At 45.3% G+C, this 60,948-nt stretch overlaps 2 protein-coding genes across 2 annotated transcripts in view; one reads left to right on the forward strand and one right to left on the reverse strand.

Annotated features, from left to right (window-relative positions):
* slc4a7 (solute carrier family 4 member 7) overlaps positions 1 to 20,340 on the forward strand; it is a 57,078-nt gene extending 36,738 nt beyond the window's left edge. Inside the window, exons 8-26 of the mRNA XM_036538920.1 lie at positions 2,364 to 2,479; positions 5,761 to 5,918; positions 6,498 to 6,585; positions 7,997 to 8,143; positions 8,513 to 8,616; positions 10,789 to 10,963; positions 11,524 to 11,657; positions 12,367 to 12,612; positions 13,245 to 13,350; positions 14,027 to 14,188; positions 14,659 to 14,772; positions 15,122 to 15,283; positions 15,579 to 15,830; positions 16,170 to 16,238; positions 16,675 to 16,848; positions 17,061 to 17,192; positions 17,303 to 17,403; positions 18,936 to 19,043; positions 20,259 to 20,340. Of these exons, the coding sequence (XP_036394813.1) occupies positions 2,364 to 2,479; positions 5,761 to 5,918; positions 6,498 to 6,585; positions 7,997 to 8,143; positions 8,513 to 8,616; positions 10,789 to 10,963; positions 11,524 to 11,657; positions 12,367 to 12,612; positions 13,245 to 13,350; positions 14,027 to 14,188; positions 14,659 to 14,772; positions 15,122 to 15,283; positions 15,579 to 15,830; positions 16,170 to 16,238; positions 16,675 to 16,848; positions 17,061 to 17,192; positions 17,303 to 17,403; positions 18,936 to 19,043; positions 20,259 to 20,340 (2,630 nt within the window). The remainder of the gene's footprint in view (positions 1 to 2,363; positions 2,480 to 5,760; positions 5,919 to 6,497; positions 6,586 to 7,996; positions 8,144 to 8,512; positions 8,617 to 10,788; positions 10,964 to 11,523; positions 11,658 to 12,366; positions 12,613 to 13,244; positions 13,351 to 14,026; positions 14,189 to 14,658; positions 14,773 to 15,121; positions 15,284 to 15,578; positions 15,831 to 16,169; positions 16,239 to 16,674; positions 16,849 to 17,060; positions 17,193 to 17,302; positions 17,404 to 18,935; positions 19,044 to 20,258) is intronic.
* A 6,218-nt stretch (positions 20,341 to 26,558) lies between these two features.
* dpy19l1l (dpy-19-like 1, like (H. sapiens)) lies at positions 26,559 to 43,913 on the reverse strand. The gene is made up of 22 exons (XM_036539744.1): positions 43,509 to 43,913; positions 42,149 to 42,173; positions 41,937 to 42,024; positions 41,434 to 41,571; positions 40,107 to 40,227; positions 39,216 to 39,309; positions 38,782 to 38,839; positions 37,670 to 37,761; positions 36,848 to 36,947; positions 36,353 to 36,430; positions 35,610 to 35,696; positions 35,445 to 35,504; positions 35,064 to 35,144; positions 34,546 to 34,647; positions 34,213 to 34,284; positions 33,809 to 33,885; positions 33,475 to 33,499; positions 31,246 to 31,365; positions 29,093 to 29,267; positions 28,812 to 28,911; positions 28,465 to 28,590; positions 26,559 to 27,700 (listed from the first exon to the last, which is right to left on the reverse strand). Exons 1-22 carry the CDS (start codon positions 43,759 to 43,761, stop codon positions 27,529 to 27,531), a joined length of 2,244 nt encoding a protein of 747 aa, XP_036395637.1. The 5' UTR covers positions 43,762 to 43,913; the 3' UTR covers positions 26,559 to 27,528.
* Positions 43,914 to 60,948: the final 17,035 nt, after the last annotated feature.

Consider the following 60,948-nt stretch of genomic DNA (forward strand, 5'->3'; position numbering starts at 1 on the left):
GAGGTGGTCTGTGGCCTCTGGTCTTGGGCCTGCCATTTGCCTGGTTCCACCTCTCACTGGGACTTCTGGGCAGGGCTCATTCACGGGCAGATCACTCAAAAGGAGCGGCAGAACTCTGGGAAGCACCACGCTGTCAAATAACGCTGTCATTGTGCTAATTAGTGGTGTGACATTTTGTTTAATTGGGGGGAAAATCATTTAGATTAGTTGAAGGTGTCCCTCTTGCAGGGTCCATTCCGGAACACTCTGTCTTCACCTAACAGTAAGCTGAGATGGAAAAAAGAACTGCGTGTACCTAGCATATCAGTTTAGAATTACCCTTTGAGTGCTTTGCTTTGGAGACTAGTATGTGAGAATTCCCAGAATGGATCACTGTTATTGCCCCTCAACACACACACACACACACACACACACACACACACCATTTCATAAACGGTTTGCTCCCAGTCTTCAGTACTACTGCTATTCACTACTGTCTTAACAGACTGCTCCCAGCATGCATCAGTGTTGTTGGCACGTTCATAGCTCTCTATGTTGACAGTTCCCAACATTCTCCTGTGCTGCTATCATGCACACACAGTGTTTATTTGGTGGAAAATTTCCAGCATGTAGATGCAGTTCTGTCGCTATGGACACTGCACTACAGGAAGTGAATTCCCAGCATCCCCCCATACTCCTGGGAAATGAAACCCTCACCTGGGAAAATGCACAGACCCACTTGTCCCACCTATCACTGACATTACCCGTTCAGTAGTTGCTTTTTCCCTTATTAAGCTTCCTGTTTGAATCCAGAACACTTGTGAATCTTTAATGCTGTGCATTTATTTATTTGCTGCCGATTTGGACATTTTTAAAGTGCTTACACAGTCCTGCCACTAGTTACCTAATAGCCCAGGGGGCAGCTCTGTCCAGGAGGAATGGGTACGATCCAGAGGAACGGGTACTTATGGATGAGGTGCGTCCGTTACAAGTTTGTTTTAGGATCATCGGTGTGGAGCTGGGTGATGAGGGCCCGTTGAAAGGCATGTACTGAGGCGCATTCTCGGCTTAATCTCCCGAATCGCGCCTAGTCCCTCTAGGTGGCGGGTCCCACGGTGTCCCCGGCCCCTCCGCTAAGCCTCGGTGGCCCGAGAGGCTTTGCCCGGAATGTGGGCGGTGACATCACCCGACCGCCCCGCACGCACGCGGAGGGAAACTTTTTTTTCCTTCAACGGGGGAGCTCAAGCTCAAGGAAACGTTCACCCCGCTCACGCCGCTCTTATTTTTAATTTTCATTGACGTCACGCCGGCGGGCTCGGTGTCCGGTTGCCGTGTTACACCATCCACGGCCTCTTTTTTATGGCCCCTCTTTTTCTGCTCGTGGACGAATATGGGAGCTTTACTATGTTTACAGGTGTTCACTGGATGATGTGGGCATCCGCCGGTTCCCACGTGAACACGCCGCCAGAGACGCTCGTAAAAGCGATACCACACATGCTGTTCCTTTGAGGTCACCGCGCTGGGGGGGGGGGGGCGGGGGTGATGAAAACCTCATTTTTCATTTTCCCAAAATGTAAAAACCCGATGACCCGCAGAAGTGTCAGCTCAGGAAATCCAAAGGGACTGTTTGTGGGTGACAGAATGAATTCTGCGGAGAGCACTGAAAGGCCTTCATTGTTTTCTGTGCAATTTTCAGCATGACAGCATGTTATCGCAGTCTGAAACATAGCCTAAATAGTAACAGGTATATAACACTATGCAAACTCACCCTAGAAAGTGGGAAGATGATGTGCTGTGTCCTCAGTACAGAATGTTATGTTGAGTATGACAGCTGTGCTAGAAGAGGCATGTGGCAGTTTGAGTCTTAATTCGGTGGCCCTGTGCACAGTGTACGTATTCGCTAAGCTGCAGGAGATGTTGTGTGCGATCATACTGTATAAAGGGGAAGAGATTTGCCTTTTGCAGGTCTAGATGTCAGATCTGTTATCCATCACTCAGTTCTGGCCGGCAGGAGTGAGTGGCAGCAGATCTTTTCTGCTGGATCTAGATGTTTAATCCAGCTGACAGCCTCCATGCTGTGTGGTGCTGCTGGGGGCTGCATTGCAGGCCCGCTGCAGCCTTTATCCTGATGCCTTTTACATCCTCCGTCCTCGGGGGAGGAGATATGCCCGGGATCAGAGTCTCTCTTTACAGAATGGCTGTTTCCCATCAGCCCACATGTCTGTCCGTCAGGCTGACTCCTCCCTCAGCATGTGACCACTGCATGCCCTGCTGCAGACACAGCAGATGCACTGCCCCCCCCCACCATGCGGGCTCCTGTTCTGACTCCTTGTCTCCTTCTCTCTCTCTCTCTCTCTCTCTCTCTCTGTTACCGCCCCCTGCAGGTCTCCTTGCGTCCCCGCAGTCTGCCCCGGGGAGTCTGGAGAACAGCAAACCCAGCGAGAGTCGCATTAACGGTAGCGGGGGCAGCCGAGAGAACAGCACCGTGGACTTCAGCAAGGTACTGCCAAAGATGCCTCCTTCCCTGTGACAGGAACTCCATAAAAGTGCTCCCTCCAGGGCCCTGATGCAGAGATCACTGTCTCACTCACGAATATTTACATCCTGAATATGCAATCACACAATCGAGATTCCAATCTGAAGAACACAATTAGTGGTGTTTCAGCAATACATTTCAGTTAATTTTTATAGGCACCTAACTCAACAGAACTGATTCAGTGATACACTCAGCTTTTATTGAGAAGTATTGCATTTGGAGTCTCATTTCTGTGGCTGTGTCCATGCTTGGAATTTTTCCCAACGGTTTCTCCAGTATTGCTGTACACAGCTGAGAAATCGTTCCTTCTGGAACTCACTTAAGGTTGGATAACTGGGATGTACAGACCTTTTTGTTTTTGGGGCTGGGTTGGTCTTGATGAAGCCAGCAGCTGTGTCTCACCCCAGCACCCCCCCCCCACCCCCCAACAATGATCTCTGTCCCCCCTGCTCACCTTACACCCCTCACCTTTTGGTGTCATTCCACACCACCTCAGAGAGAGCCCAACTGTGTCTGCAAATGCGCACCTCACATTTGAACTTTGAGCGGCACCATTCTCCGGAGAGCTTATTCATAGCCTCCCTCACACCAGCCTGCTGTAAGCAAAGGGCTGACCTTTGCTCAATTGACCTGCTCAATTTCCCTGCAGCCCCACCACAATAGTCCAGAGTAGGTTTACAGGAGCCATCTTTATCTGTTACCGAAGTTTGATTTCAGAAAATGTACAGTGTCCAGGGTGGTGTGGAGGATGCAGGGGACCACAGAAATGAGAAACTCCAAAATTAAGTGGCAAATAGGCTGTTTGGGAGAGGATGAGATGGTGACCAGAGTGGGACAGATGGCAGTAAAAGATTACCTGTCCTGTGAGGTGCTGTACTAGAAATGTGGAGCGAAAAAAAAACAAAAAAACATTGCACACTCCTTTGCTATTCCTCTCAAATTTCCTGGATGGCCGTGCCACCCTGGAAGACATGCCAGTGAGGGCAGCAGCTGGAGGGGTTTGTAAGTAGAAGGGTCCTGTTTCCATCCCTCAACAGCCCTGAGTGACGCTGCCCTGGAGACAGGGCTCGTGTTCACGGCTCTGCCCCCTGATGAATTTTGGGGAGGGTGTAATGAGTGAGGGATGGGGTGATCCGGCCCAGATGGCCCCAGGCCGTCCCCTTGTCTTCATCACGTCTTCCTCGCCTCGCCAGGCTTGGAACTCCCCAGATAAGACCTCCACTGGTTGACGTGCCCCCGTTATAAAAGACCCCAAAAAGATGAGATGGAAAGATCTGGTCTGTGGGGAGGGTGGGGAAACAGACACTTTCTATTGGTTGATATAACAGAAGAGTGCATTCCCATTGGCCCATCCACAGCCAGGGTGTCAGTCATTCATCTCCTTTGACTGCTCATTAAAGCGACGGACTGTACTACCAGGGCACGCCAGACTGAAGATACAGAAGGCACCAGGCTGAAACAGCAAAGACCAGCCCTCTGTCAACACTGTCAACGTTTCCCTTTTATTTAAATGAACTGGTCCTGTAAAAATGCTCTGAGCCGTGGTTGGATGCTGGCAGTCATCTGTTGTTTTTATGTAAAAATGTTCTCAGTTCAGTACCTCCTCCCTTTTCAGCACTCAAGCCACACAGTGTCACTCGATACGCTGTGCTGAAAGGGAAGAGGCAGGGGAAACCTGGAAAGGGAAACTGTTTTAATTGTGGAGATGGTAGGGGTAGAGAATTGACCGTGTGATTGTGCGATTCAGAGGTAGGCTGTGAGAAGTTAAAGCTGTGACCCTGTATGTAATTGTGCAGATTATCTGGGAGGTAGTTTGTAATTACAGGAGTGATATGGCTAAAGTCGTTACCCGATCTGTAATTACAGGGGTGGTATGGATAATGTTGTGAACCTGTCTGTGTTTGCAGGGGTGATATGAGTAATTTGGTGACCCTTCCTTTAATTACAAGGGGTAATATTGGTAAAGTGACCCTGTCCATAAATACAGGGGTGATCTTAGTAAAGTGAGTCTGTTGATATAGAGGTAATCTGGGTAAAGTTCTGACCCTGTCTATAATTATGGGGGGTGAAGTTAAAAGCTGGGTAAAGTTGTGACCCTCTCCCTGTTTGTTTTGCCTGGCTCGCACCCGGGGCCCGTAGGAGTGCCACCCGTCCTTTCACTGTAGTTGTGGCTCCCTCGGACTGGGGCCCAGGAAGCCGGCAGTAAGTCTCCTCCGGTCTGCGCCGGCGTTCGCCGACCGCTTGTCAGTCAAACCCGTGCTGTGCTCGTGACGCTGTGGCCGTGAAGAATCGATCTCTGTGTCTGACCGTAGTACTGTGGAGCCGTAGTGACCCGATTGCTGTTTTGTGACCGTAAATATGGTGGAAGTGTCGTTGTGTCGTTGTGCTTGCAGTTTGTAACCGTAACCCTGTAACCCGAAATGATTGTATTCACTGTGATGGAAATGATCCTACTGCTCCCTCGTCGCTGTCAGTCCCTGGTGTAATCGCTCCTGTTTGTGTGTTTATAATGATGAAATAGACCTTTTCTGCTTTGTGGGTTCTTATTGATGAATGTGGAAATTTTAAAAAATCACATCAGTTCCATTTGGTTCCATTTCCTCATATTGGTTCCAGTCGTTTCATTCCCTTTTTGTATGAGATGTCAGAGGTAATGAGTACTTACACATTGTGTGTGTGTGTGTGTGTGTGTGTGTGTGAGCGGGTGTGCATGTGTATACATTTTCAATGAAATAGTGCCCCCCCCTCCCTACCCCCTGCTTTTGGCTATGAAACGAACCTGGCTAATCCTTTCACTTGGCAGCAACAGGCTCAATCTCGTCCAAAGCTTGATTTGTACAGCCGAGCCATTTCCATATGCCAGAAAGACAAAAATATCCCTGTTATCATTTTTGCAGCGCCCTGCAATCCTTGCAGAGACTGAGAAATCTTGATCTGTTGTCCTTGTGGTCTGCTGTTAGGAAAAGTACATCATACCACTGGTCATAAGAGTGGTGATACAAGTCGAGATAGTGTTGATCAATCTATTGACTCCTGTCTAAGGTTACATAGTGTTGTAGAAATGCAGACCAGAAAGCTGCTCTGTCTCAGTTCAGAATGTGAGAGTACATCCAGTTGTTTTCCTGACTCCTGACACTGTAGCGCCCCCCTCAGTCTGGTCCTCAGTCTGCCGTTCCCTCTCCTGGATTCTGGCAGTGTAACACCCGTTATCTAACCCCTGACCGGGTCGTGCTCCTTGGCTCCAGGTGGACATGAACTTCATGAAGAAGATCCCGCCCGGGGCCGAGGCTTCCAACGTGCTGGTGGGCGAGGTGGACTTCCTCGAGCGGCCCATCATCGCCTTCATCAGGCTGGCTCCCGCCGTGCTCCTCACAGGCCTGACGGAGGTGCCCGTTCCCACCAGGTAACGTCCCCCACCTTCTCCCTCCCGTCTCCACCCTCAGAGCCTCCCAGCATGCCTCTGCTCCAGCTGTTTTACAGTGGTATGGTGGGGGTATGGAATATGGACATACTGAACTGATGTAATGAAAGCAGAGTGCTTTGTTATGGTGACATGAGTCCCTCCACGTGAGTGGCTGTCTGGCTCAGCAGCAGACCTGCTCTGTATCGCCACCTGGTGGCTGCCTGGAGTGCATTCGCTCACCCGATTTGCACAGAATACGTGGGAAAGAGTGACCGAGGAATGTGGATGAACAAGCTTGGTTGATGTCGCATTTCAGTGCATGGCTGGCTGGCTCTCTGTGCAACACTAAGCCATGGTGGTAATCTTGGCCAATGACCTCGTTTAGAGGGAATTTACGCAGCGAGGCAGAATAACCATATGGATTTAATATAACCTTTGCACATTTAAAACTTTCAGAACGGTGTGCGTTTTTTCCCAAGAATCATAGAGATTAATTTTTCCCCCCTTGCTAGCAAACAGTGCTAAAAACTGTTTTTAAGAGGGTAAAACTTGAAGTAATCTTTCATTTTTCTGTGGCAGATTTTTGTTTCTGTTGCTAGGTCCCTTTGGCAAAGGGCCACAGTACCACGAGATTGGAAGGTCCATAGCCACACTGATGACAGATGAGGTGAGCTGGCCGGATGGCCCTGTATTCCCTGTACTCACAGACTCGCAGCTGGTCATCACCATGCATTCACATCTGTGACACAGTAAAACACATACAGTCACCTTTTCATATGACAACTGACATAGGAATCTCTCATACAAGTGACATAGTAAGTAATCTTCTTATTTCACAGTACATACTGTAGGGTATCGTGTGTGTCACGTGTCATAGGATTTGTCTCATGATGTGACATGTGTTTTCACATGTTTGTCAAAGTGGTTTTCCTATGATCGCTGACATAATGCTCTATGACGTGGCGTAAGGATTTTCTTGTGATGTTTGATATATGTCATTATTTTACGACCGTCATAATGCTTATATTTGACTATGTCATAGTACTGTAATGTAAGTTGTTAAAATCTATTATGAATTCTCATGACAGGTTTATGAAGTACTTGGGAGGGAAATAACTATTCTGATTTGTTTGGCAATTTTGCATCACAAGGTATCACTTGCATAGCAATCCTTGGAAAATGCCTAGCAATTTAGCATAATTTCTGTTATTTTAAATGACACCAAGGTTGTTCCACAGAAATTACCAAAAGGTCATCTTAATTATATCATTAATTATAACCAACAACCCCCCTAATACTAGATTATCATGAAAGCAGTTTAGATAATTAAGTCATTAATTAAAAACTTCACTCTTTACATTTGTTAATTAACAAAAAAGAGCACATTTTCCAAATCAGAAGCGCATCTTTATTATTCATATATTCATTTGAGCACTGTCTTTAGTTTTTTCATTCAGAAATGAATTTCAACAGGCAAAAATTTCACAGCATTTGACATTAACATTTGTTTATTTGGATATTTGTACGTACAGTTTGTTTTTGTCAGTTATGATTTCATGCATGCTAAATTGGGTACAGTGCCTCTCTTTTTCCTCTCTTGGCAGTCTCTTAAAGGCAGTCCCATGACATCTCCATGTTTTAATTCCTTATTTTTTTAACGGAGTGCGTTGTATGAGCTCACAGGCATAACTGAAATTCCTCACACGTCACACGTTATCGTTGTATGTCGAAGGACACATGTCCAGGTCTTAGTTTACTTCTGTCTTGAACTTAGGTTTATGAGCCTTTTAATGGCAGCCAAATGGCATGGTGGGGTCATGCTATTTTACCCAACATTTGCTGCGCAAGGGAGAAGTAATTTTCCACCCACAGATGTCATTTTGAAATACAAAGATATTCTGATGGCAAACCTTTACCTTTTTACCTTGTACCCAGCTTTTTCACATATGTTTTATGTAATTCTTTGGTTACATTAAGTTGTTAAGTTGTTGAATAACACCATCTCACTGAGGCAGACAGCATGCCAAAAATGTTTGTATCTTTATCCCTGTTGTAATCATATTCCTCCCACCCTACAGATTTTCCATGATGTTGCGTACAAGGCCAAAGACAGGAACGACCTTTTGTCTGGCATAGACGAGTTTCTGGACCAGGTGACTGTGTTGCCCCCTGGAGAATGGGACCCCACGATACGAATAGAGCCCCCAAAGAGTGTCCCATCTCAGGTGAGCACCCTTGCTCCATCCCCCACCTCCACCTCATCCCTCCAACCCCCACACCAATCAAAGTTCTTATTTCATAAGATGCAGAGATCTCTAAAATTCAATCAAAGTACTTATTGAGCTTGTTACACGGAGAGTCGGGGCCCGTTACACTGAGAGTCAGAGTCTATTACACCATTACACTGAATAGGGGCTCATTACGTAGCGATTCACAGCCCGTTACATCATTACACTGAATCAGATTCCTTAACGCCATTAAACTGAGTAAGAGTTCATTGCGTGGAGAGTCACAGCCCATTACATCATTACACTGAATCAGAGACCATTACACAAGTCCCCGAACTGAGAATACTAGTATTTGTCATACCACAGGAGAAGCGTAAGATGCCTCACCAGCCCAACGGCTCGGCGATGGCCTCTGACATGGTGAAAGAGGTGGAGCATCCCGCAGGTCCTGAGCTCCAGAGGACCGGGAGGTGAGTCCCCACAATGCCCCACCCTTCCCATGGTGCTTTGCTGCCTCAACATTGGAGAACCTTTCTGTGCCCGTCTGATGGATGCTAAAAATGTCCACATTAGGAAAGGGAGAAAAGAGCATGGTGGCATTGCTGACCACAGCAAACAGCCTGAGGTAGCCAGCAGTAGTAAGGGGCTTAGAGGGAGACCCTCCAGCTGAAGGCAGGGCAGTCATCGCCATCTGGGCAGATGCCAGCATTCTGAATGATGTCATGCACTGTGTGTCCGGTTGTGGGCACTGCCAGTCTTGGCTCCAGATCATGTCCACCTCCAGCCCTGCAGCGGTCCCGACCCGGGTGATTCAGGGTGTGTCCTGTCATGTCAGTGGCAGGTAGTTTTCAGTAGGCGCTGAGTAGGATCAACCATGGATCTCACGGTCCTGGGGTGGGGGCGGGGGCGGGGCACTTTAAGTCCCTTTTGATGAGTGCTAATACAAGACCTGACTCCACAAAAGCACAAAATCACCTTATTAAACAGGCATTAGGGAGATGAAAAAGAGTGGCGTGGAGGAGAAAGGGCAGTGTTTTAATGTTACAAATCTTCAAAGCCTTTCGCGGGGTGATTTATTAAAAAGTGCTGTATCACACACTGAGCAGACACTGTTGGGGGCGTCTTTGATGGTAAGTTTTCGTAACCCTGGCCCTGCAAAGGACCCCTGTTGAGAGGACCTCAAGAGTTTCACAACGCAGGGCTTTAAAAAACAGATTGAGCATGTTAATTAGGTAAAATGGTCACACGTTACCCAACAGCTCTGATGCCACTTTGTTTAAGTGCGGTTGTAACTGGGGCTCTCAGTTTTGGGGAAGTTCAAGTAACTGCAACCACCAGACATGTGCCGGCGTGCATTTTTCAAAAAAATGAGTGCTTTCTTAGATGCATTATGTGACGTGAACAGACTGCTTTGCAGTCAGAATGAGGGCCTTGATTATCCACCTTGTTTTTAATGTCATGTTGTATAAATGCCATTTATGTCACTGGGTCCATTTTGAAATTTACAGCACTTCTAATAGCAAAACAAATTACAAAGGGCTAATGTGTTGGTGACTCATTGAAAATGTGATCTTGGAAAGGGCCTCAGAAACTCCGTGTTCCTAATGCTCTTTAATTTATGGCCTCTTTGCCCTCGCACAAGAGCTCTTTTGGGGTGGGGGGGGGTACATTATTTATGAGTGTGGCCAAACAACACTTGAATTTGCTTCTAAATAAAGCAGTGAGCTGTCAGACTGTGTACGCTTGATATAGGAGGAGGGAGCTGTGAACCGAGATTGAGAGAATCTCAGGACTGCTTCTGTCTGCCTGTCAAATTATAATCCATCAAGCATTCGGTTGCTATAGCAACGCCTCGCAGTGGAAGTGCCACAGAGCACTTCACGGAAAGTGATAATGAAGCAGGGCGCAAATGACACACTTATTCTGGGAATTTTAAATTAGATGAGCAGACTTGACACAGACTTGGATTGGCTTGAACTTGGAGGTAGCACCAGTGTGGAGCAGCGGTCAGGGCAGCAGTGTGGAGCAGCGGTCAGGGCAGCAGTGTAGAGCAGTGGTCAGAGCAGCAGTGTGGAGCAGCGGTCAGGGCAGCAGTGTAGAGCAGTGGTCAGAGCAGCAGTGTGGAGCAGCGATCAGGGCAGCAGTGTAGAGCAGTGGTCAGAGCAGCAGTGTGGAGCAGCGGTCAGAGCAGCGGTGTGGAGTAGCGGTCAGAGCAGCGGTGTGGAGTAGCGGTCAGAGCAGCAGCGGGGAGCAGCGGTCAGAGCAGCGGTGTGGAGCAGTGGTCAGAGCAGCAGCGGGAAGCAGCGGTCAGAGCAGTAGTGTGGAGCAGCGGTCAGAGCAGCAGCGGGGAGCAGCGGTCAGAGCAGTAGTGTGGAGCAGCGGTCAGAGCAGCAGCGGGGAGCAGCAGTCAGAGCAGCAGCGGGGAGCAGCGGTCAGAGCAGCAGCGGGGAGCAGCGGTCAGAGCAGTAGTGTGGAACAGCGGTCAGAGCAGTAGTGTGGGCAGCGGTCAGAGCAGCAGTGGGGAGCAGCGGTCAGAGCAGCAGTGGGGAGCAGCGGTCAGAGCAGCAGTGATCAGTGCAGCAATGTGGAGCAGCGGTGTATTGAAAGTGGATTTGCACGCTTATCGTTTGCTGTTCCCTCAGGATCTTCGGAGGCCTGGTGATGGACGTGCGGCGCAAGGCCCCGTTCTACTGGAGTGACATCCGAGACGCCCTGAGTCTGCAGTGCCTGGCCTCCATCCTCTTCCTCTACTGCGCCTGCATGTCCCCCGTCATCACTTTCGGGGGGCTGCTAGGGGAGGCCACGAAGGGCAACATCGTGAGTGCCTCATCAACACCACACAGCATTACAACAACAACATTACCTTTGCAGCTTCATAAAGTTCATGCTTTAGGTTAAATTTTCACCTTATAACCAAAAAAGCAATGTAATAATGTAAAAGTAATAATGTAAAGTGTTTAGTTGAGAAAGTGAATTTTTTTCAATTGTCAATTATTCCATGCACCCTGCTGCCAAGCTTTAGTACATTTTGGCTTCCTGGGCAGTCCTCTGACTGGTCAGGCAGGCTGAGGGCTGCCCAGGGGAAGCTCTGGGTTTGGGTCAGGAATCGTGGGCAGGGTGGAACAAAGGGGGACAGAGCACCGTGATGGAGGGATGAGAGTACCTCAGCTCCACTGTCCGAGGTTTAATACGTAATCTCTCCTCTTTGTGTTTCTCCTTCCTTTTGCCTGTCTCCCATTCTCACTCCCCTCTGTCTCTCTCTTTCTCTTCCTTTGCCTCTCTTACTCTCGTTCCTGTCATTCTCCGATTTCCCTCACCTTCTGTTCCCTCTCTTTCTCCTTTCTCCTCCTCCTCTCTCCCTCTGTGTGGGCTAACAGAGTGCCATAGAGTCCCTGTTCGGGGCATCCCTGACGGGCGTGGCCTTCTCTCTCTTCGCGGGACAGCCCCTCACCATCCTGGGCAGCACCGGGCCCGTCCTGGTCTTCGAGAAGATCCTCTTCAAGTTCTGCAAGTGAGAGCTGCTCGCCTGATGTGGGAAGGTTCTAACCAATCAGCCCTTCACACATTTTACTTTCTAATATTGTCACATAGGTTTAGCAGTCGCAGGAACAAAATGCACAGAAATGCCAGTTGAAAGTGTAATAAATATAAGAGTAGTTGTTATATCTGAATTATTTATGCTGCAAATTAAAAGATGGTGGTACAATGAAGATTATAAGGAGTCGGACAATAGAATCATTGTGGATCTTTCTGTGGGACACCCCAAGAAGGGTCTAGCTCCCTGCTATGTAGGTGTATGGTAGGCTCTGCCAAGATGTCATATGCAGAATGGTGTACTTGCTATCTGTGTATGGTATACAGTATTTGAAGTGTGGGTGCTCAGCTGATCAATGTTCTTATTAGACCTAGGCTTTGGAGCAGTGTCTGTACTATTCTCGATTATTTTCAGCTGTAGAGTGCAAAGGGGGAAAGGGACGAGGATATTGTCTTTCAAGTACTGACGAAATGTCAAGGTGTAATCGAGCCATGAAAATGTCAGAGTGCCCTCTAAAGAGGGCTCATTAATTCTTCCTCTCCGGGTTCAGAGGGGACACATCGGCAAGGCTTGCTTTTACCACAGCGCCCTCTGCTGGCTAATGCTTGCAAAGGCCGCACTGTGTGTTCAGTGTGATACTAGGAGTTCAGTACCTCAGTAACGGTGCTCTCCGATTGGTCGTTAGGGACTATGGCCTGTCCTACCTGTCCCTGCGCACGAGCATCGGGCTGTGGACGGCCTTCCTGTGCCTGGTGCTGGTCGCCACGGACGCCAGCTCGCTGGTGTGCTACATCACGCGCTTCACCGAGGAGGCGTTCGCCTCCCTCATCTGCATCATCTTCATCTACGAGGCCCTGGAGAAGCTCTTCCAGCTGGGCGAGCTGTTCCCCATCAACATGCAGAACGAGCTGGACAACCTCACCTTCTACACGTGGGTCCCCTCCGCTCCGCACACCTCACACTGCGGGGCTTAGCCGTTAGCCACACCCCCAACAAAATCATGTAGCCCGGTGGTGATTTGCTGTGTGACTGGGGTGGAGAATAGTTTTGGCTGCCCAGGATTTTCTTTGAGTAAAACTTCCACAAGTAAATTATGTATCAACAAGTCAGGTTTTACTCAAACAGGTTAAACAGTTTTCTTAACAAAGACAATGTAACAGACACTGTAATGGATATCCATTTTTAATATAATGTAATATTACATGACATTACATTACATTACATTACAAGAATTTAGCAGATGCTCTTATCCAGAGCGTTCTGACTTCCATCAGAATAGAACATAAGTGCATCCAGTCAAATTAAACAAGCAACAGTGTCAGACTGGGCTCACAACACTCCTAGACTAGTGATAAATGACCTTCGTCATTATTATTAGAGACAGGTTAAATAGATGGGTTGAATGGCCTGGTCTCTCCATTGTCACGTCCTTGTGACACTGAGTCCAGCCCTCCCGGAACGTTGTCATAGCGTCAGTCCTTAGCAGCCTGCAGTGAAAGTCCCCTCGACTGTGCCGTGAGGGAAGTGTTTGTGCGTGTGCTGACCCCTCTGCCGCCCCCTCAGGTGCCAGTGCTCCCCGCCCGCAAACGCCACCACCGAAACCCTGCGGCGCTGGAACCACACCGGCTTCACGCCGGACTCCATACCCTGGAGCGACCTCAACATGACTGTGAGTGTGTGTGTGAGTGTGTGTGCGTGTGTGTGTGCGTGTGTGTGTGTGCGTGTATGTCCGTGTGTGCATGTATGTCCGTGTGTGTGCGTGCGCGCGTGTGTGTGCGTGTGTGTATGTGTGCTTGTGAGTGTGTGTGTGTGTGTGTGCGTGTGTGGGTGTGTGCGTGTGTGTGCGCACGTGTGTGTATGTGTGTGCGTGTGTGTGCGTGTGTGTGTGTGCGCGTGTGTGTGTGTGTGTGTGTGTGTGTGTGTGTGTGCGTGCGTGCGTGTGTGTGTGTGTGTGCGCGTGTGTGTGTGTGTGTGTGTGTGTGTGTGTGCGCGTGTGTGTGTGTGTGTATGTGTGTGTATGTGTGTGTGTGTGTGTGTGTGTGTGTGCGTGTGTGTGTGTGTGTGTGTGTGCGTGTGTGTGTGTGCGCGTGTGTGTGCGTGTGTGTGTGTGTGTGTGTGTGTGCGCGTGTATGTGTGTGTGTGTGCGTGTGTGAGCATGAGTGAGGACTCTGCGTGTGTGTTGGTGCGTATAAGTGAGTGTGTGTCTGAATGTGCTGTTGGTTGTGCTGTTGTGTGTAGCCACGTGATGCACCCTTTGTGCACATTTTAGCTTATCCTCAAGGAAGTGACTAAAACGCTCTCTGTCTCCTCTCTCTTTCCCTTTCTCTCTCTCGCTCTCTGTGCAGATGTGCAGAAAGCTCCATGGGGAGTTCGTGGGGCCAGCCTGCGGAGACCACGGCCCCTACATCCCCGATGTCCTCTTCTGGTCCGTCATCCTCTTCTTCACCACCTTCTTCCTCTCCTCCTTCCTCAAGCAGTTCAAGACGAAACGCTACTTCCCCACCAAGGTAACCCGGGCCACACCCACGCCTTATCGTCAAACATGACAGTCCCCTATGTAGCCAGTGCATGTAGTCTCCTGCAGTGGGATTCTTCTTCAAAATGGGGTTTATGTGTGGTCGTGTGGTTCTTGTTTAATTTAAATATTTATATCTGATCTTATTTATCTTATTTTTTTATTAACATATTTCTAACATTACTGTTTTCCGAGCAGATGCTCTGATGTTTTGTGTGTTTTGGGGAAGCTCGATGTTTACTTTTCTCTGTTGCACAAGTGTTACACTGTGTTATACTGTATATGTTGTAAACAAGTACAGAACACAATTATAAAAGCAAAGCGTTTTTAGCCTGACTTGTCTTTAGCTCTATCGATTGGTAAGCTAACTGGTAGCTGTTTAAAGAAAGTAACTTCTTACCCAAACGCACTCAAGTTAGCAATGTCTTAAAAATGAACAACGTTAATGGTTCTGTCCTGTAGGTGCGGTCCACAATCAGTGATTTCGCTGTGTTCCTGACCATTATGATCATGGTCATGATCGACTACCTTGTGGGTATACCGTCTCCAAAGCTGAGAGTGCCCGACCGCTTTGAGGTAGGGGTCTGTGTGCTGTACCATTTGTGAACTATAATCCTGGGTCTATGACAACTATTTGTTTGTAAAGACAATTCACTGTAGTTTGTATGTATGTGTATTTTTGAAGGTCTGTGTGTGTGTGTATTGTTGTGGATATCTGTGTGTTTGTGTGGGTCTGTGTGCGTGTGTGTGTCTCCTGGCATGTCTGTCATTGTGTATGGGTGTATCTTGGCATAGTCTTAGCACGGGTGACTCTTAGCATAATGATGCACTCATTTGTAATTCGTTCTGGCTAAATGACGTGATGTAATATAATGTAATGTCTGAGCCTTTCCTGCCAGTAATGTGAGCTGTGTGTTGTGTGCAGCCCACCTCTAAGAACCGGGGCTGGCTGATCGACCCGCTGGGAGAGAATCCCTGGTGGACACTGCTGGCGGCGGCCATTCCGGCTCTGCTCTGCACCATCCTCATCTTCATGGACCAGCAGATCACCGCCGTCATCATCAACCGCAAGGAGCACAAGCTCAAGGTGGGGGAGTGGCAAATCTCCACAGAAAGAGAGAACGAGATGCATAACTCTGCCATTTTAGCAGTTGCCCTTCTTTAGAAAAAGACATTACAAAGTAAATTTCAATTTCCATTTCAAAAAGAATTTCCTGAAGCTTTCAAAGTTCAACTGTCTCACAGTGTAATGGCATGTGAGATTGTATTAAATATTGGATGTAATGCTGGCAGACCTACTGTTTAATCTCTGGAGTTTTATTTGTTAGTTTTGTTAGCGTAGCTGATGCAGCTTCCGATGCCCTCTCTCTCTCCCCATACAGAAAGGCTGCGGGTACCACCTGGACCTGCTGGTGGTGTCGGTGATGCTGGGCGTGTGCTCGGTGATGGGGCTGCCCTGGTTCGTGGCCGCCACCGTGCTCTCCATCACGCACGTGAACAGCCTGAAGCTGGAGTCGGCGTGCTCGGCCCCCGGGGAGCAGCCCAAGTTCCTGGGCATCCGCGAGCAGAGGGTGACCGGCCTCATGATCTTCGTGCTCATGGGCCTGTCCGTCTTCATGACCTCCGTGCTCAAAGTGAGTAGCTGTTCCTTGCTCTCTTGTTCCCTCACTCCCTTAGTCCCTCGATCCCTTGGTTTTTCATTCTTTCACTCCCTTGGTCCCTTGGTTTCTTACTCACTCACTCCCTTGGTCTCTTGGTCCCTTGGTTTCTCACTCCCTCACTCCCTCACTCCCTTGGTCCCTTGATGTCTTACCCACTGTCTTGGTCCCTCCATCCCTTTGATTCTCACCCCTTTGGCCTGTCTCTCGCATGGCCACTCCTGCCATAATTCCCAGGCTTTGCCACTCGATTTAATGTAAGAGTAATAAACTGATGAATCCATTACACCATTTTCTGTCCTTGTCTTTCCTCAGTTTATTCCCATGCCAGTACTTTACGGTGTCTTCCTCTACATGGGCGTCTCCTCCCTCAAAGGAATTCAGGTAAGGGCACAGCCTCCTTGGCCTTGTCCTTCCTCGTGTAGCTGAGAGAGAGTTCCGGCTTTATTTTGTTCATTTTTTTTCCCTATTATCTATGCTTATGAAAGAAGACTCTGTGCTTAAATTCTTACACGCTGCCTACTCAGGACACTAGGCTACTGATATAGGTGACCAGATGTAAAACTACAGCTGCAGCTTTTGCTGTTCTTAAAATAAGGTCTGCTGAATTTTAACGAGTTAAACAAATAAATAAATTAAAAATTACACTTTTGGACTGAAATTGCAACTTGCAAACATGCCAGCAGAGCTTTAGATTTACTGGCCACATAGTGCCATCTGGTGGTGCCAGGGCATCCTCACTAACCAGCCCTGGGTAAAGTTCCATGAAACCCGATAAGTTATCGTACATAACAGTTTGCTCTTTTTTTCCTCGCATTAGTTCTTCGACCGGATCAAGCTGTTCGGCATGCCGGCCAAACACCAGCCGGACCTGATCTACCTGCGCTACGTACCCCTGTGGAAGGTGCACATCTTCACCATCGTGCAGCTGTCCTGCCTGGTTCTGCTGTGGGTCATCAAAGCCTCGGCCGCCGCCGTCGTCTTCCCCATGATGGTGAGCACAGAATGAGCTTCTACCCCCCCCCCCCACCAGGGCCGGGCAAAGCTGGACCAGAATCAGAATCAGAATAGACTTTATTGTCATTGGCCAGAGGAATAAGTTACTGCAGGCCATTCTCTGACTGGCTCTGTCTGACTGTCTTTCCATTCCCCCCACCCCCCACTCTGTGTGTGTGTGTGTGTGTATGTGTGTGTGTGTGTGTGCAGGTCTTGGCCCTGGTCTTCGTCCGTAAGATGCTGGACTTCTGCTTCACTAAGAGAGAGCTGAGCTGGCTGGACGACCTCATGCCCGAGAGCAAGAAGAAGAAGGAGGACGACAAGAAGAAGAAGGCGAAGGAGGTACCTGTCTGCCGGCACTCCTTAAGGCACCTTTCATAACGCCTCACTGAAACGGCATCCATCCGCGTCGGTCTGGTTCACGTTCCGTTTGTCTGTGTCCTTGGCTGCAGGAGGCCGAGCGCATGCTGGAAACTGAGGAGAGCGAGTCGATGCAGATTCCATACGACAGTGGCAACCTGCTGAAGATTCCCGTCAAGACCCTCAAAGTCAGGTCAGTGTCCTGAGCCGGGGCCCTGGGCGTGAAATCAGTAAATGGATTAAAAACTCTGGAGTATAATTATGCATTTAAGAGTGTGTTCACAGACAATGCTGTACCATTTCTGTATTTGAAGAAAACAGTCTTTCATTTGATGTTGTGTCTCACCTCTTGCAGTGCCCCTGTGCTATGATGCAGCTGTTGGGTTCTGTAAGCAGGAGATTATAAGCATTATAGAGGCTCAGATTACCAGTGCTGGTCCTTAAGGTTCTGCACTTTTGTCCATTGTATTTCATAAAGCTACAAGGAGCGCAGTATATCCACCAACGTATAATTGCATATAATCACTGCAGTGGTTCCATAATATGGTTCCAAAGATGTAACTGGATGCTTTCTTTGCAGTAATACACACAGCGGTTTGTTACTGGTGACAGATTCATGCCTGCTAAATCATGTACTGTTATAAAAAGTGTCACAGAGGGTTGTATTGTAAGAAGTGAACATCGTCCTCTGTGCAAGTGAGAGCAGCAGCGCTACAGCGGTTTGTTTGGTCCCCGGATTTGAATCCTGGACGTGTTTATCTCGAAACAGATCGGACAGCGTAGCTTCAGACTCCTCTTTCGTGGATGAAGAGACTGCAAGAGGGGTTGGTCTTATATTTCAGGCCTGCTTTTTGAAAGGGTGTTTTTTTTTTGGCCTTTTTTTTTGTTTTTACAATTAACTTGATCTTAACTTCTACCCTCATGTGGAGTGGGTGCATGGCTCTGAAAACAAAACAAAAAAAAAACGCTCACAATAACATTGCCATTAAAAATGAGCTTTGATATCGGATGGCTTTCTCAAACCAGAGTCAACAATGCATCTAATGCACCTACGTGGCCTAGATGAAAAAGGAGGTGTTTTCACTAAGCCTTTAAGCACAGGGATGTCCATTTGAGCCTCCTTCTTTTAGGACCCCCATTTAGAAATCAGTCCATTTTTTTTCCCCATCCATGTAAATGAATGCTGTACATTCCAGTGCTGCAACTGTGGGAACAGCTCATTGATTATTTGACAGGCTGAATGATTAATCACCAGACTAATGCATTAACTGTGACCCGTTCACTGGGTGAGTAACAGCTTTCAGAGGGATGGAGGATGTAGCTGCAGCATTCTCCCACTGTGATGCAGACATTGCAGCAGCAGTAGGGCCCAGATGGCAAGGAGAGGTGGTGCACAGATAACCAGTTTCTATAGTGTATGGTGCATTTTTAATGGCAGCCCCACAGACAGCAGTATTGGGGATCATTCCCAAAACATAACCATCATCCCAAATTTACCACCAGATCGACGTTCATTTGGTTTTAACCGTGGAGTACGACTGCGTTGTGCGAACTGGATCGAAGGTGGTGAGTTTAGGGTGATGTAAGTGCTTTGTTGACGAGGTGCGCCCTGTTGTACAGTACAGGGGAGAAAGCACGTGCCCATTGAGGCGTGCCCCTGTGTCCTAACCTCGCTGCCTGTCACACTAAAGGTTTGTCCGGTCTGTTTTCCCCTCCCCCATCCAGCTCTGACCCCTCCGTTGTAAACATTTCTGACGAAATGGCCAAAACCGCTGTGTGGAAGGCCGTTGCCATGAACGCTGACAATGCCAAAGTATTGAAACCTAGCCCAAGGTAGCTACAGCCCTCGCTTTCTAATCTTCAGTCTTTTTTTCCCTCCCCCGCATCACTTTCTGTCTCTTCTTTCCTCCTCAGCTCTTCGTTTGCTTTCGGTTTCTGTCACCATCTCGGCGGCGTTTGTCTCTGGTCGCCTCAGGCCGTTTTGCTGTGTGCCATTTTAACCCGCGACAGCGTGGCTCTGGGGTCACTTACTGCACCCTGACTGATGCACCTGCCTCACACAACACAATCACTGGACTCACAGAATGCTCAGAAATGTAAAAGTGCTATCTACACATAATAACATATATATATATATATATATATATATATATATATATATATATATATATACATATGCAGAATCTCATACATCTGTCTATCTGTGCTGTCATGGGGGCGAGTGACCTCTGTGATGACCTCAAAGGGGAATCTCTCAGGATGCATTAAATGACCCCGGCTGCCAAAGTGATCACATGCATGAGCTGAAATCATGTGTATTTTGGAGGCGGCTTGGTGGACATACAGGGTGATTCATTCGTTCATTTCATTTAGTGTCACGGAAGTCTGAAAACCTACTTGGGAGAGTGGAATACTGAGTGAAAACAGATGGGTGTGATCACTGCATGGAGTGACATCCTGCAGGAGAAGCCTTTGCGTACCACGGCCTGAGGCGCAAGCTGAATTAGAGAAGTGTATTTTTAAAACCTTTCAAAAACCTATCACTACACCCAGTGCCTTCCTGTTCTCACTCTCAACTCCAGGTCCAGGTTCTCAGACTCTCTTCAGACAGTGGGCCATTGGACAGGAAGCTTCTGAGAATGACTTGTAAAAATTGCTACATTCAATTAGGGCAGTAATGAGAGGTGTGGCAGGGTCGATTATCAACACTGTAAGTGATTGTGTGGTTCTTTTTTTTTATTACTGAAGGAACGATACAATACAAGTCAGATAATACATCACACTTTCCTTCATTTAATTGAACATTTACGATTATTTCCAACCATAAACGTTAAATGAAAAAAGTTGTTTAAGACTTGTAGACTTTGTAATGCGGCAGTGCGCGAGGCGGATTTCAGATTCGTGAAAAATTTAAACTTAACCCAGATTTTGAAAGCATCCTGTCCGGTGGCCTCCTCTGCAGAACATCATAAACGCGCCGCGCGCTCGCACGGCCCGCTGCACCGCTGCATGTGACGGTGGCTCTTCCTCTTCCTCTTCCTCCCACAGCCAGGAGAAGATGGCCTGCATTAAGATCAGCATCGAGGACGAGCAGGGGCACAAGTACGTGGACGCGGAGACATCTTTGTGAGGGGGCGAGGACTTTCCCTCAGGGCTACACTGCGTTTAGGGCCTCAGTCTACGGGAGGGCCAAGAAGGGCGAGGCCACATCTCTCTGGCCTGAGTGTAGCTAACCCGACTAGCTAGTGCCAGTGATGCCAAAGGAGTAGGGCAGGGCCAGGGGGCAGCGACGACGTTGTCATGGTTCGAGTTCTTTTGTTCTTCTCTTCTTCAGACATGCTTGAACGATTGTTTTCACCTACTCAAAGGCAAGTGTTTCATTTTTAGCATCCTTTTAAGAGAAATTTACCTTTCAGTTTTCAGATAACGCATCATGTGAAGTCAGTAAGTTTTCTATTGCATTTCGATGTGGTCTAAATGGATTCCATCAGTCTTGCTAGTAAAAGACTGCCTTTTAAAATATGGAGTGCTAAAAAAAAACCTCAGAAAAAAACACAAAGGTGCTCTTGGTCACCAGTAGTGGAAGGGTACCAAAAAACACCACGACAACCAGTTCCAAAGGCACAATCCATATTTCCACTCATCAGATTAGTAGTAATACATCTAAAGTCTTTTACATTCTCTTAAAAATTTCCAATTGCTTTAACACAGCAGTCAATGCTGAACAGGAGGTCCAAACATTTTCAGCCACGTTTTTCGTACAAATGCGACAAAAGAAAAAAATACACCAGCTGGCCAACTCGTTGCCAATTTTGTATATTGTGACTGTACAGCTGCTGTTGCGCTATGTATTAATGACTAGAATTATTGAATACTAGGGAGGTCTTTGTCACAGGTAGTACTCGTATATCTGATGATGTAGATGGCAGAGGGGGGCAGGTCTGTCATTCAAAACTTAGATCTTTCTTTGGCCATTCTAGTAAAACTGATACAATCATATTGCACCTCTAAGCAACATAAAATGACACACCAGGAAACCAAACAGTAAAAAGGCGAAACTTCTTAAAACAAAGGAAGAGGAAACATATTGATCGTACTACTCTTGGAGACCAACAGATGGCGAAGTGGAGTTCTGTTTCACCGTCTCCTATGTTTTTTGTTTCGTTTTGTTTTATTTCGTTTTGTTTTTTTCCCCACTCCTTGACCCAGTTACAGCCCCCTGTGATTTTACACATGTATGTGTAGGTGGATTTTTAGAGCCTGTTCAGTGGGTGTTGGTGAATGCTGCCCTTCACCAAATAATAGTAAGGATAGTTGCTTACAGATTTTTTTCTGTGCTAAAAGTAGCCATAGTTGCTAGTCTGCAGTTCCTTCACGACAGGGCCAGAGCAGATCAAACAGTGTTAACTTTGCTGTTGTCTAGATAAAACCGAAAAACGTTTCTTTGTTAAAACGGTTTACATCTAATGTAATATTTACTGTAATGGGATATATATTTTAGATTGTTTGTATTGATTTTCTTATCATTATTGTTATTATTATTACTATATTATGTGAAGCATTTTAATTTATTTTTAATGGTCAAGTTTGCGGCGCTCAAACAGCCATGCGGTTGTCGAGGTTGAGGGAAGTGGCATCGTCTGTAATTGTTTTAATTTGAGTACATTTCTCATTGTCTGTATCCGTGCACTTTAGGTATGTTTGCCACGTCACGTCAATGGGATAGACAGTATGTACTTTATTTAATGTATCTATTTAGAACCATCTCAGGAATCGACGCGTTATACGACAGTTTGAATTTCTTCTCATGGTCTCACTTAACACACTAGCGTTTTCCAAGCATACCTTGTCTGTACGTCCTCGCTTCACTTTGACCTTTGACATTTACCCCTGTTTTACACTGGAGATTGTAAAGTTTTCCTTTTTTAAATCCTTTTTTTTAAAATTTTGTTGAAACAAATTGTAAAGACAGTAATTGTAAAGAATGCCTTTTGTTTCGAATAATCAAAATGCCTACAAAAAGCAATCCCTTTTGTTGGTGGGAGAGAAAAGTACTGTAGTATGTATTTATCACCGCAACTTCAAACTCGTTTATTTCCAAAATCAGGATGAATACTGTAAAATGGGGTCATTTCGGGTAGTGATTTGTGTTTGATGAAGTAGGTTTTCAAGTTCTGAAAATCTAACCCATGGAGTATCATTGTTTGTTGTTTTTCTTGAAATGATTCATATTTTCACATCATGTCCATCCCCTCTAATCTGAGCAATAATTCCCGCTAGAATCACAAAAATGCTGCTTAGGCTTAAGAGTGGAGAAAGGGTGTTTCCTGAAACCAAAATATTTGGATTGTCCAATAATAGTGTAGGAAAACTCAACTAGAAAGTAGGTGTGGAGATTATACTCCATGGAATGGGCTGGATTATGTGTTGCAGTAAATGAGAGGGAAGGTCCGTCTGTTTCCAGGCACTGATGGGAGAAACCTGCTGTGTGGTTTTAGGGGCTCCCTGCTGAATGGTCACCAAGCCCTTTGTGATTGTGCCAGGCTCTCGGTGTTGTTACCGCACACCGATCCGAGTGTGTGCGCGTGCGCGAGGTTGGCTCTTTTCAGCCACTCCGAAGTAAGAGCGGGGCGCAGAGGCTGAACGGGACAGAAATCGAATAATCAAGTATCATCTCCACCCCCGCAGCCTCCCCGTGGGTCCAGCGTGGTAGAATCAAGAGTCTTACAGACGTGAGCGGAGGAGGACCTAAACCTGATCAGTCCCCTCTCTTGTCAAAAGATGTGTCAATACACAGCACAGTACACACACACCGGGTGACGTGCCTTGTGAACACTCTTGTACGGCTATCAGGGTGCGTCTTTGTGTGATTAAAACCCAGAGGTACACATCAGTGGCGATGGCAGTGCTGTTTGCAACAGTGCAGTGAGCAGGACCTGCGACACACTAACCCCACGTGGAGGATGGCTCCGGTTCATATAAATAGAATTATGTGATTTTTTTTTTTTTGTGCTCTGTTCACTGTTGATTGGTAATGTATTGTGATGTCACAGTGTACTACTTCCATAAATGGAATAGGATACATTCTGCAAAGGTGATGATGAAATTCAATGAGATGGGAATCAAAAATCAAATTAGCCCTGCACTACAAAGTAATTGTAGTCACTCTTATAAATAATTGAGGAAAAAGGTAGCATTTTTGTGCATATAAATTTTTCTGTATTTTATTTCCAAACTGAAAATTGGTACAATTATACATTTTGTGATGACTAATAGTATGCGCCAAACAGAAATTTTGAGAATTAATTCTTTATAATTTCCCTTTTGTCCCCCCCCTGCTTTGAGTTACTTTATGCCCACATTGGCTCTTTGATCGGTCGATTAGAAGGGGCAACAAAAAAAGGTTGTCTTTGCTGTTCTTTGTGCAAGTGTCGGTAGTGTCTTCCTCAAGGTACCGCAACAGATCACAGAACAAATAGTGCTGTAGTATTAAATTATATCCATCAATGGAGATATCTGTTTAAGTGCCGTGGGTTTCACATATTTTTGTATCATTAAGGCTGGACATTCTTTTAGTACCAGGTTCAAGACGCACCTCACAGCCGTTTGGTCCGGTGTCAGTCAAGTTCTGATGAATGTGAAAAGAATTAAAATCCTGCCTTTGTTGATTTGATTGTTCAATAAATATTAGAACTAAGGGTGTGGAGAGGGTGGGGTGGGGGGAAGAAACAAAATATTTTTTGTAATGTAAATGAAATTGTTGAAGCAATAAAAGTTATTACATGATAAATGTCTGGAAGTTTATTCACATAAAAGAACCTCTTGATGAGACTGCTAAGTACAGTAGTAGTACAGTACTTACAGTACAAAGTACAGTTGGAGAGGAGACAGCAGTGTATAAGTTATGTTTCATTTATGTTTGTGGAAAGGGTAAGTGCAAATAGGATGCATGCCTGTGTCCCCTGCAATACCGCCACCAGGGTGTGCTTCAGAAACCATAATACAATACCAGCGCCAACGTATGCGTCCACTGGCAGTTAGTTTTCATAAGACAGTCATGCACCAAGGTGGAGCAATGCAGGCAGGCAATACAGATGGTAGTGAAACTCTAGAAACATGCCGCAGAAATGCCAAAAAATGTGTTCACAGAAAACATTGAGAGAGCAAACCTTGAACTTTTTTAGGCACACATCTTCACAGTGCTAATTAAAAGACTAAATGGCGGTGTGCAGTCAGTGAGGCTGTGGCCTGCTGGGTCAGCCATGAGTGTTCAGATGTTTGTCTTTATTTTGATCTCTTTTAGAGCTTTGAAGCTTTTTTCGCCTACCAACACCCTATCTGGGAGTCCCAGTACACCAGACACATGTAAGAAGTCACATTTTATTTGAAATACAGACAAAATAGACAGAGTGTAGAAAAGGTATCTTCTTTAACAAAGCTAGGTATATTCCCATAAAATCCATGTAAAAACTGCAGCATGACTAAGATGTAACCCAACCGACTCAAGCTGTGACAGACCCCCTACAAAGAAAAATGAACATTGCATTGTGAAACAGTAACAGTAAACTAGCAAACTCATCACAGCTAAACCACCAAACTGCACTTACATCAACTTGTAAGTTCCTCTTAAAATTAACACTTCCCCCCTGTGCATTTCCTGGGCATAAACACATTTTCACACTCACTTCCAGTTACTTATTATCGCTTTTCTTCAGACTTGCTAACATAGTATGATACTGTTCTGGTGCATATTTATAAAACACATGAGCACCTAATAAATGCATTGACACCTTTTTTTTTTTTTTTTTAAAGGCAGCAACTTGGCTCAGACAGCCAGATGCAAAGCTCTAGAAACAAATGCCGTCATACACACAGAACTGCTCTTCCTGCCTGTACTACTGTACATCATGTGATCTAATGGCTACATTTACCTGAATGTTCATTAAAGGCAGGTTTTTGGACAATTAAAATTGAAATATGGTAAGTAGATTAAACTACTGGTTTGCTACTAAGGAATAGTTCAACACATGATCTGGGATGTGCCTGGATGCCTGTCTCGATTTACTTGGTTCAACAAAGGCTCTTTGAAATCAGCTGGACATATTTCTTAGAGGACGTTTAATAAAAAATGTTATCATAAACAGCAAATGCCTCAAACAAGAGGTGCAAATGATTTAACTGAAGGAAAAGTAATCCATATGACACGATCCCTCTGAACAGACCAATCTGTACAAGATCTCCTCCGAACGGTGGTAGATACTGTTGGACTCTCAATGTGGTGCTCCGTGGCTCCCTGACCCGAGTGTACCCATCGCTTGCGGCCTGTTTTAATTATCACACCACTCTGCTCAGAATGACGTTCCTTGCGACCTTTCTTTGCGTTTCTGTAATTCGGCTTTCCACAGAAAAGTATGGTTAAATGTTTCTTCATGTGGGAGTGAGTTCTGCTACTCGGCCAATCACCAACTTGCAGACTCAAGTTGTTTTTTTTTGCCGCATATCTAGCTTCATTAGCCTTCAAAGAGAGCCCTAGAACAACACTGCAGGTAGATGGCCATGGTGTGAAATACAGAACACTACAAATCCCACACTGCCTCAAGAAAACAGGGAGAGGTACATGCACCAATCACCCATGTGATGTGACACAAGTCTTTAAAAGCTGGCCAGCAGGGACACTTTCAGTGAAACTGCAAGATGCCCTCTTCAAGGACTGTGCTGATAGTCTGCCCATGCAATCTGGTGCAAAAATGAAAAGATTACACTTGCAAGTAGTTATTACTATTTTACTGACTTCATAGTGGCTATTAGCTGATCTTTCATCCACCAGAGTGCTCCTCTGAGGAGTCTAATGGAGGTCAAGGCATTTGGTAATTGGACAATTAATGTCCAAGATTACCTTCCAATTCAGATGATCAAAGGTCACTCCAGATTAGTTACAGCTCCCAGAAATATGCAGCTCCAAGGCAAACTGCCATCAAACCCCATGCTTTGGCAAACAAACTATAAACATTTGTCTGGACTGAACAAAACTAATATACAAACACAGCAAAAGGCAACTGTATCAACGACCTTTTTCTCAAAGATAAAGCAAAAGTCAATAAAAAGAATCTGTAAGAAGACATTTGGCAATTTACCTTCATCACCCCATTATACAAATTATGTACAACAAAAACCAACACAATACTTGATACAAAGCTGACTATGTATAGTATCTGTAAATAGCTACTTTTTTCCAAGAATTTTTTTTCTGAGCTTGTGCATACTGAGTAGTTCATAAAACACTTTAGCAATGAACACTGAAATGAATTTTTTAAAATTAATTATATTTATCAATGACTAATAGAAGCATCTGCCTAATTTGTGGTATAGAAATAGCTAACAAATACATCTATTATTCCATTTTCTTTTTTCACAACAGAAACAGTCAAAATTGACTGTTCCACACCAGTGGTAGCAGTGGTACCATCTTTCATTTCCCAAACATGAAAACCAGTGTAATACTGTTTTTAACAGATCATTTTCCTCATTTGAAGACTACCGTACAATAAAAAATGGCATTAATACTGTGTTTTCATACTGTAAGGAACAATCCCCTGGAAGCAAAGAAAGCTATTTCAAAGGAGGAAGTTTTACCATGAGAGGAATAAAAAACCCCTAAGTTTTCAATTAGAAGGATCCTACTGTGGAGTTCACAAAGAACCACTTTAAGCTTCTTAGACATGACAACCCACACAAACCAACTCCTGCCAAATTTACTCGTGTATGCCAACTATGAAACGGAAGCGATCATTCCATCCAGATATAGCTGTGTGCATTCCTCTGCTCGGAGTCTGTAACTGATAGTGACGTCTCGTCTGTACAGGGGAGTGGAGGAATCTGTTCTCGGCCTGAATTTTTTTCCTCCAGCTGCGATTGCGAGTTCTGCTACATCTAAATGAACTGACTGGAATGTACAGATGCAGACAAAACGAAATGAAGGCAGATGCTGACTACGCTGTAAACTGGTGTAGGCAGTCGTACATAAATACATTAACATACACACATTTTGGACCTAGTACTTTGAAGAGGGAACAAAATGTTTAAAAAGTATCTCGAAAACGTACGCTGCGCTCGGAGCACAGCGGCAACGAACGGTGACGGAACTGCTCGACACAGTGATGTCACCTAAAACGGGACGTTCATACTCACAGTTTGGCAAATAAAGTGAACAAAATGCATCGTAATGCTCTGTGGCCTTCTCGAACACAGTGCTAGCTTGCTTTTGGCGGCCTGCAGTCTCTCTCGCACGCTTTCATTAGAACCCAGAGGCCCTTGCGTGTTATCTCTTGTCTTTGGTGGTCTTGGAGACTTTGAGCACTTTGTAAACGCTGTTGTGAAAGACGGTGCTGAAGTAGGGCCGGGGGTCCCGGGACATGAGGGTGCACAGGGGCACCTGCCCGCTGTTCTCGGGGTCCTCCACGTCCCAGATCTCAGGCATGCTGCAGCCAGGCCTGTGGGACAACCAGAAGAGAGAGACAGGCATTATGCCCCAGTTACATTTTTTGTTTGCTATGTATATATTTACATTACACATAGAGAGAGAGGGGGAGAGGAAGGAAGGATATTATCTAAGCACATATGCTACTGAATGTAGCTGATCACACCAAGACAGCAAAAAAAAAAAACCCACAAACAGTCATAGTTAGCTTTCTTCTTTTCCACCGGTAAGTCTAAGCAGTGCTATTTTAAAAAATGCAAAAGGGCATAACCAGTGTAATATTAAAAAAACACAACAGGCTTGCACAGAACAGTAGGACACGATACCATCGAAGCTCAATCCTGCCCCTGTGCAGTTTGTCCTTAATTATGAAAACCTTTTGTCCTTGTGACTACCCTACATTTTCCATTAATTTCAGCAACTGGCAAACTCACTGATGTGGGTAAATCGTGAATAGAGTGCATACTTGCAAGTACGTAGTTAAGAGAGGAATATAAGATATGAGACTTCTGTTAAGATGAAGTCGAGGCCTACGGTGACCATGCATGACCATGCATCTGATTGTGAAGGTTCACTGTGCACATTACTGTACAAAAGTAAAATAATTCACTATTTGCACGCACACACACATGCATACACACATTTATGACAAATGGATTTTTTGGATCTGAAGCATTACTGAAACTGTAACTGCCAATGGCGGCAGAAGCATTGCTGATACTGTCAGTAACAATCCTGAACCCTTTGTAGAGGCCCTGAAATCTGCAACTCTGTTACCGGGAGCGCCTGGTGCACCACGAGTCCTCCAGGATGAAGTAGTCCACGCCCAGCTTCACCAGGTTCTTCTTCACCTCCTCAGCTGGCTTGCGGCTGTACATGGCGTACACCAGCTTGGTCCTCTCCCTGGGGGTCGCCGACAGATTGACAGAAATCACAGCCATGAGATGCAGGGGACCCAGTGACCAGGACTGCGCTGAACAGGGGGCTTGCTTGCCTTACAGAGGCTACTAAGAGCCTCATGGGAGGAGCTAATGCCATCTTTCTCAGGATAGGCAGGTTGTGTCAGCCAATGAGCTGCCTGCATTCAGATGCTCAGCCAGCCTGGGGCTGGCAGTCACACTCACCTGAGCCCCGCGTCCTCATAGTGCGGGTGGTTCACTATGGGCCTGACAGCTGACAGCTTGACACTCGCCATCGTGGGCATGGCGCCGGCGAACACAGCGTCTATGAGAGAGAGAGAGGCAGTGCTGTTACCAGAAGAGTCAGGAAGGAGCGGGGCTCCGACCAAACCTACGGTTTCGTATTAACCCAAGTGATGCGAACCCCTCCCACGCACATCAAACGTCACCGCCTGCTGCTGAACTCTCAGCTCCAGTAACAGGCTGCGGCTGATGACGTCACTCACTAGCTCGGGTGTTGTCCCTGATCCACTCCAGCAGCTCCTCCTGCGGCAGGTTGCTGAATTCTCCCATGATGCCCCACTGGTTCTGCAGGTTGGCCACCCCCTGGATGGCCATGAGAGACAGGATGCCGAAGACGAGCATCTGCTGCCTGTACTTCTCCCCGATCCAGCCGAAGAGCTGGGGGAGACGACGGAACATCAGCATGGGAAAACAGTGCGCTGTAGTGGGCAAGGACCAGAATCAAAAATACCTGCTATGTACCAAATACATGGTGTTGCTAAAACACCCTTGGGCAGGGCTCTTAAAAGTACCTGCAAAGAATCTTAAAATTCAAAGCTTTAATATCTATGAATAGGATTTGAATCTAGCTAGATTCATGGAGAGAGAGTCTGACCTGGAGACTGACATTGCAGAAAAGTCATCGGTCTGAAGTATTTAGCAGTCGAAAATGTCTTGCTTCTATGCATTCATAAAAAATCTATTTCAGGCCAAACTGTTGTGTGTGAAACTGAACGTGTTGTTAAGCACATTCAAAGGCTGGAAATGTGGAACGCGTTGGAACATGGCGTTACATTTCACTCATGGTACCTCACTCCTGCATCCACGGGGCAGGAACAGGGGCTTTTTAACTGCACCACACAATGAGCCGCAGTGCTCGAGATGAGCCCTGGAGAGCCACTATGCGCCACTTAACTCCACACTCTGGCAGGAGCATTAGCAGGCAGCTCCGCCGCCTCTGAAGAGCGCCAGGAGAATTTGCATCCCCCCTTCCGGAAAAGTCTGTGCAACAGCTAGGAGCTGCTCAGATGGCGGCTTATGTAGCCAACGCTCTTGGCGTTCGCGTTGGCCCTCGTCCTTGTAATTTAAAACTAACTTCAGTGCCTACAGATCCTAAGCTTCCTCCCATGAGATGCATTACTCAGCGCACTGTTTGCTGATTTTCGGTGCCTTATGTGTACCTGAATAGTACTTGAGAACCTCTACCGAGTCGCATTGCACTGGAAAACTGTAGGTGTGGTGCCATGCAGCAAGGGAGCACTGGAACTTCATCTCCCAGGGGGCATTTAGTGCACACACCACTGCCCTCTACTGCCCAACATCAACAACACATTCAACTCAGTTTTAAACTAACACAGGGCTTCATAGGTCATTTCTGCGACACCCCAGCTTGCTGTTTTTTGTTCTACATACTTCATTGCTTGATCAACCCTGCTACTGCGAATACGCCATCCCATGATCGTTCAGATGGACCTGGCTGCACTATCGAGCCTTTTGGATGAAATGTTCACTTCTGGGCCTAGGCTACAAGACGTGTTTTACTCGCCTGAGACTTCATTGCTGCACCAACGAACCAACAGCATTAGGCCACCTTTTAAATGCTACATGGCTGCTGGCTCTCTGATGGAGAAGCAATGAGGCATGTGCTAAATGAAGCAGCTCCTCTGTCATTTGTCTCTTGTCTATACATGAATTAAGGGAACCGTGTATAGCAGAGGCAGGAAATCGTACTGGAGTGCCAAAGTTTCTCTGCTACTTCTTCCATCTGAGCTCTTAATTATGTAATTACTTCATTCGGTCTCCAGCACATCTGTCATCTGCGCTAACAACAGAATCGTTGATCAAATTACACCAAGAGCTTGGATGGAACAAAAAAACATGTCCTGTACTCCAGGAATAGGGTTGGGATGGGACGGAATGATGCAATATGATATGGGATGTTATGGGATCATGTGATGCTGGATGTGACAGACTGAAGACCCACTTCTTCAGACTGCGGCTCGGTTCCCCCCTCAGGCCCCACCTCCTAACACCTGCTCCTTGTGTTAGTTGCTGTTTATTTTGTGTGTAGTATATGTTTAGTTTATGTGTATGTGTAGTGGCTTCCCTCGTCTAGTCAGGTTGCACAAGTTAACTTGTGTTAGCGTTTGAAGAGTTTTATGCTCGCACTCACTGGTCTGGGAGTGCTGTTAGCCTGGTCTGACACTGTCGCTCATCCAACTGACATGGATTCACTTCTGCTCTTTTGTGCTGGAAGTCACTCTGGATAAGAGCGTCTGCTAAATGAATGTAATGTAAAGTAATGTAATGTTATGATATGGGAAAGGACGGAAAGGGATGGGGTGATATGGGCGGCACTCACTGATTACACTGTTACCTGTCGGGAGCAGATTAATGAGGCCATCACACACATCTGGGGTGTGAGGAAGAGCTTCAGCCGCATGATGAGGACGGCCAGCACAGCAAATGCCATCAGCTGCAGAGTGTGATAGACCAGCTGAAAGAGACAGAGAGAGAGAGAGAGAGGGACACACACAGAAAGACAGAGACAGAGAGACAAGGACACAGAGAGACAGAGAGAGAGAGAGAGAGAGAGAGAGAGAGAGAGAGAGAGAGGGACACACACAGAAAGACAGAGACAGAGAGACAAGGACACAGAGAGACAGAGAGAGAGAGAGAGAGAGAGAGAGAGAGAGAGGGACACACACAGAAAGACAGAGACAGAGAGAGAGAGGAACACAGAGAGAGAGGGACAGAGAGAAAGAGAGAGAGAGAGAGGGACACACACAGAAAGACAGAGACAGAGAGAGAGAGACAAGGACACAGAGAGAGAGAGAGAGAGAGAGAGAGAGAGAGAGAGAGAGAGAGAGAGGGACACACACAGAAAGACAGAGACAGAGAGAGAGAGACAAGGACACAGAGAGAGAGAGAGAGAGAGAGAGAGAGAGAGAGAGAGAGAGAGAGAGAGAGAGAGAGGGACACACACAGAAAGACAGAGACAGAGAGAGAGAGACAAGGACACAGAGAGACAGAGAGAGAGAGAGAGAGAGAGAGAGAGAGAGAGAGAGAGAGAGGGACACACACAGAAAGACAGAGGCAGAGAGAGAGAGACAAGGACACAGAGAGAGAGAGAGAGAGAGAGAGAGAGAGAGAGAGAGAGAGAGAGAGAGAGAGAGAGGGACACACACAGAAAGACAGAGGCAGAGAGAGACAGGAACACAGAGAGAGAGGGACAGAGAGACAGAGAGAGAGAGACAGGGACAGAGAAAGAGAGAGGGATACACAGAAAGACAGAGAGACAGAGAGAGAGAGAGGGACACAGAGAGAGGCAGAGATACACAGAGAAAGGGAGGGACACAGAGAGAGGCAGACACAGAGAGGCAAGGAGAGAGAGAGAGAGAGAGAGAGAGAGAGAGAGAGAGACAAGGACACAGAGAGACAGAGAGAGAGAGAGAGAGAGAGAGAGAGAGAGAGGGACACACACAGAAAGACAGAGACAGAGAGAGAGACACAAGGACACAGAGAGAGACAGAGAGAGAGAGAGAGAGAGAGAGAGAGAGAGAGAGAGAGAGGGACACACACAGAAAGACAGAGAGAGAGAGACAAGGACACAGAGAGACAGAGAGAGAGAGAGAGAGAGGGACACACACAGAAAGACAGAGACAGAGAGAGAGAGACAAGGACACAGAGAGACAGAGAGAGAGAGAGAGAGAGAGAGAGAGAGAGAGAGAGAGGGACACACACAGAAAGACAGAGGCAGAGAGAGACAGGAACACAGAGAGAGAGGGACAGAGAGAAAGAGAGAGAGAGAGACAGGGACAGAGAAAGAGAGAGGGATACACAGAAAGACAGAGAGACAGAGAGAGAGAGAGGGACACAGAGAGAGGCAGAGATACACAGAGAAAGGGAGGGACACAGAGAGAGGCAGACACAGAGAGGCAAGGAGAGAGAGAGAGAGAGAGAGAGAGAGAGAGAGAGAGAGAGAGAGGGGGATACACAGAGACAGAGACAATGACACACAGAGAGACAGGGACACACACAGACAGAGAGAGACAGAGACAGTGGGGAGAAAGGAGACAGAGCAGGTAATGAGAGAAGAATGAGAAAAAGGGAAAGGGGGAGAGAGTGGATAATGAGCAGGAGGTGAGAGAGATAGAGATGTGCTGCCAGTACAGAATTACTCTTCATTACAACCCAATGATGCAGGTAATGAGAGTTGGTTAAAGGATGAATATTATCTCCTGTCTCTCAGGTGAACATGACTGCATCAAAGGAGAAAAAAAAAAAAAAAGACTGAAGGCCCTCAACTTTAACAACCTGTACGCATGTTTGACGTCATGTGCATACAAACATTTCCATACATTTATACACACTCACATACACATACATACATCTATCCATCTATATCTGTATATACGTATACACACCATGTATTTCATGCATATTGCTAAATCTCCTGAAAGGCACTGCACCACACCATATGCGTCTGTTATATGCAAATGAGATTTAATAGGAGCATAATGATATGCTAATGTGGTGGACATTAAAAACAAACACTGGCTTAGAAATGGAGCAGCATTTGGTGAAGTGATGAAGAGAGCTGTACCTCTCCATTTGCAAACAGTGCAGTCCTAGAACAGGGGGAGAGAGAGAGAGAGAGAGAGAGAGAGAGAGAGAGAGACCTTCAGTGCAAGGCACAGTCATGTGGAGGAAGCCAATTCAGCTCACTGATGGAACCATTTCCACCCCTCTGACAATCCAAAAAAAGCCACAGGTTTCAAAACTACAATGATTTATTCTGCCAAATAGGTTTCCTGAAATCTAATTTCACGCTTCATTATGTTGAGTTACCAGGGCAGCCGATACAGAACTCGACAGCAATGCGTTCGCGTTGCAGACAAACAAGCTTCAACATGTACGCATAAAGGGAAAGTCCTTACTGCTCAGAGCTGTCTTGGTCCGACTTGGGCGGGCTCGTCTCGCCATGCCTTAAAAACCTCCAAACGTCTCGCGCCGTCTGTGGAACAGGGAGAACGCAGGGGGAGAGTTCTAGACGGGATCTACACGCATGTGGCTGGCAGCAAATCGCTCAACTTAAAACTATAACCCTCTGCTCTTGTGTCCACTTAGCCAGAAAACTGCAGACAAGACGAACCATTTTACATATTCTCCCAGACAACTGCAAATACATTAAAATATTTATATCTGAGGCAGGCTTTGAAATGGAGCACTATGCCCCCACTTCTCCAAACCGACTGTTCATATGTTACATTGCTTTGATCTTGGTACTCATGGTCACATTAAAATTTAATTCGCACACTTTCATACCACAAAAATACCTCACCTTCCCAATGATAATTGCCAGGATGAGCAGGTTTACAGGTAGCAGCAGTGTTTTCATATACCGCAGAGGAGTCTGCAGAAAACAGTATTTCAGCCATTTTAAAAAGGCAGACACACACGATGTCTCAGTCCAGACAACAAACACTTGTGCTGCAATGTGAAAATCACTTTGTGACTTTTACAAAATGGGACTGATAAATACCAGCTAGACAACGTCAAAACAGCAGTAGCTTTTCCCAGAAGCAATTATACGAGAAAAGCAGGCAGAATCACAGTTTGATTATCATGCTGTTGTAAGGATGGTCCTGTTGGCCGGAGAAAAACCGTAACCAACCTCCGCCTCCATGAAGTCGAACTCGGCCGCACACGTGTACATCATGGTGTCGAAGTCTTTGTAGCTGGTGAACTTGGACTTGATCAGGCTGCTTATGTGGGCCTGGGAGAAAACAAACAGCAAACACAAGACACATAGAGTGTCTCAGTGAGGAATCGCCTAAAATGATTTCATCTGACTCACAAACACGCACAGAATCCATACGGGACTTCGGGGAAATCAGCCAAATCAAAATGCGCAGAGTGCCGCATTTTGTTCAGAGTCAGGCACAGGGGAGAGGCGATGCACAGACACACTGCCGACTCCCTTGTGGCGCTCGGAGATGAGAATCAGGAGGATCCGATTTCTTTTACTTTCCCCGTTCCAGGACAGCGGAACTCACTGTGATTCGACACTCTTGTTTTTGTGCTCTGTGGCCCTCAAGTGACAAATATGTTTGGAACCGTACACCTTTGGCCAGCGCTCGGCATTGGAGGCTTACTGAAACACAGGGAAATGTTTTAGCGCTATTTACTCACATCATCTGAAGCTCCAAACACCGCAGACATCAAAAATTTGAGGATGACCGTAGAGACAACCCAGCTGACAACCTGGATGACCTGGAAATTGCACAGAAAAGGTCAGAAGGACATCATGTCCCAGACATACGCTTGAATTTATTTATGAGAATTTGCATACAATAAAAATTGTGGATAATAGTTTTTTAAAAAATATATGTACAAGTATTGATATTGCAGATTTATGGTGATGTATTTGTGCTTGGCAGATAGTCTCGTTCAGGGATGACTTGCACATCCTTATACCCCACCAAAAAATGCTAAATTCATCACACATTCTCTTAGATATGTATTAGGCCTGGAAACACTGACAGAACAAAAAACAGAGAACATGGTCTTTACCCATGTGACTATTCCTGGTTTGCAGAATATGCCGATCCTGTCTCTGAGAGCGATGATTCCCTGAAACAAATTCATTTTAACGTGAGAAATGTCCAGATCCCTTACCACTCTGCACAGAACATCTACGGTCTGTTAACGTCACTCTTTAGGACAGGGCCTGCTCACCCATATGGACACCAGTGAGGAGGCGTAGAAAGACGTCAAAAGCATCGCGTTTCCGAACATGAGCACGAAGCACACCCCCAGGGAGATCTGCAGAAAATCCAAAAACACATTTGGTTTTTTTTTCCCCCCCTGCTGACACTCCAAAATTCAGTGACCTTCAACTACACCGAGAGTTCAGTCGAGCGACATCTGTTTGTTTTGCCGTGTGATTGTTGGTTCTGTAACTGTGCATCACAGCCATGCATTACACATGCCTTCCTAATCACATGCAACAAAAGGGGTGTTTAAAAGAATCTGGGTCACGGCTAAGACTGAGGCTAGTGACGAAAAAGCCTGGCCTATATTTTACCCATCGGGCCTGACGAGAGTATGATTTATTCACAGCCACAGAAACAAATCTCACCCCTCACGCACCGGATTCGGGCCCCTGTACCCTGCAGCACGGCTCTGCGTGAGCAGGAAGCCCGTCCACGCCACTAGCACCCCTGCGCGGATCAGAGGTGCAGACACAGGCGTAACCTGACTGCCGAAAAGGCGCCCACTTCCCCCTCGGCGGCACCGGGCAGATTTACTTAACACGCCCACGCACGCTTCCCCTTCATCTCACCAGCGGAGGCACGAGAGCTGTCTGCTGCGATAAGCTCAGCCGTTCGCTTCGGCCTCCGCTCAACATGCAGGGAAAACGGTCTGCGTCCCAACAGCCATGCAAACAGGGCGAGCCTGTTACCACTCAAAGTCATTACCATATGCGTGACTAAAAGTGACTGCATCTTGGCCGGTGTAAGGTATCCCAAAATGTAAGAGGCAAACAAGGAGGCAATCTGAAATAAGAGAAACAAACCACAAATTAAAAGCGTAATGTGTTACATGGGGGACATTGCATCATCTTTCATTACAGCTGTAAATCTTGCTAACAGCATGTTTACTGTATATCGTTATTCAATTCAACGACTGCCACATATTTCAATCAATTAATTTAGTTAACACAATACGTGCTATTAAAAATATATAATGATATTAATTATTGACTAATCAGGGCTGCAGATGGCCTAATTAAACAGGACTGATCTGGGCAGAGTCACCAAGAATATGACTGACTGGCAGAGTAGACGGATGCAGTGCTGTTGCTAGGCAAATCTGCCTGCATCAGCGAGGTGTGTGTGTGTGTGTGTGTGTGTGTGTGTGTGTGTGTGTGTGTGTGCGTGCGGGACAGTGACGCGTCGTTCTCTCCTGCTTACCTGTGTGAGTAAAACAAACTGGGCAAACTGCCACGGAAGCATGAAGAACACATTAGAGATGCCGAGAGCAAACAGGGCCTTCCTTCCAGGGCTTCGGCTCCTTCACAGAACGGAGAACAAGAACGAGAACAAGCACTGATCAGAGGCTGCAACTGCCCCGGTGAATGCCCTTACCAGTGCCTTTCGCCACCTAGGGGGTAAATCTAAGGTCCTGTAGTTACTTTGGGAGAGCTGGCCAGTCACTTAGTGTGTGCAACTACCATTTCTTGGGCTACTCCGTTGCGGTCAACAAGTAAAGGAGAGAGAGAACAGAGACACTAATGTGCAAAAAAAGATGCCTGGCTGCTGGTCAGAGAAATGTGTGTGCTTGAGGTTCAGCTGAGCTGCTTTACTGAAAGTGTATCAAATATTTAAGTCATTCAGAGAAGGGATCATTTGCAGCCCAAAGAGGTTAAGAATGAAGCGTGACTCGCGTTTGCCTTCCTTCCTTCCTGAAAAAGAACAGCTGAACTCTCCTTGACCTGAGATTTACACATAACATGACCTGTAATTCTGTTCTTTTTGTTGCAGAATAACACACAACAGCCACTGTGGAGAGATGCTTCTCACAAGAAAAGACAGTTCCAGCACCCTTTCAGCCAAGCAGAATCATATCAGTGTAACAGGACTTACTGAGTGCCCTGTACTTTCTCACGGGAAAAAAAAAATCATAATGTTAAAAAAGAACAGTCTTTCCTTGGGCTTTAATTAGTAAGTACTTGGGGTTAGTTAAAGGGTCAAACACTGATTCTTATCAGGGGCAAAAACTTGCCCTTCCCATACCGTAGGATGTAGGTTACCAGCAGCATCTGCAGGACCAGGAAGGGGTAGGAGAAGCTCTCACGGAGGGGTGGAGTCCACATGACCCGGGTGCTCTTGAGACCAAGTGAAGAGAAGAGAAGGACAGAACGAGTATGAGTGACACAAGCCTTTAACATTATGTATTCAAGCTCAAGGCTTCTCACCTTCTGAAGTATCAACTGGGTGCAAAACGAAATGTGACAAATTTGTTTGGTTTCATACTGGTTTAATGCTGCAGACACATGGCACAGTACATATTGAACTACGGCTCCCAACATGCAAAGCCACCACTCAGACTCCTGTTATTCCAATGTGAAACTGCTGTACTGAAAGCAAGGGGCAGTAGAACCGTGTGAGTGCAGTCCTTAAGCAGCTACAGCCTCATTAGATTTACTGGACTGTCACAAATGTACCCTGTCACCTCATATTGTGTGGCATGAGCACTACTTCCTGCCCAGAATGCATTTGCAACAGAATTAATTTTCTAATCCACTTCCTACGCTGAGGGCTAGCAATTGACCACCGCCAATTCTCTGCTTTCGTATTAGTCAAAGTATTGAAGTGTAAATGAATGGGCTGTTGACTGATGAGAGCACATGTGAAAGAGAGAGTGTGTGAGATAGACACACGTGCATACACCAGCCGGGCTGCCTGTTTCACAATGGTGAGAGTAGTACAACGAAGGTGTTAGTTTCATTTTGTGATTGCATAATATCTTGTATAATTGAGTGAAATGGTTATATGATTCCTCCATTCCTAATTTTATAGTACCGCCTGTCTATATTTTTACTCATGCACCAGGGAAAATGTCTGCTGAACAGCACAGTCTGAAATACCAGAATCAAAGCAAACATAGTCTGCAGGGAGAATAAAAAGCCCATCAGAGGAGGAGTCTATTTCTGAAATGTAAATGCTTCATAGAAATGTCAGACTATTGATCTTCACGGAGAATGTACCACAGCACCCACTGCAGCGACGCGCTGTAAACCAGAGATGGGAAAATAGCCTGCGGCTGCTGTGAAAGGCGCCGGCCCGCCTCCTGCAGCCTGCCAAAGCTGCAGCGCTGGCTGCTCGATGCCGCCGCCGCGACCTACCTCACCATGGTTGAAGAAGAAACACAGGACCACGACCACACCGCCAAGCCGACTGCCGCTGGGGACGAAGGGACAGACAGACAGACGTGACCGCCACATTTCATGCCTTCTGCCAATGGCACAGCCTGGCGCAAACGGTGGAACAGAGACTGGGGTATGAGTGATGACAATAACAAGATAAAAGCTGTAATTGAAAATCCCAAGACTGCGCTTCTGCTTCCACCCGCTACTCGGATTGACAAACCGGCTATTACTATAATAGAGCTTATGCGTCAAGTGGAAGAAAGGCAGAAGGCTCTCGATTTGCCCCTTTTGATTCCTTCCCGCCCTTTCCTGAGCTCAAAGCCCTGTCCTGAAGACATCTACTTTTCTAAGCAAACACAAGCCGTGCTTGTGCCCATACTACAGTTGCGACACAAACACAAAAGTCTTACCTTAAATATGTACCATAGATGAAGAAGAGGCTCATCATCAGCCCGTTTAGAAGAAACACAAACGTCACGTAAAAGTAGGCAGGATCTCCCATACCTGTGGGGGAATGACCAGTCACTAATGTTTCCCAATATGGAAATGGCCAACTGCCCTAAACCTTTTGCGTGATGAATGTTAACAAATATTACTCTTTTGGTAAACAACATCATAAGTTTGGCTGTTGCTGAAATTTACAAAAAATGTCAGAAACAAAAAAAACGTAACGCCTGCTTAAATTTTCACCTACAATCTACAGCAAGGTGACGAACATTTAGATGTAACAGAGACCTAAGTACGAGCTGACACTATACAAGTTTTTTGGCCGTTATATGTTCGCAAAAAAACAAAAAAAGTTCCAAAACTTGATCACAGCTTCACAACTACAGCAGGCGTGGCAAGGTGCCACCCTCCCCTTTCAGAACTGTGTAATCTGAAAACAGAACAGCAGTATCTAGACTGAAGGTTCTCAACATTTTGTTTTAGCACCTTCCAGTTATTTTAAGTGAAACAGCTTTCACACATTATCGCTCTCCCTGATGCAAGGAAGAGAAGCTTCTAGCAATGAGGGAGAGCTCTTGCTAAGCCTTGGGTACAACACCGAAAAACCTGAAGGACAGTGATGTACTCTGAAGCCCAGGAAGGTGGGTACACCAAAACAAATTTAGCAGACAGCACTGAAATGCATCTTTGGAAATAAAAGAGATTGTACATTTGCAGGACAAAGAAAATTTGCATTGCATAAGAGCGTTTGTTTCCAACAAAGACATTCCTGGCTGGCTTCTGCCGACACTTATGCAAAGTGCCCTGCACTGAGAATAAGTGACGCTCCACAGCAAACAGGATTGTCTTTGTACCTTCACAGCTGTCCACCGGACTCAGGCCCTCCCCTCTGTTGACGGACCAGCACATCTTTGTGGCGATCCCGAAGAAATCCATTGTACCTGTGTACATTCTGTACCAGCTGGCCAGCACCACCTACAGAGAGGAGGAGGGGGGGCACTGAAACAGTTTGCCAAATGAATGCTGAGTAGAAAGAAAAGCTACGACAGTAACTTGTAAGCAAGTTGAGTCTGCCTTTTTGGAAAAATGAACTCATGAAAACATCGCTGAGAGGTGGGAATAGTAATAGTTACATTGCACTTTTCTCACAAGATGCTCTAATCCAAACAGACTTGCACAGCTTACATTGTTTACATGTTATGCATTTATACAGCTGGATATTTACAGAAGCAGCAGGGGTGAAGTACCTTTCTGAAGGGTACAACAGCCATAGCCCACCTGTAAATCAAACCACCAACCTCTGAGTTTGCGAGCCATGCTCCTTACTACTGACAGTCTCCTTCCTTTTCCTTCAACGGTACGGCATTTTGCCTCATAGCGACGGATAACGCTCCCCCACACATCCTTCACAGATCCCATATTAGTAGACTAACGTCAATTCCACTTCCTCTGATACTGAGATTTGATTTCATCTTATTGATAATCCACGCCTTAGCAAAACAAATCCAGGCCTTGGTTCCATCTTATCCAATGGCAATCAGAGCAGTTCCGGAATGGGCATTTGTTTGAAATAATGACTTCAAATAGTCCAACGTTTGATTCTTCCCTGCACTTGGTCTGATCTCTTTGGCTTCCCTTGCCAAAACCTGAGGATCCAGCTCACTGATTACATATATGTCAGTAAAACACTTGTGAAAGTGGCCATCAAATAATGACTACCCGTCGTTCTGATTTTCATTTCCACTCCCTGATCATCTCTAAAGTGCACATGCCAGGGTCATGGTTCCAACCAGAGCACAGCTCAGACAATGATAATGATAACAATACCTAACCATAAACCATCAAAGTAATGACCCATCATTTGCTGGCAGTCACACATTGGGAGGGTTTTTTGTTCAACCTACTTCTGTTCAACAACACTATGTAGTTTAATCATTAAAGCTGCCCTTAAAGTGATTCGACCAACAGCCTTCGTTTTTCTTGCAAGTCAGTTTTACAGTCAACCACGTCATTCGACTAGTTCCGTTCATCTGCCATCTAGGGATTGCCACTTTTTTACTGCTGTGGTTATTTATTGTTATCTTTATTAGACACTGTGTGATGGGGGTGTAAGTACCAAAACAGCTGAGGAAGGGGCAGGATTTCTTATCACAAACGTCCTGCTAAAAACACAGTGATCACCTCAGGGTACAGATTGAACCTCTTCAGGGTGTTGATGATGAGAGGGTATTCTGTGAGCCGATCATTCATGATCAAAAACAGTCCATTCAGGAAGGATGGGGCTTCAATGATGGTCTTAAAATAAGAGTAATAAAGACCCTGGAAGAGATGAAGAGGATGTTAGATTTATTTCCTCCTTCAAACAAAACTGATGAAACTCATGATCCAACTAGAACATAAACTGCACATCAAACACTTGTATCCAGAACATTAAACCTCAAAGCAATGATTACATTTACATGCATATGTTAATGCACAAGAACAAGTGCTGGACACTCCAGTAACTACATTTTTTTCCCTCCGCAAAATATGTTCTAGCAATGTGGTTAAAAATTTACACAAATTTACACGAAGGACACAAAAATCCGCTTCTTGTTCACTGATAATATAATGTAATTTTTGACAGCGAGTCTTCATGCTAACCGCTAACTATATTTCACTTCTGTTTTTCTCCAGCTACTTACCATTTCTGTGCGGAAAGCCATCTCCTTTTCCAGGGTTGACAGGTGTGAAAAATGTCTGTCATTCTCAAAGAGGTAAGACAGATGGTACCTGAACAAACACATATATTTTTTACTCAATGCATTAAAAACATAACAAGCAATACTGGCCAAAACTGCACTATAAATGCATTTGAATTGCTGTGTAGAAACCAGTGGAAATGTAGTGTACTTACAAATGTATAAGTCCTGCCACAGCAGCTAGAAGTGAAAGAAAAGCATTATTTAATGCTATAAATTTTGATCTTGTATTTTACCATCCAACTGTGCGAGGTATCATTAATGTATTCAGATGTGACCAGCTACCTAGATTTTATTCAGTTGTAACAAACACCATAGTTTAGTCTTTAGTCTATTTGTAAAGTCTAGCCAAGTCATTCTGACCCTGTGCACTAAGTTACACCAGTTATTTCAACAAATAGCCATTGAAACGAAAGAGTACCATACCTCCACTTATTATATATTTTTAAAGATTGAGCGCATAAACATGAATATACGTGTTTTTTCTCATTGTAAACGTTTTACAATCAGTTACACATCGTTTTGAAAACGAATGTCGTAGCTTATACTCTTACTGCGCCTCAGTCACCACAATCACGCATTACATAGAGGCAGAGCAGCTATTTGACTTCGTAAGAATTACAACATTAGCTTTTTAGAAGATTAATTTGTTAATACGCAGCTGATGTTAGCTGACACCCCACAGTAACGACACTATACTGTGTCTGTCTAGTAACCCCACACAAGCCATAAAACCAACGTCAGACTGCAGCTTGTTAGCTAGCCAGCTAAAATACCAAGCCACGATCCTCTCATGGAAGCTAAGTAGCTAACTCAGCTAACTAGCGAGGTTTAGCTAAGCTAACAACACTAAGTAGTTAGCTCTCTAACAATCTACAAAAAGTACCACAACTTTTTAGAGATCTAGACAGCTAGCTAGATAGAGTAACACTGAATAACATGACTAGTTCCCTGTATCTCATATAAAATAAAACTACCTTACAGTAGCAGTAGCATTAGCTTATTAACAACGTAGAGAATGTATCTCCAGCCAGCAACTGTTATATTAATTTCTGTGCCGTGATTTGCTAGCTTAGCATATTGCTAACTACATAACTAGCAAAGCTTTTTTTCTGTGCAGTGCATGAGACAAAGATAGCACCTTTCACCTAGTCAGCTCAATGTAGCAAACGTTATGTAGCTTACTGCGTGTTAAGAGGTACCCAAACAGCTACTCGCAGCAACTTATCCACGGGAGGTAGCGCGCTTATGTTAACTAGCTATCTATCGTTAACTCGCTCAAGTGGACATCAGTGTGGTGATAGCAACAGCTAACAGGCTGCAGCAACCGTTAACCTACAAAGATGACAATCACAAGATTGGTACTTAACTTAGAAATCTGGCTAGCTCGCAACTAGACAAATGTGGTTAACGTTGCCTTGTTAGACTAACATTACACACGTCTCAAACTAGTTATCAAAATAGTGTTGGTGTCGTTAACGTTAAGTTAGCTTGCTAGTTAGCATCTCCACTTACCCAAAATTAAGGTGATTCCGATCTTTATAACAGCAGACGGAGAAAGGCCCAGTTTATTTCTGACGAACGTGGTTCCTGGAAAGAGTCCGTTTTTATTCTGGAGCAAGCTATTGAAATTGGTTCCTTTCCCCTCTTTCCCCAGTCGCCTGCCTTTGCTGCTGTTCTGGGCTGGGGACCCGAATTGACTTTTCTCTCTGTCTGTGCTTTGAGATGGCTGATCTCTGGCGCCTTGCTTTCTTGTTTTTACCGCCATGTTCTCATGCCCGAAACTGGGGAAGGATGTGAAGAGATGAGAAGGAGTGCCTAAATGGGACAGACATTCGCCAGTCTATCCGATGCCCCCCTGTCAGCACCGACCTGTTCGGCTGCGGTGGATAAGCCTTAGTAGACCGAAAAGCAGCCACATAGCTGGTTAAATTTGCAGAGCTTTCTGCCTCCTACTGTAGCTACAAGGAACTGCAGGTAGCGGTAACCATAGAAACCAGTATGTTACTAAACATTTAAAGTCCAAGGCTATGTCTATGTGTACCCCCAGTTTTCAGATCAAACACCAGCCAACCGTACCATATAAATATTTGTGTTGGTTCACATTCACGTGTGTTGGCTAACTAGCCAGGTAGTCCCGTTTTCACCCTAGAGTCATAACGAGTCTGTGATTGACCGCGATTTACTTTGAGATGAAGATAATTGCTGTTTTTTTATCAGCAGAAATCAGAAATAAAATAGTACACATGTTATAGATGAACATGATTTTCTGGTTTTGAATGTAAATGACCATAGACGGCAATGATGCGATTTGTTAATTTAATGTCAAATATACTGTGATTATCAAGACTGTGCATGATTATGGCCTACGAGTGGCGCTGTTGGCTCATTAATTAAACTACAGATCACTGGGGAACAATGACGAGTGACAACATACGAGTAGGTTTACGTGAGCCCCGACTAATCATTTCATAGTTAGAAGGATTAAAAAAGCATAAATTGATAAATAAATAAATATAAGCAAGCAAGCTACGAGCAGGGTCTGACCGAATAAACGATTTAACCAGAAATTTTTTAGCAGGTTAACCAATTTAATTTCTACATTTACATAGACTCATTGTGAATAACCTTAGTAGCCTACATAAAATAAAGTGCAAAATAAAGTGTAAAATATTGTCTAATCAAGTTATAGGGCCCAATAAACGCTAGATTCAGAGATCAAAACTGATTTCCCCTTCTCACCTGTAGGATAAATTCCCCTTTCATCTGATCCTGATTCTTGTAAAATGATCTTCACAACCTATTTGGGTGTATAATTAAGTGTAAACGTGTTGTCCATTTGCTTGTGGAATAATAAGCATGGGTGGCACTGTAACCTTCTCTAAAGTTGTAAATAATTGTTTTTATCTAAAACTGCTGTTTAATTATGGCTAGTTGGTATTTGGCATCAGTTCCTGGAAACCTGGAAACCTGGATCCTGGAAACATGCCAGATGTGCTATCAATGTGCTATGTGTCCATGATCCATCTAGTCACAGGTTTCTCATCAGTGCAGTTTAGTTGCCACCTTAGAAAAATAAACAGAGTTTCATACATGGCTTAGTATTGTGAAATTACATAACCTTGAAAACCAGGCTGTGGCAAAATAAATTAGTTGCGTAGATTAGTCAGTTGAATCTTTAATATATGGTTCTGAATGTGTTTGTGTAAATATCATTATTAATATTATTATTAATTATGTAGGCCTATGTGTGTCTTTAGGAAAAGCAAGCGTATAGACAGAACAGTAATGCACCACAATGTTGCCATTTTTGCTTTTCTACAGTGTGGTATTGAAGATACAATGACTGACACCTGTTGTAGGATATGCACCAATACTTTGGAGTTCACATCACGTTTAGCCGACTGTAGCCTATACTTAGTATGAAGCAGACGGATGCGTACATCTTTCAAACCAATGCCAAAAAGTTAACTCACCCAAAAAAATAAGAACCCAGCATATTTTTGTGTAGGGGCAATTGACAGAGTAGGCCTATGGCAGCTGGCCACATGATTTTCACTGCTTTATTGCTGCCACTAGACACCTGAGGGGAACAGACATACATCTGACCACTAGGTGTCACTGTGGTGTTGTGACAGGGTGAATCATCTTGCAATGTCTGCAGACGTGTCGAGGCTACAACGTGACCTGGCGCCTACTCAGGATTACACTATTCCATTGTATCATTTCCCCCATTTACACTTTACTAATATGCATTAATGCACTTTTTAATAGTTAAAGTTTTGGCCTTTTAGGATTTTTTTCTTTTGTTGGTCTTATTTTGTGGGTTGATGTTTGGAATTAATGTGGTTATGTAGGGTGACCATATGTCCTCTTTTTCCCGAACATGTCCTCTTTTTGGGAAGCATTTTTAGGTCCCAAAAAGAGGACATGGCCAAGAAAAAGAGGACGTATGGTCACCCTAGGTTATGTGACTTTTTTCCATCCTGTGTGGGGAATTAAGCAACTTTACACGGATCTGGGCCATCGTTCACGGTAAATACATTCAAGATGTGGTGGCAAGCAATAAAGTGACCATGTGATGGACAGTCCCCCTGTGTGGCACACAACATCTCCGGGCAAGGAGAAGCAGGGTGGCCAGCTTGCTCTCCGTCTTCCTTTCTCTGTCTTTCTCAGACTGTTGGGGACCCATAAATCTGCCGCTGCATGATCACACAGCTGAAGAGAGGGGGATCGTAGCTGGCTGCGGTGGCATTGGAAGGCCGGGGAGATGCTCTGATTTCATTTGTTTGAGTTGGACAGTGGGGGGCGTCGGAGGTGGGGGAGGGTTGCGAGAGAGAGAGCTGTGTTCTGGTGGTGACATCATGACAGCTTCTCACCATCTCCACAAACAAACCCTCGGAACGGGTCTGCTTTTTCCCGGAGACGTCCCCGCAGGAATGGGAGGGGAACGCTGTGTTTGTTTTCATGGGGCGAAAGATGTCTCCTTCTCTAACTTAGCCTGGGAGCTGCGTGCGGCCATCGGAAAAATATGAAGGAGGATGGACTGCCATGGCCTCCATATGGTAACGGCTGGCTGGTTTCTCCAGCAAAAATGAGCAAATGTTTTCTGAAGCCAAGCAAGCGATCTGTGAACTGGGGCGCTCACTAGAAATAAGTCATCCTGTCCATTGTCCCAATTAAAAGGACCTACAGTACAGAAATGTGGTGCTGGCTGAATACAGATGGAGGAAAGAAAAGTACCATCAGGAAACTACGATCTCTACCAATAAAAGAATTCCATTGAAATTGGAAAATTGTGGAGAAATTACTTTTGCAGAGGTCAAGGAGCCCTAGCTCTTTGGTATGATTGGTCCAAGACACACAGAGTTTTGTACTTGATGCTGGAGGTCTAGAGCTTCAGTGTGACTAGTCCTGGAGATTTAGCATTTTGGAATGATTGAGCCTGGAGATTCGATATCGTATTCTCAAGGTCTATACCTTCTGTATGATTGGTTCTGAAGCTCTAAATCATTTGTGTGCTTCATCCTGAAGTTTGGATTAGACTGCAGCAACATGTTGGGCAAGCTACAGATCACTGTCCAGACATGACACACTAAGCATAACATTTCTAATTGAATCCTGGTAATCCTGACAATTTGCTTCCAAAATGCACCCAAGATCAAAAATTATCTACAAACAATTACTGTACCTCTGGAATGACTACTACACCAAGAGGTCATAGTAATTAACATGTATGACATATAATAGCAAAAAATAAAAATGTAGGTGCTCATTGTGGAATAGAATTACAGCACCTCTTTCCACTTTGCAACATTTCCTTGTCACAAGAAACCTCCATGCAGGAGGGCGGCCATTCTCGTATGTCAACCAAAAACATTGCCCTAAGACTAGTCGTACATCATGGTCCAGGAGAGTACAAAAAAATCTGTGTGTTGCTACCTTGCTTTCTCCCTTACAGAGATATGGATCTTTTAGGAAGACGAGGTGCAGAGGCACAGAGATTGGTTTTCTTGTCTGCTACACAGTCTCTGAGCCCCCGGGGGCCACAGTGCGGTGAGGCTGTTGTCGTAGATCTCAACATCTTGAACAGCTTTGGTAATTTCATTGCCCCATGCCTGCATCACGAGGCCTTCTGGCATGCCTCAGAGTCTTTTGCAGCAAATGTTTTATCTGAAAATAAAAGAGTTCATTATGATGGCGGGTGCCAAGCTTTCAACATCGCCCCCCCCCCCTCCTCACCACCCCAACCCTCTGCCCCGTGCCAAGCCAATGGTGGCATTCTCGGCGTCCGGCTGATCCACGGCGCTAGACGGAACCTAAACAGGGCGACCTGGGAGCAGCGCCCGTACTGTGCATGAGTGGGGTGCCATGGGAAACACTCCTGCTGTTAGCTCAGCTTGCGGCCACACTGAGGTGATGTGTTTTTTAACTAAACAAACGGCAGATTTCAGCATGTTTGGAGGGGGGAAAAGCATGGGCTCCGCCGCCGGCCGATGACACCTCGGGGTCCCGGAGGCCTCTCCAAGGCCGACGGGGCTTGAGTCGAGCTCACGCCACCGGGCCCGTCCGCGTCTCCTCCCGCTGAGGGTGAACGGGGGAGATGGGAGAGGGGTGCTGTTTTCTCTGCTCAAACACAGTGTACATCAGAGACGCACACACATCTTCTCTCATGCATCTCAGAGGCCACCTGGGACTGTCCTCTGAAAAAATAAACCTAGAGAAACCATTTGGTTGGGAAAACTGTGCACGCATCAGTCAGCCATTCATGAGGGCTGTTTACTGGATGCCATCTTGCTACACCCTAGCATACACTCTGCTACACTGTGCTTAATTATCATAGGCATAGTGACCAAATGCCTTAAAATGAATTTAAACCTCATCTATTGTAAATAGCATGTGCAGGCTCAGTAATGACAGGAAGATGTTCTGCATTAATGCTTCTTCATGAGAGAATATTCAGACATTAACAGGGTAGAGAAGCACATCCAGAGTTTATCCAGGGGAGCGCGAAGACGAAAATACATCCTGAAGAGTGCACCATGAACCGTATTCAAACGCAGAGGACAAAGGGCTGTAAAGGAAGACTTCAAACCTCCCAGCACACGGCTGGCCTTGCAGCAGCCCTCACATGTGTAGAGCAGAGGGAAGTGGAGTGTGAATCAGTGACTCATGTTTTTGTAAAGACCTTTCAGAGCTCTGAAGGGTTCCCAAGCCCCTCTGCAAACATCTCCCAGATGAGCAGAGCCCAGACGCTGGGGCGGGGGGGTACATCTGGGGCTTTGGTGTGGGAGACAACGGGTGCAAATTTTGGGGCGGAGGAGTCATAAAACATGGGATCTCATTGGTCTGCTGCTTTTCAGTAAATAAACATTTCGGTTTTAGCATTGGTTTCAACAAAGGAACTGAAACAACAAAGGAACCAATTCAAATGAATTACAGCAGGATAATTAGAATTATTGTGAGTCAGTTTGTAATTTGTGGTCTTTTTCTGCTTTTAGAGAATGCAGGAATACATTAAAAACACACACATTTGTACTGGACACATTTGTACTTCTGCTCATGGATCCTTTGTCATTGTCTCCTGCTACAGAGAGACAGCTTTATAGCAGCTACATTCACACTCATTTACTTAGCAGGACATAAAACTAACCGTATTAGAGTTAGTGTGTGTGGCTGTGGGTTTGAGTGTGTGTGGGGGGGAATGTATTAATTATGCACCAACTGGCTTCCCATCTCTGTGACATGTTTATTACTGGCAAGAAACACATGCTGTCAATGATCACTTATTCTTAAGGTATCAGTAATCTCAACATTATGCTCCATTAGTATTCTCTGGAAACCAATTCAATTAGCCCTCTCCAGAGGCCTGGGAGCAGCCATTTATCTCTTGGAACACAACATCAATCAGAGCAGGAGAGCTTCCCTGCTGCCAGATCTGGGTTCTGCAGGCAAGGGGGATAGCTGTCGCAGCCCAAACTGTCACCCGCTGTGGAGAGGGGGGCTGGAGTGGGGGGGTTGCAGACAGTGAGTGTGGAGTGTGTATCTTTGGTGGTGGGGGTGGAGGGTGGGGTGGAGCGTGTGTTATGTCTCTGATGTTATAGTTTGTACCCTGACCTCACTGCTTTTCTGATCGCCGCTCCACATGTTACAATCCGCTTCTCTGTGAACCTGTGCCACTCAGCTTCTAGGGCTGTGTATGTTAGATGGTTAGGCACAGGCGGTGGGACCTAGGTCATTTGTCTGTGAAACAGGTTTCAAGCATTTAAGCATAAGTCTTTAGATAAAAATGTCTTTGAATGCATGTTACCCATTATCTTAATCAGGTGTGTCCAAACTTTTGACTGATACTGTACACACAAGCACACAAGATCTCTCACTCAATCTACAACAGAAACACTCTCTCTCACACATGTCTTTCATATATACAGTACTCTCTGGCACACAGACACAGGGAGACAGCAGCATGCACGCAAACAGCAGTGGTGTGAGGTGCTAATCGACAAGCGGAAGACAGGCCTTCTATAAACACGTGCTGACCCTGTCAGGTGACCTGCTGCCCTGTCACTCTGCTCCTGTAAGCAGAGCTGTCCAGGGTCACCCCAACCTCCGATGTGGAGCCAGGACCGTTCTCATGGCAGTCCAATGGCCAAGAGGCATTCCAAAAAGCACACTTTATACCGCATGTAGGCTTGCTGGAGAAAAGGCTTCTTGGAAAACAAATGGAGAAAAATAACATTTGTGCAAAACCTGACACCAGGATGTCCAGGATGAAAATTTCTGCTGAAGGTATTACTACCCACAACATCAGACAGTTGAAAGCGTCCCTATCAGTTTACCATATTCACATTATGGATATATGCAGAGGGCCGCTACAATGCCAAATTAGGGAGCTTAACAACATAAGAAATCGGAAAGAGCAGCACTGTATATCAGAAAGTATAATAGGAAGTATTTACAGTAAATTGAAAAAGATAAAATGAAAAACTTATCTAAAAAGGAAATGCATTTTTGGTCAGTAAAAAAGAACATAAAATCATAACTATCATTAGAATTTATTTTGGACAGTGTGAAATTCAAGCTGAGAAGATCCACAGGACCCTGAGTAAGAGGCAGCAGTGAGGCTGTGTTCTAGTTCCCTTTGCTTTTGCGGTAGTTGTTACAGGATAAAAACACAGCAGAGCAGAGACACCTGCTCCAGGTCCCTGTCTCGCTCAAGGTCCCCGCAGGTCTAATCCTGGTAATACCCCTGCTCTCCGGTCGCTGACACTGCAGCCTCCTGTCCGGGCCTGGGGGCTTCTCGGCTCCCTCTCGAACAAAGCTGCTCCTCGCACACCTGCCGTTTTCATTGGGTAATTACCGATGTAGAGATAGGAGACAGACGGTCTTTAACTCCACGGGCGCGGAACCCTTTCCCCCTCCGTCCTCCGCACCTGATGCGTGTGACACTGCTGTCACTGAGAGGCGAAAACCGATCTGGGGACTCTGGTGCGGCGACAGGGCCGCGGAGCGCAGCCTGGCCGGCACAAATATAAACAGCCAGCTTTACCGGCGTGTTTTCTTTTTTCCCCCCTTCTCTCCTCTCTTTCATTCCGCATCATCCTAGGAGACGGGCCTCCGCACGTCACGGCGATTAATCATGTAATTAGCAGTTTTCACTGCCCTCGGCGTGCAGACCGAGCCATTAGCTTAATGAGGTGTTTCGCCGCGCTGATCGGTGCTGAGCTGCTATCTTCAGCGTTTATCGCCGCTGAAACCAAATCCCAGCTGGTGCATAATGCTCTAACAGCGTTACAATGCTGTAATGAGGCCAGCACTTCCCTGGACTGATTGTTCTCAGACATCTACCTGTTGGGTTTATCATGGCAGCTGTGAGGTCACTATATTTGGCTGATGCAAAAATGTTTTTTGATCTTGGATGATGGGCCATGCCCTCCTCCTACAAAATATATAAAGACAGAGAGAAAAAGAGTGTGAGACAGAGACGGGGAGTGAGAGAGTAACAGAGACGCAAAGGGAGAGGACCAATAGAGAGTGGGAAGGCAAGAGGGAGAAAAAATGAGATTGTGGCATAGTGTTAAAGACCAATGGTTATCACCTGGATGGCTAGGTGAGCTATTGCCATTGTACCCTAAGGCAAGTTACTCAACACAAACTGTCTCAGAAAATATGTAGCTGTATACACGGATGTAAGCTGTGGACGTCACTCTGGGCAAAGGTACATAATGTATGATGGACATAATGTAATGTAAAGAGGAGGAGAAAAAGACAGACAGACACAGGGAGAGGACAAAGCAGGGAAACAGAAAAAAGAGGAGGAGAAAAAGAGATGAAGATGAATAGAAAAAGTTTGAGAAAATATCAGAAAAGGGTAGAGTGCTGAGCAAGAAAGAGGACAAGAATCAAATGAAGAGAGAGGAAAAGGAAAAAGGTAGAAAGGGAAAGTGAGAGAGAAAGAGAGAGAGAGAGAGAGAGAGAGAGAGAGAGAGAGGACATGATTGGCTTAACACAGTGCAGAAAGATTGTTTCCTTTGGCCTTGCGCTCCAGTGTCCTGCCCTGTGATCATCTGTTCCACATGATTACCCCAGTGTGTAGTCATATGATGGGCTTATGCCACTGCACTTGTTTAAAGTGCAGAGGCCTCTCCCTCAAAGCTCTGCCAGGGCGAAATTAAGGAGGACAGCTTCTGTGAAGGGGGGAGGGGGTGGGGGGGTACGTGGACGATTGAACTTTTCTTCTTTTCCTCTGTAGAGGCCAATCACTCCCAGCAGAAATATTCTTTTATGAATCAATCAAAAACAACCAAGTGGGCCAAGTCATAATTTGTGAAATAATATTCTGAAATACAGTAGGCCGGATTAGTTTTGGACACTTAAAAACAGAGCATTTAAATTCCAACTTCCTTATTAGGAAACACTAATTTAGCTGTCAATATTGACTGTAATGCAATAATCAATTGGTAATGCTTTAAAAAATGTGGAAATCTATGCTTAAATCCTCCAAACCTAACGACTTAACGGATGAATTGGGGTCAAGGACGAACCCACAGTAGACTTTGCCACCAATGGGTCAGCAGGTCACCCATTTCCTCTAGAAAAACATCATGTGACTCAGGGTCAAGGTGGGCATCTGCAGTCAGGTTTAGTGAGGGACACAGTGAAACTGTGACAAGAAATAAATTTTCCTATTTACCTGCATCTCCACAGTTCTCTGGCATTCTGTCCATCCTAGATCCACTTTAAATCCAGCATGTCCATACACAAAATCTGCAGTAATTCAACAAGTCATGTCAATGAAATAAAATCATTTTTGAAAATCAGAAAGGTATTCTTTCTAATGAATACAATTGCCTGGATGGTAAAAAGTAAAAAATGGCCATTTGCTGTTATAGTTTATTGCCATTAAAATGTAGTGCCTTTAGTTTTTTACACTCCGCTCCACCTGGTACCTCCAAATCCAAGAAAAATGTTTGGCCGGACATGCCAAGCACACCCCAAGTAGATGATAAACAAATGCTGGGTATGTCCAGCCAAGGAGCTGACTTCCCTGATTTTTTTTTTTTCTTCTTCAAAGAGCAAGTGTGCTCCTTTGAAGTGCTGCTGGGCCGAGTCAACCCTGTAGTTTCTCCCGTGGTGTGAGTGGTTGATGAAGTGACAACCTGTCGCGTCAACAGTAATCATGTCACTACGTCTTCAATTAAAGGGATGAAAAAAGACCATGGTCAGTGCAATGGCTCTATCTGGGGCTGCAGACAGACCCACCAGCTGCTTTGCGCCCGCTCTCCTTCTACAGAGGGCACAGGAGCAGAGCTGTGGGTTAAAGGATCTTGTGACTAGGAGGTTGCAGGTTTCAAACCTGGGTGATGTTCTTCCATTGCACCCTTTAATCACTCCACGTTAAATACCCAGTGTGTGAACATATAACATTTAGCACAAAAGCTGGGTAGGTCACACTAGATAAGTGAAACTATTGGGAAAATAAGCCACAGTAAAGCAAAATTATAACTTATATAAAATCCCTGCTTCGTGAACCAGGTGTCTCTCTTTTATGGCTTTGAAAACAGTGAAGCACAGTGAAAACAGTGATAACATAAAAATCCACTGAGAATATGGATATGAAAGGAAATTTTATTTGTGATGGATTTTTAATTATGGGTCAACCAGGTGCAATACTGAGACATACGTCCAAAGCAAAGTTCTAAGTGACGAAAGTTTTGCATTTCTTAAGTTAAAAATCATACGCTGACTGACCAAAGAGTAAAACAGTATGGTTGGATTGTCTGCAGCTCTGTGTTTGTCTGAATGTTTTCCTTCTGTAATAATCAATCTTGTATGTCTACATTGGGACATCCATATTTTATTTTAGTTGGCAAAGGAGTCACTATATAGCACTGCTACTGTACATTCTGTTCCATGCAGCGTTCTGTTAGTCCTAAACAGACACATTAAAGGCAGAAATGTTTTTAATTGATAAAATGCTATCCAAAATAAACTCTATTTCTATCATCGACTGACTATTTTTGTTGAATTGACCCAGATATACCTCCCCAAACCTGGTTCCCTCCCCTGCTGAGTGAGACAAACCCTGTAAAATGATTATCTAAATATGACAACCTTTTCTTTTAAACCTAAAAAAAGACTTATACCCGCTACACCCAGCAGCTCCTCTCTCCCTAATGGAGTTGAGAGAGATTTGGAAGGGCCCTCTGAGTGTCCAACTAGCCATGCATGCTAAATAAGAATGAGAGAGGTAAGGAGAGAGAAAGAGAGAGGGAGATGGAAGGTGGAGAGATGGAGGGATACAGAAACAAAGGGGGGAGGAGAAAAAGACAGAGGAATGAGGGAGAATGAGGGTGAAAACAGGGAAAAAGTGAAAGAAAGAGAGTGGGAGAGTGCATGATTGGTCTGACTGCCTGGTGATGGCCTCGGCCAGGACTGCACAGGAATTGGTGGGTTTATCCGATTCGAGGAGGAGCTACTGGCTGGGTGCGGTGATGTCCCAGTGAATACAAGGCCAGAGCCTCGTCCTCAGGCTTTACCACACTGTGACAATCACTGTGTCACTATCCCTTTCAGTCTGACGATGATGAGAGAGAGAGAATATTACTCATCACTCAATAAAACAATCAATCGATCAATCAATCAATCAGACAATTGATTTTTATTTTATATGGTGCAATTTATAATCACACTTTCAAAGAGAGCTTCATGGCAGAAATTTTAATCAACCCATCAAACACTCAGCCAGTCAATCAATGAACAAATCAATCTATTTATTTTGTATTTTATAATCATACCTTGAAAGAGAGAAACTTTTATCAGTGGATAATCAAAAAGAGCACATTTTTAGTGATTACATTAGACTGAAGCAAACCTTGTTGGATACTAAAAAAGGTTTAGGTCATTAAAATAACGACCATGTGTAACACACTAAACATGCATGATAAAGTAAAACGTCTATAAAAATATATAAAATGCTTAACATCTTTGCATATCAAATACATAAATTACATAAATAAATTACCCAATTTAAATAGTGCTATTCCATCGACCTTCCCTAACCATAATTTTGAAAAGAGAGCACAACTTACAGTGTTTCTACCTTGTGCGAGATGAAAGAAGAAAAGAAGTAGACGTATCAGATTAGGGTCTGTGCAGTGATACACAGCTACACCTCCTCCCGGGTAACCAACTAATTATGAGAAATATTTCCACTAAGCCTCTTACTGACAGAGGTACCTGATCGACGATCGGAGCGATCTGGAAAGCCAATTATTTTAATTAACGTAGAGGGTCCCGGGCGCTGACTACGGGGGCCAGAATGGAAAGCACGTGGTGTGTGACTTCTTTAGAACTACTTACACACTCAAGGAGGGGTTTCTTTTTTCAGCCGCCTGTCAACACTCGAACATTTTAATCTTCATGCCTCGACGAGTATTAAAAGATTATGCAGGTCTGCCAGAGGATGGGAGAGGCTAGTTTCTCTGGGCCTGGTCTGAGCTTCTCACAGGCCCAAACAGACACAGAAGGGCCCCTTCCTTTCTTTCTTTTTTTTTTACAGCTCTTTTGGGACCATTTACAGACATAACTAAACATTACTATGTAGTATTAGACAAGGTGTCAGAGAGACTACCCCATACCACAACACTGAGAGGTTTCTTTTTTCATTTATTTATTTTTTTTGTCACTGCTAACAAGTTGTAATTTGATACAAAGGGTGGTTGTGAATAATATCTCAGACCTCACATGGAAACATTCCCTGTTCTAAAATTTGATTTGGGTCAATACGGATTTCAGATTGCTTGCTTAAAGGGCAGAGTGTAACCTGTGGAGCCACAATTACATGCTATTGCCATAAATGTTTCATCTGACTGATTCTCATCTCGTTTTCTGTGACTTTATGGCATGCACACTCAGATAAATAAGAAATTTCCTCCATTCTCTGCTGCATGTGCCAGTTAAAGGCCTTTAGGATTATGAATTGGTTGCAAGGTTTTCGTCATTGCTGCTGTTAATATAATTGGAACTGAAATTCCTCAGTTACTTTTGGAAACAAAATATCAAACTATAATCCCACTTTAATTTCCCTGGAAAAATAAGTATGAATACCTTCTAGTTTATCTTATTTTTTTTCATCAGCTCTCTGCAAACACATGGCAGTGATTTAATATATTTCCTCATAAGGTTTGAACAACAGCACTGCAACTTCACAGACACACATAGCAAAGTATGACATTTATATTATAAATGCACAGAAGTCACAGGCTCTGTGCAACCTCCCTTTGATTTACAGAACAATGGGGTGGGAGAGGAGACACATGTGTTCAGGAGATAAATATTAACTACAATTAACAGTCCAAATACATAATATTTTAAGGAGTCTCATGGCAGGTTGCAGCAGTAGGCTACACAGGCAGACAGTATAGGTACTAGAGCATTGTACACAATATTCTTAAAATACTGCTCACTCAAGGAACTTAATAAGCTGAACCACACCATAAATCAAAGTGAGTGTGTAGGTGTGTATGTGTGTACACATACATGTGTGTGTGTGCACCAGTGTTTATGTACCTTAATGTCTGTGTATGTGCATCTGTGTGCGTGTATGTGTGTGCACTGTTCATGTCTTTAGGTGCATGTGAGTGCATACATGCCTGCATAGTGCTCATGCATGTGTGTGTATGTGCACATGTGTGACAGAATGACATGTTTATCATCTACACACACAGGTTCCTCTCTCACAGGGGTGAGACCCCTCCCAAGTCTCCCCCTCCTGTACCACACTGGATTTGCTTGTGTTGGTTTCACCCCTGGGAATTAAAAAAATGTAAAAAGCTGGGGTTTATACTCACACTCCTCGCAGGTAGAGATGAACAGGCGTAATAGCCTCTTTCAACACCTTAGCAACACGGAGTGCCGCAGTAATCTTTCAGCGGCTGGGCTCCCCGCTAACAGCCTCCTCTGAGCGAAGCTTTCAATTAGCAGTTTGTTATTACAGGAGGCCAGGCAGCCAGGCGCTGATAGCCACATGCCAATACTGCTCTGGATGCTTCTAGGGAAAGCTGTCTGCACGGGTACTGGGGGGGGGGTCTCCCCAATGGTGTAGATGGACACCTGCCACTCATTCTCAAAAGAACAGCCCGCAAGCAGAGAGGATCATGGGTGTTTCTGAACAGGAACATAGGAAAACCATTTTGTTACTTTTGTGTTATATTTCCCATATCGAACAGAAAACAGCATTCGTAAAATGTAGAAATGAAAAAAAAGAACCATAAAACATAAGTAAATAAATCAATAGTAATACCTCTGACACATAGAGAAAACATTCAAACAATTTCTGTGAATTCTATGAGAAAAGGTTGGGTCAGAAATCCATTCAAATATCACCCTGTAGTCATCTGATTTATACACACAATTTACAGTATTACAGATTACCCAATCCATATCTGCAGTTCAAATTTGAAAAGCTAATTTTTATCCTGCCAGTATTGCCTTATATTTCTGTATTATAGTAAACCACCATAATACCCATGTTGTTCATTCAACCACAAGGATATGAACAGGGTTTTTCTGTATTGCACTCACAGGTGCATGTGCTACCTCCTTTTGTCTGTCTCTGACAGGGCAATGTGAAAAGATATCTTATTATGTGATAACGTCTGTGAGGGAATACAAACCCTTCATTTCAATCCTACAGTACCTGGAATTACTTAAACAACAACTGAATAAACCAGCCTTCATCATCATTATCCTCATCACCATTGCCATAACTATCACCTTCATATACATCATTGAGAGTAGGGTAACAACATGGTAAAGCTCCGCCCACCTTAACAATTTGGTTTCGAGAACGTTTGTCATAGTTTGAGGGTTGTCTGTATCAGGAAAGAGAAGGGTAGGCAACACTAGACGGGCTGAGAATTTCTTGGGGGAGTCGGGGGGGCTCGGTAACAGGATGAGATCATGAATCCTACTTCAGACAACCTGGAGCAGCAGTAAATAAGGCTCTGCTTTCTCTAAAACACACACTCACGCAAAAGCACTTAAGCACTCCCACGACTACTCACATACACACACATACGCAAGCACAGGCACCACCATTCATCCACACACTTACGCGTGCACACACGCTTACATTCACACACACCTTCAAGTAGAGATGCACGCGCTTGCACGCATACACACACACACACACACACAAACACACACAGACACACACACGTACACACACAGACTGCTCCCTCATGTTGTTCCTCCCTCTCTCCCAGCCCGAGGGTTCCTATCTGCCAATGTGCTTGTAGAGATATTGTTAGCATTCCGTTTGCCATTTACATTTTCCCTGCTTGACATAATTGAAGAATGGATGCTCTTATGAAAATTAAACTTGCGGTCCTCCTGGGTTACTGTAACCCTGTTAAAATGTAATGAGATTCTTTATGCGTCTTCTTGTGATTTTTTTATTAAATAGAATATCAGTATGACTAATTCCCCCAGCCTAAATGTAGACTGGGACACAGCATTATTGATAGGCCAGCGCATAAGTGGTCTCTCGTACCCAGCCTCTAATGGCCGAATAATGCATTATACTTGTATCAGTGGGCCTGTGGCTTGCAGTGCTTATTGTCATTATTGAAAACACCTGGCTGAACCATTCATCAAGGTTAAATCGAGAGGGCCCATTTGTTCATTAGCCTGTCAGTAAACATCTTTATTTAGTTTGCTGTCCAAGGGGGGATGGCAATGGCACTGGAATTCCAAGCAGAGTTGCTCGCCGCCCCCCCCCCCCCCCCCCCCACGCGGCTCTCTCTCTCTCTCTCTCTCTCCCTCTCTCCCCCTCTCTCTGTCTCCCTGCCGCTCTCTCTCTTAACGAAAGCAGCTCCTTGCATCGCAGCACTTAACATTGTCATTTACAAGGAATGATAAAGCGAAACAGATTATTGCTGTTCCCGGAACAGAGGGCTTTTTAAACGTATATTTCATTTATTTATTCACCGCACATATTTATCTTTCTGATCGCTGTTTTGCATGCGCACGCAGGAGACACTGACGAAAAAATAAAAACCGTAATGGTACCCGGAATCTTTTTCCGTCGCGGCCCATTCTTTACCAGGTTCCCCTGACAGATGGAATATGTATTCAATCGAGAAGAAAAATTAAACATTCAGCACCACAAAGTAGGGCTCATTATATGAATCTGTAAGTCACTCTGGATAAGAGCGTCTGCTAAATGACTAAATATAAATGTAAATTGACTGTCAAAGTGGTGAAGAAGTGCAGGATGTTGTTTGTCCTTGAACATGGCCAGCAGTCGCAGTGATGTTAATTAGTGTGAGTTAATTGGTGAAGATGGCAGAAAGAGACAAACATTTTTACACAAACAAAAGAGCCTGCTGGTGAAACCTTTATAAAAATGTACCACTGTAGGTATTGGTATTTGTCTTGAAAATTATGAAGAATTATGACACTGCAGTGCTTGCTGTGTATCACTGAAATACAAAGCAAAACTGAACTGTAGCAGTGTGGCTAAGGTGAAGATGCTCTCTGATACATCCTCCCACTCCCACTTAACCTGCCAGTATCACACACACGCCCCACCTCCTCTCTAATCAACACCACCACACACCACAAGCAATTGCTATTACTCATAGCTGTCTTCAGTTCAATCCAAATGCAATGCTGTGCCTAATTACCCCTGAACATTTGTCTACTGACAAGCCCCTTTAAATCAGAATAAGAAGTGCTTCCTGTGAGTGCCTGATGGGATGGATCTATATAGCCCAATTAAGTCTCATTAAGACATCTACCTTCATTCACTGAAATATTTCCCCAGCAAAGCTAAACTATCATACCCCTAACCCTGGAAAATATAGCAATGTGCTCCGAAAACTGAGGGAAAAAGATGAAGATCATATAGGTTGAAAATATTCCCCTGTCTGACATCCTCACGCTCCTGAACTTGGTAATATCTGAACGTTGAGCAGCAGCTGTGGGACAGGAGAGAGCTTCAGCACATGAGTGTACAGCGCCTATGATGGGGTGTCCATGCAGGGCTCACTGATTGAGCAGCAATTGAGCAAATCAAGATGTTGTGCAAAATCGCAATTTTGATCTCACGACTATGCCAATCCAGAACTGGGAGTATGTTTCTAATGCAGTCACAGGTTCACAGCAACGGCAGAATGAGGTTGATGGGAATGCAGTATGGGAAACACTGCTATTGTCATTCAGAGTAATATATACAGTAAATGCTGAAGCACTGATCCTGAATCAGTGTTTCCTTCTTACAGGGAAATGATGGGGGTTAGGAACAGATATGGATACATTCATCCCAAATTGGTTATAGGGGGCGGAAGATTCCAAACAGTGGTACAGCAGTTGTTTGATAAATGTCTGTGACGCCCAATCAAGCTGTTTCCCTGGGTTTGATTTAAAGGACAGCGTTGCGTCAGTCTCCCCTGCCCACGTCCCGCGCTCTCCATTTGCTCTTTCCCACATTCTCAGCAAAATGGCCTTTTTATCATCGGGCCGGGGGGGGGGAGACGGATGCGTGCTCGCGCGGGGGCAGCTGACTTCCAGAGCGAGACGTTAATAACGAGGTCGGAGAGGCCCATCCATCAGCGGGCTCCCGTCCTCGTCGAGCGCCGGGGCGCCCCGCGTCCGCGCTCTTATTTACCTAAACAGCTGGTGAAATCAATGTCCCGCTTTATCGGCGATAATTCCCCCCGCCGGAGAGCCGCGGGGGCCTGTCGCAACAGGGATGGCGCAGATCTGTCTCTGTCACCGCGGGGGTACGCCGCAGCGTGCCAGGTTTCATCCGACGGGCCCCAGATCGCAGTTTTGGCGCCCCACCCTCTCAGAGTGATGGGTCACTGTCTGGAGGTTTTAAAGCCACCCTTGGTAGATTTGTTCGGTGTCCGTGTGCAGAGCGAGGCTGCCCTGTCCTTTTCCTGGAGGG

Source organism: Megalops cyprinoides, chromosome 10 (genome assembly GCF_013368585.1).
Source record: "Megalops cyprinoides isolate fMegCyp1 chromosome 10, fMegCyp1.pri, whole genome shotgun sequence".
In the NCBI taxonomy this organism is placed as follows: Eukaryota; Metazoa; Chordata; class Actinopteri; order Elopiformes; family Megalopidae; genus Megalops; species Megalops cyprinoides.

Coding starts and splice junctions, on each gene's coding strand:
- dpy19l1l (XM_036539744.1), bottom strand. CDS start 43,761: ATGGCGGTAAAAACAAGAAAGCAAGGCGCCAGAGATCAGCCATCTCAA. Junction 37,762..38,781: donor TCTTCTTCAACCATGGTGAG/GTAGGTCGCGGC, acceptor CTTGGTCTCAAG/AGCACCCGGGTCATGTGGAC. Junction 33,886..34,212: donor TGGCAATTATCATTGGGAAG/GTGAGGTATTTT, acceptor CCTGTTCCACAG/ACGGCGCGAGACGTTTGGAG.